The sequence below is a fragment of the Chenopodium album genome, chromosome 10, assembly GCF_948465745.1.
Source record: "Chenopodium album chromosome 10, dcCheAlbu1.1, whole genome shotgun sequence".
NCBI lineage: Eukaryota > Viridiplantae > Streptophyta > Magnoliopsida > Caryophyllales > Amaranthaceae > Chenopodium > Chenopodium album.
This window is the reverse complement of record NC_137843.1, coordinates 58,261,194-58,330,324: the sequence shown is the minus strand read 5'-3', so window position 1 is coordinate 58,330,324 and position 69,131 is coordinate 58,261,194. Positions and strand designations below refer to the sequence as shown.

General features: G+C 35.0%; 12 protein-coding genes across 14 annotated transcripts in view; 6 read left to right on the top strand and 6 right to left on the bottom strand.

Moving 5' to 3' along the window:
• LOC145565557 (MADS-box protein FBP24-like) overlaps positions 1-7 on the top strand; it is a 2,826-nt gene extending 2,819 nt beyond the window's left edge. Inside the window, exon 7 of the mRNA XM_081625521.1 lies at positions 1-7. This exon is cut by the window's left edge and continues 139 nt beyond it. Within this exon, the coding sequence (XP_081481647.1) occupies positions 1-7 (7 nt within the window).
• The window catches only part of LOC145562702 (phosphatidylinositol 4-kinase gamma 3-like), a 3,715-nt gene extending 80 nt beyond the window's left edge, over positions 1-3,635 (bottom strand). The window contains exons 1-3 of the mRNA XM_081623069.1: positions 3,414-3,635; positions 1,269-2,691; positions 1-632 (exon numbers count right to left, since the gene is read on the bottom strand). The exon at positions 1-632 is cut by the window's left edge and continues 80 nt beyond it. Coding sequence (XP_081479195.1) covers positions 255-632; positions 1,269-2,651 — 1,761 coding nt within the window. The 5' untranslated portion in view covers positions 2,652-2,691; positions 3,414-3,635 and the 3' untranslated portion in view covers positions 1-254. The remainder of the gene's footprint in view (positions 633-1,268; positions 2,692-3,413) is intronic.
• A 4,023-nt stretch (positions 3,636-7,658) lies between these two features.
• On the bottom strand, positions 7,659-15,354 carry LOC145562701 (uncharacterized). 2 transcript variants are annotated; one of them, XM_081623068.1, is made up of 6 exons: positions 14,188-14,297; positions 11,842-11,894; positions 11,108-11,302; positions 10,940-10,969; positions 8,907-10,004; positions 7,659-8,329 (listed from the first exon to the last, which is right to left on the bottom strand). In XM_081623068.1, exons 2-6 carry the CDS (start codon positions 11,872-11,874, stop codon positions 7,778-7,780), a joined length of 1,908 nt encoding a protein of 635 aa, XP_081479194.1. In that variant the 5' UTR covers positions 11,875-11,894; positions 14,188-14,297; the 3' UTR covers positions 7,659-7,777. The 2 variants fall into 2 exon arrangements, with proteins under 2 accessions (XP_081479194.1, XP_081479193.1); XM_081623067.1 differs by lacking the exon at positions 11,842-11,894 and having other exon boundaries at positions 14,188-15,354.
• Positions 15,355-16,366: 1,012 nt separating this feature from the next.
• LOC145564318 (calcineurin B-like protein 4) lies at positions 16,367-20,949 on the bottom strand. The gene is made up of 9 exons (XM_081624634.1): positions 20,778-20,949; positions 18,251-18,409; positions 17,803-17,885; positions 17,595-17,654; positions 17,329-17,437; positions 17,184-17,236; positions 16,996-17,076; positions 16,781-16,893; positions 16,367-16,670 (listed from the first exon to the last, which is right to left on the bottom strand). Exons 2-9 carry the CDS (start codon positions 18,327-18,329, stop codon positions 16,604-16,606), a joined length of 645 nt encoding a protein of 214 aa, XP_081480760.1. The 5' UTR covers positions 18,330-18,409; positions 20,778-20,949; the 3' UTR covers positions 16,367-16,603.
• A 2,219-nt stretch (positions 20,950-23,168) lies between these two features.
• Positions 23,169-23,966, top strand: LOC145565556 (uncharacterized). The gene has a single exon (XM_081625520.1). It carries the CDS (start codon positions 23,169-23,171, stop codon positions 23,964-23,966), a length of 798 nt encoding a protein of 265 aa, XP_081481646.1.
• Positions 23,967-27,320: 3,354 nt separating this feature from the next.
• On the top strand, positions 27,321-28,205 carry LOC145565555 (uncharacterized). The gene is made up of 2 exons (XM_081625519.1): positions 27,321-27,806; positions 27,903-28,205. The coding sequence occupies exons 1-2, from the start codon at positions 27,321-27,323 to the stop codon at positions 28,203-28,205; spliced, it is 789 nt and encodes a 262-aa protein (XP_081481645.1).
• Positions 28,206-32,998: 4,793 nt separating this feature from the next.
• On the bottom strand, positions 32,999-37,605 carry LOC145564317 (E3 ubiquitin-protein ligase SINAT5-like). Its single transcript, XM_081624633.1, has 3 exons — positions 36,931-37,605; positions 34,215-34,601; positions 32,999-33,568 (listed from the first exon to the last, which is right to left on the bottom strand). The coding sequence occupies exons 1-3, from the start codon at positions 37,162-37,164 to the stop codon at positions 33,206-33,208; spliced, it is 984 nt and encodes a 327-aa protein (XP_081480759.1). The 5' UTR covers positions 37,165-37,605; the 3' UTR covers positions 32,999-33,205.
• Positions 37,606-41,245: 3,640 nt separating this feature from the next.
• On the bottom strand, positions 41,246-49,270 carry LOC145562700 (CLP protease regulatory subunit CLPX1, mitochondrial-like). Its single transcript, XM_081623066.1, has 14 exons — positions 48,480-49,270; positions 47,947-48,005; positions 47,368-47,465; positions 45,710-45,789; positions 45,208-45,258; positions 44,310-44,384; positions 44,125-44,202; positions 43,395-43,451; positions 43,171-43,241; positions 42,955-43,054; positions 42,717-42,821; positions 42,256-42,318; positions 41,939-42,061; positions 41,246-41,776 (listed from the first exon to the last, which is right to left on the bottom strand). The coding sequence occupies exons 1-14, from the start codon at positions 49,032-49,034 to the stop codon at positions 41,561-41,563; spliced, it is 1,731 nt and encodes a 576-aa protein (XP_081479192.1). The 5' UTR covers positions 49,035-49,270; the 3' UTR covers positions 41,246-41,560.
• Positions 49,271-52,212: 2,942 nt separating this feature from the next.
• Positions 52,213-52,758, top strand: LOC145565554 (PRA1 family protein B3-like). Its single transcript, XM_081625518.1, has one exon. The coding sequence runs from the start codon at positions 52,213-52,215 to the stop codon at positions 52,756-52,758; it is 546 nt and encodes a 181-aa protein (XP_081481644.1).
• Positions 52,759-54,558: 1,800 nt separating this feature from the next.
• Positions 54,559-54,945, top strand: LOC145565553 (PRA1 family protein B3-like). The gene has a single exon (XM_081625517.1). The coding sequence runs from the start codon at positions 54,559-54,561 to the stop codon at positions 54,943-54,945; it is 387 nt and encodes a 128-aa protein (XP_081481643.1).
• An 822-nt stretch (positions 54,946-55,767) lies between these two features.
• LOC145564316 (small ribosomal subunit protein uS14m-like) lies at positions 55,768-58,219 on the top strand. The gene is made up of 2 exons (XM_081624632.1): positions 55,768-56,013; positions 57,720-58,219. Exons 1-2 carry the CDS (start codon positions 55,908-55,910, stop codon positions 58,046-58,048), a joined length of 435 nt encoding a protein of 144 aa, XP_081480758.1. The 5' UTR covers positions 55,768-55,907; the 3' UTR covers positions 58,049-58,219.
• A 263-nt stretch (positions 58,220-58,482) lies between these two features.
• Positions 58,483-68,320, bottom strand: LOC145562699 (uncharacterized). Of its 2 annotated transcripts, none has more exons than XM_081623063.1 (12): positions 65,835-68,320; positions 64,822-64,949; positions 64,495-64,594; positions 64,276-64,408; positions 64,025-64,088; positions 62,334-63,084; positions 61,347-61,676; positions 60,525-61,199; positions 60,345-60,417; positions 60,178-60,275; positions 59,297-59,416; positions 58,483-58,870 (listed from the first exon to the last, which is right to left on the bottom strand). In XM_081623063.1, the coding sequence occupies exons 1-12, from the start codon at positions 68,121-68,123 to the stop codon at positions 58,796-58,798; spliced, it is 4,836 nt and encodes a 1,611-aa protein (XP_081479189.1). In that variant the 5' UTR covers positions 68,124-68,320; the 3' UTR covers positions 58,483-58,795. The 2 variants fall into 2 exon arrangements, with proteins under 2 accessions (XP_081479189.1, XP_081479191.1); XM_081623065.1 differs by having other exon boundaries at positions 58,484-58,870; positions 60,178-60,263.
• Positions 68,321-69,131: the final 811 nt, after the last annotated feature.

The window sequence follows — 69,131 nt, the reverse complement described above, 5'->3', positions numbered from 1 at the left end:
AACTTGAAGAATATCAATCCATAAATAGGACGGAATTCTTCAAGAAATTGAGATCATAACAGTACAAACAAGCGGAACAACCAGACAGTAGATTTGCAAGTTCCAGCAATCCTACACAAACAGTTACATAGACTCTGCAGCCATCAAAATACAGGATAGAGAGCCAAGTGGTATTTTCAACTGTCACACTATTACACATCCAAGGTTATCTAAAAAACTACAGTCACATACTCACACATCTACTGTCACAGGATTCATGGAGAGAGCTCATCAAGCCAGCGATCCATGATTGAGGAGATTGTCTCGAGAAATGCAATTTCACTTGATTCTGGTAACAACACTTCCTCTGCTTCTTTAAGGATCAGCTCAATCATGGATTCCTTCTTCAAGATTTCACGACACATGATGCTCCCAATGACAAAGGGAGTCAGCCCTCTAGCAACACCTTTCTTTAAGAGCATGGTGGAAACTCGTAATATACGAGCACACTCAGGTGGCATGTTCCATCCATGAAGTTTCAGCAGTCTAATATCTTCTTCAGCATCAAGGGATTCTATGTACTTGATGGTATTAGGAGAGTATGGCTGACGTGCTTGAGGCCAATAAAGCCAGTCGAAAGTACAGTCCTCAAACTGCGTAGTGAATGAAAACACAAAGTTAGAAGAGCTGGAGTTTTGTCCAGTAACAACACTAGAAGCCTAGAATTGTTCAAGAGAGGAAAATTACCAAGTTCCAGAACTATCACCCGATTAGGCTAGTAATTCCTGAACTGGATACATATTTTCAGAGCATTTATAGGACTTAAACCAGAGTTAAGGGGTTTGGAGCAGAAATAGTAAGTGATGCAGCTAGTAATTATGTGAACTAAAAGAAACTCACTAGTGAGTCATATTCACTATGTTATGGATATATTTTAGTAAATTTCCAACAGAATCAGGACTAAGTGGCATGTAGCAAGCTGGCAACACAAGTTTTTTCCACATTCAAACAATAAGGCCGTACATGAAATGTGTGGGATAAAATGTTTTTAGCTTTCAATGGATCAGAGTACTTCATAGATTGCAAATTCTTAAAGAGCATTGGGTTTGCATCATAACCAACTCACAATGAACATCAAAAATCCAACCTGAACATAAAATAAAACATAGGAATAATGACTTAACACAGCAAAGAACATCTAATTTCGAGTATTAGATGATATGTCCTTCAATGTGTCTAGTAAGCGAAAAGGCAAGCCATGTAAGGTAAAAGTTTGGAAAGAACTTTACCTTGCTTGGCAAACAGTACCCATGATCAATCGGAATGAGGACATTTTGACCTTCATGATCTCGGGAGACCAGAATGTTTCCAGCATGCCTGTCTGCATTGGCCAACCTAATATCCAGAACTGAGATCTTGTGAACCTCTTCAACAGGAAAGGCACTGGGACCCATGTCCTCACAACTCCCGGAATTTTTCATATACATCTGCAGAGAACCGATCTTCAAGTTTTTAGGAGAGCCCTCATATCCATTAGGATGATGAAACCCCTTATGCAAACACTTCACCAAAGCAGTAGGTGGAACACCAGCAAATCCAACCTCTGCATGGTAATGAGAACGAGGACCAGTCCTAGGATGATCCAAAATATATGCTGCCACTTCACGAACAGCCCCTGCACCAACTTGAGTACCCTTTTTCAGTCCTTCACCGTCCTTAGACTCAGGTAATCCATTAGGGTTGTTCACAGCCATGGGCTCCTCATCAATAGGTTTAAAAACGGAGATATATTCCTGACCAGCGGGATCAAGCATGAAATATGCTCCTCCACAGCCCTCAGAAGACCTAACTGGTAGTTTTCCTTTATCTAACCCACTAAATGTAGAATTAATCAGTTTCCTAATCACTAAAGGAAGCTCAATCTTAGGATTCACGATCAGATGCTCCAAAATTATATCTCTACAAAACTGTTTTTTGAGTGCAACCAGAGGATGAACAGGTTGAGTTCCCCGTTTGCACTCATCGGTGACTACTTCATCAGCTCCTTTCTCATTTAAATCAGAAGCCACGATCAAAACTTCAAAGTCTTTCTCAACTGGTTTAGCTCTCACTTTGGCAGATTTTTGAACAAGCAAGTGAATAACAGCATCATTGTTCTTACAATACTCCTGAATTTGACACTGGTCCTCAAGCTCCTCGCCATCAAAAATCAATTCTTGATCTTTCAGATCAAAAAGTCCATCTCCCTTCTTAGCAATCTGCTGCTTCAAGTATCCCACATTTCTACTCCTCTCAACATGGAACTCAAACTCCTTCCCACACACTGTCGTAACAGTAATAGCTTGAATATTTGAGAGACGGAGGACCAAGTGCAGGACAGTCTCATTAGCCACCCCATAGTCCTTAACACTGGAATCATTTCGGGCCAGCTCTCTGCCATCAAAAACCAGCTTCTGATTTTTCACAAAGAAGCCTTTGTGATTTTGAATTCTAAGCTTAACAGAAGCAACTGAATCCGACTCCAACACACGGATTGGAATCACTGATCCACCCACAGTCAAGTATATCAAGATTGATTCATCAGTCAAATAGCCATGCTGGCCCGACAGAAAGCTTGGGATGGTCAACGAATCCTTTTGAACTGGACTAAGAGCAACGCTTGCCATTGACATCTCTAAAGTTAGCCGATCAAAGATTCAAAAGCCTTCGACCCTACATCCCACACAAGAAACACACTCATTCAGTTTCCAGCATACATAGACAACCAATCGAACATCTTAATCCTGAGTCTTAATACCTAACGAACTATGTATATCATTCAATCAATTCAATATCTTACTTAATCTGGCCACAAATGAACTGCTCATCAAATTCACCTTCTTCATAACAACATCCTAAAACCTCAAAGTTCAATTTCTAATTTCTAAATTCTTACCTAAGTTTAAACACATAATTAGCACATTTTATTCCAAATTTTACCTTAATCTAACCTTATCTTGTTTAGAACATCCTAGAAACATCAAAGCACATGTTTGTTCTCTACTTGAATTATTTAACTTTGCACATCAAACTTGTACTGTTTACCAGAATCAAAATATAATCAAGCATTCTCAAAAAATGAATAAATAAATTAATTCTACCTGAATCAAAATCATTTTGCTTCTCTGCTAATTTATCATTTCACTTCAATATTATCAAAAAAAATGAATAAAATTTAAATAATCAAATACAACGAAAATGCAGAAAAATAAATCAAAAATTCATTTCAACACAATCTCGTAAACATCAGCTAGTTCTCACGTCCGATTATCAGTTCATCACACAACAGCTCAAATAAAAAATCAAACAAAATCAAAAAGAAATTCAAAAAAATCAAAATCAAAAGCATAAAATAAAAGCAATTAAAACAAAAAGGAGAAGAATGAAGTACTTACAAAAAGAAAAAGACAACAAGATGAAGCTCAAAGCCGAAACTTCGAGAATCTAGATGAAACTAACTCAAAAACTCGATCATCAATTCCAGAAAATCAATTCTCAGCATTTCCTCTTCATCATTTTCCTTTCAATTGAGACTGATTTTTCTCTCTTTGAAAACCTAATTGATTTTTTTTTTGCAAGAAAATTATAGAGAGAGAAAAAATGGAGAGAGAAAAAATTGAGAGCGAAGAATTTATGATTTTAATGAAAGCTCTGAAGAAAGAGAGGAAATGGTGATGATGATGTGGGGGGTATTTATAGGGTTGGACCCACTCGGCTTTTTGACGGAATTTTTCACGAAGTTTTTTTATTTAAACGGCGTTACTTCCTATATTAACGGCTTTTTTTATTTATTTTGAATTACTGTTCTAGAATTCTCATTATTCTTTAGCGCTTTAACAGTTTCTGTTTGAATTTTGATTGCATTTTTTGATTTATACATTTAGTAATAATCTTCTTGTCTAAAAAAAAATAGTAATAATTTTCCTGTCAAAATAAAAAAATCTTACACTAATCTATGGCCATTTGCAATTTTTTTATACAATTGGTTGTATCTTATAATTTACAGTAGACTACTATTTTTTTTTATAAATGATAAAATGAGCATATTAATTTTTTTTTTTAATTTATTGATAACCAGTTGTATCTTATAAGTTATTACGCATAATCTATTCAAAAAAAAAAAAAAAAAAAAATTATTATGTACAATTGGTATAGTTGTGTTGTTAAAAAAAAAAAAAAGTTGGTATAGTTGTGTACATCTCTAATGTATGACTATTGATTTTTGGGAAAAGAGATATGTAGCCTTAAGTACTGCATATAAGAATCTAAAAATGGAAAGAAAAGACAATAAATAAATATTTATTACACCGATTTATTCGTAAATTGTCAATAAATTCTTAATTTATACTAAAAAAAATGAAGTATATTAAATGCTTACCCTTCCTTTAAAAAAAAAAAAATGCTTACCCTTGATTTTCTAGCAATTATTTTGAACCAATCATCAAATGAAGGATAAAAGAATATCTAATTTGATTAGAACGATTTTCAAGGAATTGATCAACACCTTTCTTTAACTCTTTAAGTATACCAAATTGCATATTGACTATCTTATCGTCTTAAATTCAAATCTATAGTTTTTTACGGACTAATTAATACTCCATAGTGTTTTTAATTTTAATTTTTTTTTTTTTTTTTGAAACATTAACCAAATTAAACATCACCTCTATTTTGCAACTTGTAATAAAAATATGAAAGGAACATATTAGGAATATAGGAAAATATATTATTGTGATATATTTTCCATATAGATCTTAGTGATATTCTAAGATAGATTTATGGAAGTTTATATGATAGAGTTTATATTGTGTAGGTTATCTTTTCTAGGCTAAATATTAGTCAAGATCATCAATACAATTCAAACTATTCCCTCATAAATAATTTAGCAGAACATGTGCTAATTAATAGCAAGTACGTTATCTTTATAATTAGATGCATATAACCATATAAGTACATATACTAATTAATTATAATTATAATTTCTAATTTAGATTGTACTTGTGTTAGCATCAATTTGAGACACAAGGTAATTTGTACATATCTAATTGAATTGTAAGGTAAATATCATTGTTTTTGGAAAACTGATGCCGAAAGTAATTCTAAGGATTTTAAACTTTGGGTGTAAGAATTGTATAGACACCTTACTTGTGGCAAATACTATAATCTAGGCATCTAAAATTTGAGGTGAATATTCCAATTTCTGATGTCTTGTTCAAGAAACTTGACCGGCTAATGTGAATAAAATATCTTATAGAAAATTTAGAATGCAATTACTAAATAATAATAAAATAATATTATTAATTTACGTCATTTGTTAACTTGTAAGGTACACCTATAGTTCGTTCAATACTTGAATATGTATAATAATGCATACCTCTAAACCTAAAGTAGCGCTAGTTATATTTGTGGTAACGAGTTGGTCATGCACGACATGGTTGCCTTGTGTTGTGATGCAAAAGTTCAAGAGAGTTCATAGATAGCTCATAGTCTCTATATCTAGGCTTTAAAGATGGCACTTTCATCGCCTTAATCCTGCGTTTGCAGTGACATATATACTTCAAATTTAATTAGAGTACTTAATACTAGTAATATATGATAGGAATATCAAAATTAATTTAACTAATCAAATGAAATTAAAATAGCTTTTAGCGCTACATTATTGAATCCGGCCTCAATAATTCTAACCAAGCTATCATGTTCTTTCTTTATCCTTTAATAATTTATGTGCACACTCAAAGCTATTTCCTTTTCATCATTGAATTAGATAGTAATATAAATTAGTTGCAATTAGTCACCCTCTAATCATCTATCTTTATTTAATACTACAAGTAGCAGGTTCATTGGATTAGATTGAAGCATCTAATCATCCATTCATTTTTATCTTAAAATTTTTGTCTTTATTCTCTTACAATTAGTCTATATCCTTAATTGAACTAAACTAAACTCGAGACACAATCTATCATCTAAAAACACACTTAAACAATCATAACACGATTCACTATTTAGAGACAGGTGGAGTAATTTTGAATGAAAGAACTTCAACCAGACAGGTGCTCGTCAGTCATGAGCAAGGGTGTACCCACATCTGAAACCTCAACATGCTCTCATCAAAAGCATCAAACATACAGTCAGTTTGATGATAAACATTGAATTATTTCAAATTGAACAAAAAGAGACACTGATTGGAATAGACAAAAGGCTAACAAAAAAAAAAAAGCACCCATAACAAATATTATCTTTTAAATTACTTGTAACTTTATAAGTATATAAACAGTAGCTTCATGGGGTTCAGGATACAGGGTGCACATCCCCTTGGTCCCCTCTTGGATCACCCAATATTAATTAGTTACATCTACATGCAAAGCATTTCATTCTAATTTATTTGGAGTTTGGTACTTAAAATCATAATTTCAATGATGCATTCCAGTTGTATTTTATCATTGAGTTTAGAGAATGTTCATCAAACTTTGCTCATAATCCCATATATATTGGAACACTTTTCGAAGGGATTGTTTACAATTTTCATGTGTCATCAATTTGACTAATGATAAAATTATATGTTTCTACTTTCTAGATAGGGTTTTTGTTTTGGTTATCTTTTTGTTTCTCTTCATCATACATCAATTGTAGTTGCAGTTGTTCTCTTTCAACTTCGACAACACTATTAAAGTACTGGATATATAGTTGGATGTAGTGCTTCGAATTATGGTTGTTAGTAGAAGATTGTGCTTCAACAGGCAGTCCAACGATGGAATGACCCATCGGCCCTTGCCATTCAAATACGCTACAAAAATTATTCACGGATGTGCAATTCAAACAACTGCTTTTCTTCATAAAGAGATTCTTGTATGATGGATAAGCATTAACATGATACTTTCTAAACATATTACTAATCATTAGCACCACTTATTACCCGCGATTGTAAATATACATGTTCAAGAGACGGATCATGAAAATACATGTTGGACAGAAGATTAGGCTATGTTCAACAGTGAACCCTCATACTGGATATATGTAGGGGGGTGGCTAAAGGTGAAATCTGAATGGGAGACAATTGGTGGTTCATACACCCCGGTGTACCATGCGCATGGTACACCCGAAATAAAGTAGAAAGAACATAATACGGAGTATATAATTATAAAGAACATAATGAATTTATAAAATAACATATCACTGAAATATAAAGAATATGGTAATTTTTGAAGAACAGTTTTTAAAAAAGATAAAAGATAATTATTAATTGAGGTTTACCCATAATTTAATGTCAAGTCATTTCAAAATATTCATATCGAAATTTTTTTAATCTAAAATTAATTTCACACAGATACAATTCAAAATGTCATTTTTAAATTTCAATATCTAATATTACTACAATATCTAATAGGGAGTATTACAATATCAGGCTTAAAATACAATAACAGGAAAACTTGAAAGGCAATATTATTACAATATCTAATATTACAGGGAATAAGTAACCTCTAGTTTATCCAACTAATCTACAAAGAAGAGAAATTGATGGGGAAATAAGGTTTTATTAGACGGCATGAACTTTGCTGTTTACCCTCTAAAATTTTTCCTCTACACCCTTTTCCACCCCCAAACAAAAAAAAAAAAAAAAAAAAAAAAAAAAAAAAAAAAGGAGAGGGTACCTAACACCAGAAAAGAAAAGACCGAATGACAAGGAAGTATGTGTTGGGGAGAGAGAGGGGGGGGGGGGGGGGAGGGGTAATGACGGAATTTCAAATAAATGAAACCGAGGTTTTCAAAGGTTCCTCTCTATGAATTCCCAGATCCTCTCCTCCATATATATCCGATCCCTTAGGCGCCGAGGCATGTGCCTCTCATCCGGAAAAATAAGAAGCTCGTAAGGTTTACCAGCAGCCACGAATGCATTCACAAGCCTAGCAGTATGCCTGAAGTGCACATTTTCATCAATCATTCCATGTACTAATAGCAGTTTCCCTTTGACATTTCGAACATGGTGCATCACTGAGCCAAACTCATAGCCAGCAACATTTTCCGAGGGCAATCCCATGTACTTCTCAGTGTAGAAAGTGTCGTAACCATCCCAAGAAGTAACTGGGGCCCCAGCAACAGCACAGCTGAACACATCAGAGAATCTTGCCAATGTCATGGCCGAAAGATACCCACCATAACTCCACCCATAAAGGCCGATCCTACCCTCTTTTGCTAATCCCTTACTAATTAACCATTCAGCTCCTGCCAGCTGGTCCTCAGCATCAATGCGACCAAATTTGTGTTTCACTGCTCCTTCAAAGTTTAGCCCACGTCGAGCTGATCCTCGGTTATCCAGCTGTGATTGTGGAAAGAGAAACGGAAGGGTGATATAATAAGTATCAAAATTTGCAAGGAAAAGATATTAGGAGACAATATTGGTATATCAAGAAACAAACCATAATACACAGAGGCGATCTGAAGTGAGGAGATATGTAATGATTTTCCTTTAAATAATTTAAATATTGTACAAAGTTATCTTGTCATGTCCTTTTTCTATATCAGATGATTCCTTATGACAATTCATGTTAGCCGACCCCAAATCATTTAGGGACTAAGGCTTTGTTGTTGTTGTAGTGTTGCACAAAACCAAAGATTTTACAAAAAAATATCACTTATAGAACTCCTCAATGACAGTATTCTGATACATTATAAGTTTTTAATAATAGCAGTGTAAAAACATTGTTCATAAAAGATGCAAATATTCCATTTATTAATCATGCAGAAGGGACAAATGAGGTTGCGGCAAAATGAGGCTTCCAAAAGAAAAAACAAATGAGGTTGCAGCAAAATGCTATATTAGAAGCTTAAACATCTATGAAAAAAAAGGTAAATCTAAGAAAGGCTCAGGATAAGAGTTGATTAAAATTACTGACCTTCCAGACCAAAATACCCTTACTTCTCAGGTACTGAGCTCTCATGTCAACGGCATTAATCCAGGAATCAGACACAAGCTGCACACTTGGACCACCATAAACACTTATCATAGTTTTATATGGTGGTGGACCAAATCTTGCTTCATCAGGTTTATACATTGAAGCATACAATACAGTACCATCATTTGCTTTAATCTGGACGATTTCTGGGGGCTCAAGTTTGAGCCTCTTGAATCTTGGAACTCCAGATGGTTGGTCATATAGTGTGGTAATCAAGCTTCCATCACGTAAAGAGCACAAGACAACTTTTGGCGGCGAAGTTAAAGAATCATGAATATCAATAAATCTTTGCATCTGATGGTCAAGTACAACAATGTGTTTTCCATTGCCCTGTGTCAATCTAACAGGGGCCTGCAGTGGGTTGGACCTACTGGGAATCAATTTAACAGAGTAAAGATTAGACTCCAATGGTCCATCTACGGTTCCGGTAAAATACAAAACACCTGTTGCCTCATTTACTCCGGCAATTTGTTCAACCATCCAATCACCTTCTGTTACAGGCCCTAAACAATGCCCATCAACGTCATGCAAATAAAGATGGCGGAATCCTGTTTTTTCACTAGCCCAAAGAAACCCCCCCGAACCACCATTTATTGTTTTGTCAAGTGGTGTGAAGCAGTCGTGCAAATTCACCCACTTATCATGCTCCTCCACCAGCAAAACTTTCCCATGACCAGTCTTAATATCAAATTTGAGAATCTTTAACCTTGTTTGAGCTCTGTTTAAAACCTGAGCGATGAGAATGTTTCCGGGCAACCAGTTAACTCTAGCCAAATATTCCTCATCCCTATTTCCTCCACAATGAAGATCCATCCATGTGATAGGACCTCCAGCAATAGATACCACACCAAGTCTGACTTTGACATTTAAAGCTCCTGCAAAGGGATAAGCATGATCTTCTTGTGCATCAGGACCAACTGAACTTTTACCCTGATGCATAATTCTAAATGGCGGAATATCAGAAGAATCAACTTCTGTAAATGCAATGAATTTGCTGTCCAGTGACCACCAGTAACCATTCTTGCGATCCATTTCCTCCTACAATTACAAAATAGAAAGCATACAGGGATGGTTTAAGAAATAATACTACCAGGATTATAAAGTACAAGAATTTTGACTATATATTTCAGCATATACAAGCTAAGTGCTAAGAGTCTTCAGAAAATTGCATTGAGGCTCCCTAAAGCACAAAATGTAATAATTAATTAAACTTGCTATTCTAACATCAACACAAAATAGACACACACACACACACACACACACAAACAGGGAGAGAGAAATAAACAAACAAAATAAAAAGAAGCCCCAAGAGTGCGGATTTATGGACAAAATGCTGGCAGTTACAAACAATGATGAGCTGAGAGGGAACTTATTACTTATGGCAATAATTATGAAGGGCAACACCTAGAATGGTGTAAAAAGGGCATAAGCACATCAAAAATGACAAAAAGAAGGATGTCCATAAACATCTCCATTACCACTCTTCAACAATGCACAAGAGAAAAAGGAGTGAATTGCACCTGGTATTAACTGAGAGAAATCATGTTTGTCATTCCGATTGGCATGGCATTCATGTTGCCAAAGCCTTCACAAGTTCACAACTAGTCACTAAGAGGAAGCTAAAAGGGATTCCCAATGACAATAAAATGGTGGTTGGCAAACATTTGACTGAATTTATGTGTTCAACTTTCATCTCATGAAATCACTTTGTCAAGAGGACTCAAGACGCATGACTAATATGATAAAAGTCAATGTATTTCAGAACATTGAAAGGTGACCTGGTTATTTGTTATAGCGAATTTAGGGAACAAGCATTCAAAATACAAAGTGAGATTGATCATAGACCCTATGAAATTGGGTTGTTGGGATTTGGGAGTATGTCAATGTCACCAGAATGTTAATCATAACATGTTGCACGGTTGAAGAACCAGGGTAAAAGCGAGAATCAATAGAGGGCAGCATAGAAATATTACCTGAGCAATGTATTCGGCAAGACCATGAGTCTGAAAAAAAAAAAAGTGAAAAAAAAGGAACAAAAATGTTATGTCCATGAAACAATTAAAAAAAAGAAAAAAAAGAAAAAAAATGTTATTTATTGTTATGTTTTCCATCAACGGAAACAGGATAAGTTAGCAACTTACTAAAGTACTTCCTTTTGCACCAGATGTTAATTGCTTCTCTTTGTTGTATAGGATATCGAAAACATGCAGCTCATAGCCTCTTACAAAAGCGAGCATATTACCATCTGGAGAAAGATGTGGATCAATAATTGGCGAGTTGGGTGTGCTTTGAAGCTTGAGATCAATTTTGGAGGAAGAAAGATCATACAAATAGACCTGTGCATGTCATAGGAGGAATGTGAGGGGCAATAAAAAGTACCTTATCGACAGGGATCAATAATGATATTACAAGGTAAAAGGGCTTCTAATATAACATGCCTACAGCGGAACAAGGACGCCGGATACAATTCATACAAACAGTCTTAAACAGATGAAAGTTCAAAAGTGGTAACTGGCTCACGAAAACATAAAATAAATTTTCTTTAACCAGCACAAACAACAAAAACCATCAGATATGCTCAAGAGTCCATTCAACATTAACTCATAAAGTCATAAGTCATAACAAACCATGTGGCATTGTGACTCCTGAAAGACTGGGACAGAACTGATGTAAAGCAGGCTGAGACACTAAATTCAGTGTAAAGAGGAATCATAGCATCCAAATATATAACCCAGAAACAGCAACATAGGTATAGTTCCACATGCCTTAGAAAAAGTAGCAGATGTCCTAGACTAATGCAAGAGTACCTATTGCTAATGTTTAACCTCAAATCAGTCTCCTGAAACCAAAACCATCTCCTTCCTACAATTTGTACCTTTCTTAAGGGAAGGCAGGATCCTCTTTCCATTTCCACAAAAGAGCAGCTCCCTGTAGGGATCCAATAAGGGACCGGATTAAAACATATGAAAGGCTTTCCATAAGCATAACGAATCTAACAGAACTGCTATTTAAACTATATCAACAATATCTAATATAGTTGAAAAGGTCTACAAGGGTTCTCTATTCCGTACTACATCCGTTTTACAAACAAGCATTTTGACCTTTACGATAGCCAATGCACAGCTTTGACCATTAAATTCTTAATATTCTATTAATAAAGAATTTATGTTACAGTAGGAGAATCCCAATCCCCAGTGAACATACCCATTACAGACCAATTTTAAGCTCTACTGTTTTTTTCCCCAACAAAAATCCATCATAGGGCATAGATCATGCACAACTATACAGTAGTAAGAAGCAACTAGAGATGAGCTCAACTATGTATGGTCAAGTGAAATGTGCAACAATTTATATTGAATGGTATGCTAAACTATGACATAGCTGACAACAGGAAATATGGACCTTATTCATGTCACAAATACATATGCCACCACTGAACAGCAGCTTGATTTACAGTTCAGAACAAGGAACATAATTTCTGAACAAGTAATTACAGAAGAAAAACAAGAGCCTAGAGCTTGAGTTAGTATGGTGTGTCCTGGAAACTTAATACTTAAAGTCCACGTTTTAGACAAATTTCAATTTGAAAAATACTATGTCCTATACTCCTATGACACTATATAGACAGTAAAATAGGAAGAGAGAAAAATCAGTCGAATAAAGGGAAAATTAAGTGTGACAAAGTCTAAGACACCCAATGACAACCATCTATCAATAAGCGCCATTCCACAAAACAAGAGAAAGAAGGGGAGATTCTAAGCAATTGAGTTTTCCACCAGCTTAACATGAGAGCCTGAAAGGCAATAGCCAAAGAGGTAAACAACTACTAGCTACTTTTCTTGTTCAAGCAAGAAACCCACGGAAGAGTATATTGCAGTCATCAGTTTTAACTTGTGTATGAGTTTGAGGTTCAAGGAGCTGCTCTCCAGCACAACAAACAAATAATTCAAACAATCTGCAATTGTGATCTAATCAAGCAACGGTAGATTACAGCCAACACAGCACAGTAAGAAAAGACAACGAGCTCAAGAGAAGGGAAAGAGAGACCTTCACGCCCTACCATCATCATAAATGACCACGCCAAACCCCACCAAAGCCTGAGGTAGTATCACATGATGCAAAATTTCTAAAGACAGTAATTCCGATTACACTGTGAAAAAATAAAAAGAAACCCTTCAAATACAGTGATACAGACTGGTCACACATTGTTCTATTTGATCAATCCTTCCTCAATTTCCCCTGCCCTTTCATTTAACGATGAAACTATTAAAAGTATTCCAGCCATGAGGTAGTATCGCATGATGCAAAGTTTCTAAAGACAATAATTCCTATGACACTTTGAAAAAATAAAAAGAAACCCTTCGAATACAGGATGCAGACTTGTCACAAATTGTTCTATTTGACCCATCCTTCCTCAATTTCCCCTGCCCTTTCTTTTAATGATGAAACCAATAGAAGAATTCCAGCCGTTGATTTCTTTAATATTACAGACAACTAGGTGCCATGCATAAACATAGTGCTCATCTATAAACTGAAAGTGTGAAAGTCTTACAAAGTAAGAACAGAATTCTCATAACCAACATGGATTTAGTATACGAAAGGGGAGAATCCTATTTTAAGACAAAGTCTCCTCTAGACTCTAGCAATAACCTCGACCCCAGAAAAGGCATCATACAAGGGTCATGAAGAGTGTCATTGATATGGCAAAGCATATCATCATTATAAAAGAAGACTAAAAAGCATTAATCCACTTGAAAGTAGGAGCCCTACTAACTGCTTTGACACTTTTTGTAAATTGCCTGATTGTGACAAGTTACCTACATAAAATGCTGGATTTCAAAAGACACTAAACACCAACCTTCAGGAGTTACAGAAAAGTTTAGCATTCAATATAGACACTCCAAAAGAAGCCACGCTAATCAAGTTTAATGCAATAGTTTTTTATGTTTGACACAGAGAAACTCATTGCAGATAAATTCACAATATGCATGCATCAAAATGTGGATGCTAGCTTGTTTAGCTAAATCTTGGCATGGGGATCAAACCTCATCAACATCACAGTCCTTACACCAAAATTATAATGTTAACTTTTACCATATAAATCAAACAAACAACAACCCAATTAACACAGAATTCAAGAGACAACACCATATTACCATATAAAAGTTCATCAAAACACACAAACAAGTAATACTTGAAAGAAAGCAATCAGAAAACAAACCCCATCAGGCAAAGGCACCATGATCATCTTCTTCTTTGATGATAACATCTTAACCCACTCGTACCGCGTCACACCCAATCCCCTCTCTCTAGCTCTCTCTCTCCTCAACTTCTCCTCTTCAGAGATATTACTCTCATCAAGCCCACCATCAACAGGGCTAAACACCAATTCATGCTTACCATTTTCCAGATTAAAGCTGAAAACCTTCCTGCTCAAACTATGATCAGGGCTATATAAATAAGTAATCAAATTATCATCTGGGCTAAAACTAAGTGAAGTGGGTGCAACATAACCAGGCAAAGGGTATTGCACAATTTCATCAACAGAGAATAAAGGGTAATCACCACCATCATCATCATCAACAGAAAATTTCTGGGAAACCATGGAATTATCAGTAACAGTTGCAGGCATATCCAATGAGAATGATCTAGAACGTTTTAGGGTATTCTTTGTCCCAGTATTAGTTCCAACTGGGTGCATTACAGACACATTTGAACAAAAATTAACCCCTCCCAAAAAAAAGATGAATTGTTTGAGTGATTAAGCAAATGGGTTTTTACAGAATCGATAGAAATTGAAAGAATTTGGGGATAATTTGTAATGGGTATCGATTGAAATCCGAAAACAATGCAAAAAAGAATCGAATGCAAAAAGATTGGATTTTTTTGGATTTGATTGGAAGATGGAATCGAATTGATATGAATTTGAAGAAATCCGGGTGAAAGAATCGAATTTTGAGAACGATTTCAAAAGTATTGTAATAGCTTCTGTAAAAAAACTCAGATTCAGGAATCAGTTCAAAGAGAAGAGAGAGAGAGTATGTGTTGTGCAAGAAAGATTGAAGATTTATTGTTTGCTTTTTCACTTTTCAGTACAGTATTAAAAATCAAATTAAAAAAAAAATATAAACATATTAAAATTAAAATGGATAATTGATTAATTGGGGATAAAATTTGGAGAGAGAAACATAAAGGATTTCAACAAGGTAGGACATTTGTTTGTAATTTATGAATTTGATGCTTTTTCATGAAAAAAAGAAAAAAAAATCCAATTTCCTAGGTTGAGGAATGGATATGTGGAGGTGATATGGACAATAGAAGAAATATGTGATTATCTAAGAATTGAGAAGTGAAAAGGAAAAAAAGTGAAAGGAAAAAAAGTGAAAGGAAAAAAAAAAGGGTTCATGAAAGAGTTGTCAACTTCTTGTTGGAGAAAGAAAGGTCAAAGTCCTCGATGAACAAGATGATCTAGAGGTCACCCACTCACCCTAATACTTCACTCTTCAACTTGCTTCTTGTGGAGGGATAGTGATCAGTGAATCTAGTGATGTTTAATTGGTTTGTTTCAACCACTTGCTTGGTTCTATTCATCTTCAAACTAAAGTGTTACACCTATAGATGACATTGGGTTTGAGTGGCTTAAAACACTGAACAACCCAACATGAAAAAAGCACTGCACAATCACAATGTAGGCACGAACATGACACATTACCGTGTATGTCAAGCCATGGGCTAGACATGGACTGTCTTTATTTGACAGAAATGCGACACAACACAACAAAAACACGCTAAAATCAGTTAAATTTGACTTATGCCCAACACAGTGTCACGTTTGATCATGTATGGGCCACCTTTTGCAAATTTTAGCATGACACATAGCTTGTGGGTCAGGTCATGGCCCAAACCAAACCACTGGCATGATTCATATCATGATTTTAGTAGACTAGAGTCTCATTGTTAAATTTTTAGAAGAGATGAAGATGGTGCCTAAATAAAAAGGAGAGTCAATTCTACTTGCAAGCTTTGAATGAGATTTCATTGTAAATTTATGGTAGGAGTAACTCCTCTGACTTTGTAAGATATTTTTTTCATCTTTCTTTGATGATAGACTAGTCACATGTGGACAATAAGGTGTTTTAACACTCATAAATAAATCTATAAAAATAACTAATTTGATATGTACTTGATTTTTTTTATTAACTCATAAGAGTTTCGCTTTGCACCCTAAGTTCCTAACCTTACCCAAACCTATAATTTAATGTCATATTTGAATATGTTGTTTGTCCAATAAATTGTAATTCAGAATAAAACTAAGAGCTTTATTGGCAACTAATTCAATAGATTACAGTTTTAGAAAGGCGGTTGTTTTTAGTCTTTGCAACTAGTATTTACCCTTGAATGTAAACATATGAGCATTTCAAAAAGATGTTCACTATTGTAAATGTCGTATGATACTACACATACAAGTGCAAGTACAAGATGTTACATATTGATATTGCTTGTACATTTTTTTTTCCCACTACACAAGGGGTGAATTGGTGAAGCATTGGTGTTGCTTCACTGTGTGATCTGAACCCTGAAAACCATCTCATCTAGTTGGGTTCTTCATATCAGGTCACCCTTACACTTTTTTCTTTCTAAGGCACTTCTATGTCTTCAACTTCTGAGGTTAAAATGAAGCTTGGAAATGCTAACGTGATATCCCTGAAAAAAACAATGTTACGATAAATTTTTCTGCAAAGAATAATGGACCCTTTGGGATAAGTACTTCAGAAAATTCGCAACATAAAGTTTTTGAGGTAAAAAACACTTACTTCAAATATGGGAGTGTCATATTCTTAAGCAATGAAGGATAAGTCTTTACTAATTCACACCATTCTTCTCGATCTATCTTCCCATCACCTTTTAAATCTGCTTCAGTAAATGTCTGCGGAAACAATATTACCAATATGTTAGTGTGTAAACCGCCGAGGAAAAAAAAAAAAAAAAAAAAAAAAAAAAAAGCATGGAAGGGAATTTTGTTATATACCTTATCCACAATTGCCTCAACAGCATCATCTGAGAGGAACAATTCCGATTCATGCAACAAAGCCAGAACCATTTCCTTCAACTGTATTCAAGTAAACGATAATGAGCTAATGGCATATGAAAAAAACTAGGGAATGGCTAACATTTGGTTATTCAGGCTCTCACTGATAAAAAGCTACAAGTACTCACCTCTTCACGCTCAATAAACCCAGTTTGTCTCAGATCATACAATTTGAAAGCAACTGCAAGCCAGAAAGTATTTTCATTAATACAAAAGATTTTTTCAGATAAGGATTGTTAAACGTGCTTACTTACAAATCATAGAGGCACATACATTCCATCTTATCCTTTACAGGTGAATTTGGGTGAAATACTGCCAGTGACCGAACAAATTCTCCAAAGTCAATGACACCATTGCGCTTCAAATCAAATAAGTCAAAGATCTGCAAAAGACTGAATGTAAGGCATTGTTCAGGGCGACTTCAGGCTAGACAAGAAAACCTTCCGAGTATATTTCGTTTTGATATAGTGCTATAGGTTACATAGTAGAATTTGGCAACAAGAACGACCCAGAAAGAAAAAATGAATCTGCCTGCTCACCCTATCTGCAAAGAGATTCTCCTTTTTACTATTCCTAAAGAGCGCAAGTTGGAACTCTTCCTGTCAAAATACATACATGAAAAAAAAAATGAACACGACTGCCATGGATGGATTATGGAATAAACAAGATATAATACGACATAAAAAATAAAATAAATAAATAAATAAAAAAAAAAAAACTCCTGTCAAGGTCCATAAGTTTACTTACCTTGTGAATTAGGCCGTCATCAATTATGGAGCTGCTCAATTTCTTGAATAACTCATACAAGGCCTCTACTTCACTCTCAGTGACTGCAGACGATAAATAATCAAGGAATGTATCAGTACAAGGTACTCTGTATTAGTTATTACTAAATAGTATCTATACCTATTACGGAGTTTTAAGAGCAGAAGCCCATAGGGACAAAGACTATTAAAATTTGTTCATTTGGTTTTATCTCTCATATTTCATCACCTTCCCCTTCCCTTCCTGAAATTAAACATCTTTCTCTCAACCTTTTATTGAACAAATGTACATGGATCATAAGACTAGTTCATATAAAGCTACAACAAAGATGCCATCACTGATATACAAGGTATCAAACAGCAGAGGTTCCATAGAAGCAAAACAATTATTTATAGGGTATGCAGTACTTTGATATATGATGAACACTCACAGGGTGTTACAGAGGCAAGGACGGCAGGATCCTCGTATCCAGGAACACGACCAACTTTCTTCGAATAGCAGCAGCCCATATAGAACCAAGAATACTTCACTGACTAGCTATTTCTTCAGTTTAGCAGGCTTATACCACTTGGGATGATCCAAATAAAATCTGCAATATTGATTAACAAGATTCTTAACATAAGTCTCATAAGGAGCTGCTGAGAGGCAATTAGTGTATACAGAATACATTCAAAGCTTTATGCACATAGGAATTCTAGCTATCGTTAAAGACAACCCATAACTAACAGGGTTACAGGAAGTCAGGAAACATGACAGACAATGCAAACATCAAGCTAAACAAATGTAATTGTGCATCCACAAAAACACAGCATAGAAAATATTATCAGGAAATGAGAACTATCAGTGAATGTTGAGTACTTGTAGCAGATGTCTAGGCAGCAATCATGATCTCACAGTACTTGTGCATGCTTCAAGACATATAGGAGTGCACACACATACACGCATAACATAAAAGCTGATTTCAGATGAGTGAAGGCTTTCCACAACCAAGGGTATGGGATTCAGGGTGCTGAATCGTTAATAACATGCTTTCTTAGAACTGCACATTATTATCTATTAGCTCAGCAAATTTGTAGCCACAATTAACTTCCTAATATCTCTGATTTATCTTCGATGGGCATAAACGCAGTAAAACATGTCTGTGTTGGAGGAGAGTCTGCTTAAATAAATGCAAACAAACAGATGCTCAGCTATAATTTATCAACTTTTACGTCTTGTTCGTATTAGAGCAAAGTCCTTATGTGGGGTATAAAATTATGAAAAGCAAAGAAAAAACTAGAATTCATAATAGAAGAGGTCATTTCCAAATCCGCATATGCACAAAGCACCTGCCTGCAGGAAGATTTATACCACAATGTTGTTATTAATGTATCCTGTATTAGACCATATTGTTCATATGAATTTCCTAAAACAACTTTACAGTGAAACAAAGAAAGCCTTAGATTATCTCTTCACTGTGTATACTTTCTCCTCCATACAATTATCACCCAAATAGAAGACCTATAATATCAACATACAGACCACTAGTTTAACTCTCTACACAGCCTTAAGATAGTGTCGGTTACACCAACATGATCTGAAGTATGCCTAAACTAAACATCTGAAATCAGCTAATATACTTGGCCAAGAATCATAAAACCATCAGATTTTAAGAGGTGAACATTTGTAGTTAGAACACTGTAAAAAACAATGATTTCTCATATCTAGTACTAAACTGACAAGTCAAGGATCCTATACTCCTATGCACAAGATGATCAAGGCAGCCTAACTAAGCTAATTCTATAGTAAGCAAGATTTTATACCTTCTTATTATACCATTCACCCAATCTTTGTTAGGACTCCTATCGAAGTCTACATATTACAATCAAGCCACCTATATAAACACTAACACGAAGTTCACAAAACGAGAAAATGACAACTAACGTAACAATTCAATGAAGCACCAGTGAACTATCTTTATTTACAAAAGTCGATATTAATTATCGATGTAACATAGCTAACTCTACTCATTATCCCAACTGCCCTGATCTCAAAAGACACAGGGAAAAAGTTGAAAAACCAGGTAATGGTGGTTGAGATTTAATGCAACAAATGGACGAAATTGAACTAATTAAAAATTTAACAAGTTACTTTCATATCATAGAAAAATATACAATTGATAGTGAAAGGGCAGTTAACTAGCATAAGCAACAATACCATTGTTAACCCTTTAAACTTAATTTATTAAAGCTTACATAATCAATTCACCAAACACATTGATGTACCCAAAACAATGATCTCAATAGGGAAACAAGTTGCACATTTTAATTAATTAAAAAAAGTCAAAGGCTTTGAAGATTTCTAAAATAACCCTACAATTTTGATAATTGAAAGTACTTATTTCAGGCAATAATCAACAACATTGTCAAAAATTTAAAGGCAATAATACGGGGTCGACTATGTGGATCAAGAATTTATACAAAAGGGTTTATAAGTTTATAACATGATATTAACTAGACAAATAAAACCCAGAAGAAAAAAATAATAATTAAAAAAAAATATATCATTTGCATTTCATTTCCAATAAAAGAAAGTTGAACAAGTTAAACCCATATATTTGAGGTTTTCAATAACTTCTTTTGCCAACATTGTTATTAATCAAATTAGTGATCAACAAGTTAAACCCATATATTTGAGGTTTTCAATAACAAACAAGAATTGATCAACATTTCATAATTCATACACTATATACTTTTCATAATTAGAGAGCAAGTACATTTTAGAAAGTAAATAATGCAACTTTATTTTCAACCATGCAAAACAAATTAATTTCTAGAACAACATTGATTCATCAAATTCTGTTAAAAAAAAAAGTTGGCAAAAAAATCAAAAATATCAAAGATTAAAGCTTTATAATTTTCTAAGACATTGATATTAAAAAAATAATAATAATAATTACATAATCTGAAAGTACTAACCTGGGAAAAATGAAAAGAAATTAAAATGCGCTTGATAACTTTCTATAAAATTTCCCAAATTTGAAGGAAAAAATGATGTATTTTTGGGTAGTAGTTGTAATTTGTTGCAGAAATGGAGAAGTGAGTCTGATAAAAAGAATGGGTTTATTTTATTTTAATTTTTAAATTTTGTGCAAATTGCGTGATGGGTTTTTTAATCTAGCTGTAGGTGACAAGCTCTCGTCCCCTTTTATAGAAAATTCAAAATTCTATGGACTTTGAGTATAAAGTACCTTTGCTTTTGGTTCCTCTCCTAACTCCTAAGTTTAGGAGCTGCCCTCTTTCAAAGTATTTGTCCGGTAGTCTCATACCGGATCCAAAAAATTGTGAGGGTTGATTTATGGTCAAATTTTTTCTTTAACTAAATAAAATTACAGTACTGATTTGTATTTGTAGTAGTTAGGGTTTGTTCTCATTAACTGAAATGAGCTGAACTGAACTTATTAGAGCTGAACTGAACTGAATTGAATTGAATTGAATTGAATATTTTATGAGAGAAGGAAATTAGGAGGTAAACTAAAATGAACTGAACTGAACTTATTAGAGCTGAGCTGATCTGAACTTATTAGAACAGAGCTGAACTGAAAATAATCTGATAAGAACAGAGTCTTAGTCTCAAGACTAGTTATCTAGAAAATGTCCGAGTCATGCTTGATGTTTATTATTTTTTTTAAGGGGTGCTCAGTATTTAAAATTAATACGAAAAAATAATTGAAATGGAAGAACCAAAACTGAAACTTATTTGCCCGGATCAGTCAAAAAGAGTCCGTGCAAATTTCAATGGAAGAAAAGCATCTCAAACAAGTCAATGCCTTAGCATGAATTGCCACAATCGCTGAACCAAAAAAAAAAAAATTGTGACCCACTAAACACCAAGTTACTACGTACTCTTTATTTTAAAGTGACGACAATTATTTTTGTACAATACTTGTTCATACATGTTCATTCTCATAAGTTGTATCTTCGTTTTTATAGACGAGGATTTACATGTAAATATGTAATTAGTGATGTAGCCTAGCTATATATTATTCTCCGGTAATATTTCTTTTGTGTTTCAAATTCTATCACCTCACAATATTGGTAGATTAATTATTGAGTGTACATGTCAAATATAGAAAGCATACTAATTATACAAAATTTCCACAAACATCAATTGTTAGTTGAGAAATTTTGGAATATTCAACCCTCAAATATTAACAAATTGCCGTTCTTTAGGCTCTAGCTTAGCCTCTTAGTTGACAGCTATCTTATTCTTGTAGTTTAGTGAAAGTGATTTACTTGTATTAAATAAGTGGAACATGAATACTATGAAGAGTATAAAGATATCCTACACCAACGAGGCAACGAACCTTATGAGCTTGAGTAAGGTTCAAGCTCTTAACACTTGCCACGGCTCATGGACCTAACCATCTTGGGACAAATGTCAAACTACTACGTTTATTGTCCCACCAATGTGGTGTGTCTTAGGGCTTTAGACATTTATGTGGCATACTTATACGCGTGAACATTTTACCTTAAATATGATTTGATCTAAGCTCGATATGAAATTTTATAAGAAAAACTAAATCCAGTTCAAATTGAGTTGATCATATTTCATATTATGATTATAATACCTTAAGTATAACTTGATATGAAACTTAACCTAGCTCATATCAATTAGGGTAGGAAATTTTGAAAATGGCTATACTTCATATATATTACTCATATATTTGTTAGCTATTTGTTTCTTAAAAAAAATGAATATATTCACATTACTTTGATTTTGTCTGCTATTCATAGAAATACCAAGTATTGCAATTGTAATTTTTATTGATAGATAGTTCAAAAACATTAATGATCAAACTTGTGAGTTTGGGAATTGTTTGTAACCATATACATTTGAAGACAGAGTGTAATAATAATAAATAATAATATAATATCAACTCGAGATTTGAATAAATTTAAAGTTATTACCTAAACCATTTGTCCGAATCACCAGCTACAACGTAACAACATAACCCCAATCTTATCAAGGCTTTGTTTGTTTAGTAAAGGAAATAAAGGGGGAAAAAGGAAAGAAAGGAAGAGAACTACGTAGTATATCATATAATGTTTGGTTTGATATTAGTAAATGAAGGGAAATGAGAGGAAGAATCTATTATGAGTACTTGTTATGAGATTAGTAAAGGAAGAATCTATTACTTGAGTACTTGTTAAATAAAAAATAAAAAATAAAAAATAAAAAAAGAATTATATGGAGTCCCTTGTCTAGGGTTTGGAGTCCCTAAGCTAAGGCTTGCGAGTTCCGTTTTATTCAACCAATTTCTTTAATTCCTACAGCAATTTGTGCCTTTCCCTTAACAAATTCTTGGGATGGGGGACAGCCTAGTTGAAGATTGGAAGAAACTTAAACTTACAGATGAAGAATCTGCAGTTCTTGGTGGCGATTTTGTGGAGAATTGTGATGACGAGTCAAAAACTCAAATTTCCCTGTCTCTAATTGGGAAGATGCTTACAAGCAGACCTTTCAATTTTGAGGCGATGAAAAGAACTTTATCCTCGATCTGGAGATTGAAGGAAGGTATGGTTGTTCGAACTATTGAGCCAAACCTTTTTGTTTTTCAGTTTTTCTGTGAAGACCATAAAAATAGGGTCTTAGAAGGTAGACCATGGACTTTTGACAATCAAATCTTGCTACTTCAAGAGATGGAAGAAGACAAACAACCCTCTGAGATAGTTTTCTCTTATACGCCCTTCTGGATTCATCTCATGGACGTGCCCTTTAGTGGACGAAACAATGCCTTTGCATATGAAATTGGAGAGTGTCTTGGAGGTTTTATGGAATATGATGACAGTGATCCTCTTGGATGGGATGAATCAATGCGTATCAAAATTAACCTGAACGTGGAGAAACCTTTGCGAAGAGGTTGCAACATAATGGTCAACAAAAACTCTGTCAAATGGCTAGATATAAAATACGAAAGGCTAGGTGACTTTTGCTTCTATTGTGGGAGAGTTGGCCATACAGATCGTGATTGCCAGCATATTTCTGAGGGTGCTGAGGAGAACGGTGCAGTAGTTTTCCAGTATGGTCCTTTTATGAGAGCCTCGCCTCAAAAACGTTCCAAAATTCCCGCTACAGAGCAAGAGAGAACAAGAAGGATGATGTAGGGTATGCTATCAAAACGGAGTTCACGCAGACCTCTTTATAGTGATCCTGATGTGGTGTGGCTGGGCCCCCCTGGTGTTGCTCGAAAGCTATATTTCAATTCTGATTTGTCTACTCCACAAGGAGGGCACTCACCCCTCAAGGTTACCTTAGAAACAGAATCAGAAAACAAGGCTGTTGGAGATGATAATGCTACAACAGAGGTGGTTGAGCAGATAGAAGAAAAGAAGGACGAAATGGAGACGGATACTGGTACACAATTAATCAGTTGCGCCCCTACAACTACTACCAAGTTGCCTTCAATAAAGAAGTGGAAGAAGATAGCTAGGAATACTATGCAGATTGCTATTGATGGCAGCCCTAAGATGACCATGAAAAAACAAGCAGCAGATTTGTTTATAGAGGAGGAATAGGAGCCTTTTGGGAAACATGCTAAAATTATCCCTGAGGCTTTATTTGACAACTCTAGTCTGGCGGAGGTTGGCTCGGTTCAAGCCCGCCACGTACAATGAGTACCTTATGTTGGAATTGCCGAGGCTTGGGCAAACCTCGTGTAATTTCGACTCTCAAGAGGCTTTGCACCTCTTTTGGCCCTGAGATTATATTTCTGTTAGAAACAAAGGTTAATAAAACAGTTGTGGAGAACTTGAGACATAGGCTTGGTTATTCGAATTCTCTCGGTGTTAGTAGTGTTGGTCGAGCTGGAGGCTTATGTGTGTTTTGGAATGATAGTAGCACCTCGTTTACTGTAAATTCTTTCTCCCAAAATCATATTAGTGGAGATGTTGTGAGTTCGGTTGGAAAGTGGAGATTTATAGGCATCTATGGGTGGCTCGAGTCTTCTTCCAAACATAAGACTTGGGAATTGATGAGTTCTCTTTGTGATGATCAAATCCCGATTTTGTTAGGGGGGACTTTAATGAGATATTGAGTTATGAGGAGAGGGAAGGAAATTCAGACTGTGAAAGGAGAGCTATTAAAGGCTTTCGTGAGGTCATGCTTAGCTGTAATCTCCGTGATCTTGGTTTTGAGGGTCAATGGTACACTTAGGAAAGGGGGTTGACAGTTGAAACTAGAGTTCGAGAACGACTTGACCGTTTTCTAGGCAATGCTGCATGGTTTAACCGGACCCTTGAAGTTTCTGTCCAACATCTCCTTCGCTATAAATCGGACCATAACCCGATTTTCTTGGAATTTAACCCGAGGCGCAAGAAAAAGAAAAAGAAGAAGAAGAAGAAGGGTTTTAAGTTCGAAACTGGGTGTTTGCTTGATATGGAGTGCGAAAAGGTTGTTAAAGAGGCATGGCAGCTCACTGTGGGTGACGGTTTCTCTGCCAGGTTGGGTTCTATGGCTGCTGCACTTACCAGGTGGGGGAGGGGAAAATTCGATGACTTGGGAAAAAAGATAACTGATGCGGAGATGCTTCTAAAATCAGCCCAAGAAGAAGAGGTTTCTGTGGAGTCAGCTAAAGAGTGTGCGAGAATTGAGAAGGAACTTGATGAGTTGCATAACCGGCAGGAAGCTTACTGGTACATTCGGTCGAGAGCTTCGGAGATGAAGGACGGTGATAGAAATACTACCTATTTTCATCACAAGGCATCACAGCAAAAAAAGAAGAACACCATTAAAGGCCTTAGAGATGGAAATGGGGAGTGGCAGGAAGATGATGAGGATATCGAGGTTATTATTATTGATTTTTATAAGAGTTTATTCTCTTCTGATCTTCCTTCTGACCATGCTAGAGATGTTGTTCTTGAGGCTATAGACCCTGTTATCACAGTGAAGATTAATGAGGAATTGATGCGCCCGTACTCAAAGGACGAAATTTTTGCTGCTCTCTCTCATGCATCCTTCCAAAGCTCTTGGACCCGACGGTATGCATGCGATTTTTTATCAAAAATTTTGGTATATTATTGGTAACGATGTGACTAGATTTTTTTGTGATATTCTTCATGGTAGAACCTCCTTTAGCACTATTAATAGAACAAATGTGGCTCTTATTCCCAAAATCAAAGATCCAGAGCATATTTCTGATTTTTGCCCCATTGCTTTGTGTAATGTCATATACAAAATTTCTTCGAAGGCGATTTTCATGAGTTTAAAAAATATTCTCCCTGGTTTGGTCTCTGAGAACCAAAGCGCCTTTGTCCCTGGTAGACTTATAACAGATAATGCTCTTATTGCTCTTGAAGTTTTTCATACTATGAAGAAACGCAGTAAGGGGAAGAAAGGTACTATAGGGTTGAAACTTGACATGAGCAAGGCTTACGATAGGGTTAAATGGCCCTTCCTGAAAGGGTTGTTGATCAGATTTGGTTTTGCGGAAAGGTGGGTTCGTCTGGTTATGGACTGTGTTACTTCGGTCTCTTATTCATTTATAGTGAATGGTTTTCCTTGTCGGGATGTGTCTCCTTCACGGGGTTTGAGACAAGGTGACCCCCTATCACCTTATCTCTTTATTTTAGTAGCTGATGCATTTTCAGGTCTTCTTCGCAGAGCTGTATCTAGTAATGTCATTCATGGGGAAAGAGCTAGCAAAAAGGGCCCCATGATTTCCCATCTTCTTTTTGCTGATGACAGTTTGCTATTTGCAAGAGCCAACCAACAGGAATGCTAAAAAATTGTTGAAATTCTCAACACATATGAAGCAGCTTTCGGACAGAAAATTAACTATGAGAAATCGGAGGTCTCTTTTAGCAAAGGCGTGTGTGAGTCAAAGCAAGAAGAACTTTTAGCATTATTGGGTATGAAGAAGGTGGAGATGCATGTGAAGTATTTAGGGATCCCAACTCTGATTGGGAGATCGAAAAGGGTTATTTTTAATGCCCTTAAAATTAGGCTTTGGAAGAAGATGCAAGGATGGAAGGAGAAACTTCTCTCGAGAGCAGGGAAAGAGGTTCTTATTAAAGCCGTGATTCAAGCTATCCCGTCTTTATCTAATGGGAGTGTATAAGCTCCCGAGCTCGGTAATTGATGATATCCGCTCTATGACTGCCAGATTTTGGTGGGGACAATTGGACCAAAAAAGAAAGGTGTACTGGATTAACTGGGATGCTTTGTGTACCCCGAAATGCCTTGGAGGGATGGGATTCCGTGATATGGGGGTGTTTAACCTTGCTCTTCTCGGGAAACAAGCGTGGTGACTTTTGAAATTCTCAAATTCCCTCTTTGTCAGAGTAATGTGCGCGAATTGTTATTCGAATTCTATTTTTTTGGATTCTTCTCTGGGCTTGGCAAGGAGCTACTCCTGGTCGAGCATTTGGACTTCTAAATCTCTTCTTAGGGACGGACTCATTTGGAGGGTCGGGGATGGGAGCAGCATCAACATATGGGAGGATGTGTGGGTTGCTGATGAGATGGGGAGTCGTATTCTATCAGACAGAATTCCAGAGTTTGGGGAGGTGTGTGACCTTATTGATACGGACAGCATGGAATGGAGAGCTGACCTCATTTCAGCTCACTTCAATGAGAGGGATACAAAGTGCATTCTTTCAATCCCTTTTAGCTTACGAGCTCCACAAGATGAAATTATATGGGTGTTCTCTAAGAATGGCGAATATTCAGTGAAGATCGCTTATTTTCTGGGTAAATCATGTAACCTTGATGATTTTCACAAGGCTTGGGTTATAATTTGGAGCATGGAAGCTATTCCCAAAGTGAGGCACTTTCTTTGGAGAGTTTGCACGAGTACTCTTGCTGTTCATGAGTACCTCTCTTACAGGCACATGTCAGAGATTGATCATTATCCCTGGTGTCTAAATGTGGCAGAATCAGTGCGGCATTCTCTTTTCGATTGTTCTGCTGTGATTGATCTGTGGACAGAGATGGAATATGAAGAGCTTGTTTGGAAGGAGGAGGAGTCATTTGCTGACTTGATTGTTGAGTAGAAGGAGAAGTCGCAGAGCAAACTTATAGTTGGAGTTGTGCTGCTTTGGCAGATTTGGAGTAGAAGAAACGAAAAAATCTTCAACAATGTTGAGGATGCGCACCGCACTGTGATTGAAAGAACAAGAAGACTTACTGCAGATTTGAAGTTGTACTCAGAGAAAATTTATGGAGGGATTCGAAGAGCTGCTGTGTGTAACAGCTCCAAGGCATGGAAGGCCCCCCCTTCAGGCTTGATCAAGCTAAATTCTGACGCATCAATTAGTGAGGATGGTTGGGTAGGAATGGGAGTAGTATCCAGTGACTCTGAGGGTACTGTCCTGTTCTCAACTTCGAGGAGAGTGAAGGCATTCTAGGATCCGATCGTGGCTGAAGAGAAAGCACTTGTAATGGCAGTCAGACTAGCGCGAAAATTTGGTTACAAAAAAGCAATCTTTGAGTCCGACAATCTGACGATCGTTTCTCGTCTCACCAAAGCAACAATTCATTTGATGGAGCTTGATGCAATTCTGGAGGACATTCTTTCTCTTTCTCTTTTCTTTGATTATGTTTCTTGGTCCCGTGTTAAAAGGGATGGCAACACGGTTGCTCATCACCCTGCCAAGTTTATTCCGTTTGGAGTCGAAAATGTTTGGGTCAATCATAATCCTTGTGAAATTGCCCCGTATGCTTTGATGGATACTTTAGTTTTAATATAATTGGCTCTTACGGTTTTTTTCAAAAAAAAAAAAAAAAAAAAAAAAAAAGGAAGGGAGACTAATTTAAAACTTCATAGATTTAATTTTTTTTCTTTCCTCTAATTCCTCTAATTTTTTTGTGAGGAAAGGAAAGAAAAGAATTTGTAAAAGGAGCTTTCTTTTCATTTCTTATCAAATTCCGTTTAATTTTTAAAACCAAAGATAAAGAAGCTATAACTTTCCTTTCCTTTCTTTCTTTCTTTTTTTTTTTTTTTTTTTTTTTTTTTTACTTCCATTTCCTCCTAATTAAAAAGGGCCTAAGTAATCTCTTTTTTTTTTTTTTTTTTTTTTTTTTTTTTTTTTTTTTTTTGTCAGAAACCAGCTCATCATGATGAAAATAAATTTTGTCGCAAAACACTGACTAAATTATTCAAATGGGTGTAAAGGAATTGGTTTATTATTCTTAATCGTCATTGATTCAAGTTGGGCCATGCATGCAAATCAAGAAATTATTGCTAAAACAATTTGATTGATTACTATGCTTTGTTCATTGTTTATTATTCTATTGAAATTGAAATGTTTAGAATGTTGTAAAATAAGTTTTAAAGGCTACGAATAATAGAATGAATAATGTAATAGTTTGATCAAAAGGAAGATGGTGTGGCGTGATTTCGTCACTGCCTTTGAAAACAAATTCCGGCGCAACCGAGGTGCAAATTGTATCGCTGGTACATTCCCTAAGATTACACACCACTCTCATTTAAAGGCACTTTTGGATGAGAGGTGGAGTCATATAAACTTATGTCCAAAGAACAGATGTGTTTAGCTAAGTTTTTTTTTTTGTGTATGATTTATATCCAAGAAGAAGATAACCAAGCCAAATTTATAAGGATGGAGTTTCAAGCTAGAGGATGAATCTAGACATCAAAAGGTGATTAAATTACCATAAACACCCACTTCAATGGGAGCTTATAAGAGAATCCAAGAGATGAAGGAAGAATACCAAAAGGTGAATATATGTAGACATGAAAAAGTCTACTCCACAACCCACTTTGTGGGCAATCGTTGTTGGCCACAACCTACTTGTAGAGTAGACTGATTTTTCTTATAAAATAGACATAAAAAGTTTACTCCACAACCCACTTGTAGGCAAATGAGGCCACAACTTCATTGTGAAGTAAACTGATTAACTACCAATGTTGCATTTTGAGAACACAGAATAAAAATGCCCAAGATCCAAGGCCAACAATCATTGAAGAATCCAACTACTTCTTACCAAAAATTTCACACTTCTCAATAAGTTAATGGCACTATAAACTAGAAATTATTCCAAGATTTTTGGCCGATCTAAAATTCTGATAATATTGCATCGTGTCTATTTCCCGGAAACTATGCTTCGAGTCGTACTTATGTGACTTAAACATAATAATGTTTCGTGTCCAATCCTACATGTAACCGTGTTGTGTCATGTACTCGTAATTGTGTTGAGCCGTGTTTGTTTGCTTAGGTAAGTCGAATTTGACATAATTAGCATGTTTTGTGTTGTGTTTTGTCGCGCTTTTGATCCAGATCCAACCCATGATACGACATGATATATAAGGATGTGCCTTATTGTTGAACAATAAATGACTTTCATAATATGCGAAGTAGCTTAGGAATAGCTCTTCAATTGCTATATTTTTGTAATAGTGAAGGCATATATGGTTCATTCTTTAATACTTCGTATCCTTGTGTCGTATTGTTCTTTTTTATGTTGTCACGGTCCAACTCAACTCAAAGTCATCTTATAGTTCGAATCAATATTAAAAATTGCATATTAATGTTAGATATCATAAGTTAGATATCCTTGTTATTCTCCCTTGTCCCAAGAGTCTATGTCATACTATCATATTAATTATGCGTGCATGATGAAACTGGTTGCCAAATATATAAGTTATCTCGTTGCTAAACAACTTCTAATTGTCCCAATTTGTTTAAATAATTAATAAATTCTATTCCCAAGCAATTTTGCAAATCATATCAAGGATTACAGAAAGTGACGTTATGAGTGATTTATATAAACAACAATACTGTATTATTCTAGATTTTTTTAATTTTTTGAATATATTATTCTAGATTATTTTTATAAACAATGAATCAAACAAAAAATTATATAGCTTAATTATAAGTCGTAGTGGACTAATAATCTAAATTTGTTGATCATCGAAATATAAAATTAAGAACAATGGGTGTTTCAATTCTGCAAGGTGAGGTGGATTTAGTTCGACATAATAAAAATGTAATTTTTTTTTTATTTTTTTTTATTTTTTTTATTTTTTTTTATTATACGATCATGATTCATGAGTTCATGAGTCATGACTATGTATGTACGTGGTACAAACATGCTTTTTTTCCCCAAAACTAAGGCCCTATTCTGTTCACCTTATTTTCACTTATTTCAGGGTTAATAAGTTTAGATAAGAGTTAATAAGTTCACATAAGTTTAGATTAGATAAGTTCAGGAAAAATAAGTTCACATAAGTTCAGATAAGTTCAGGAAAAATAAGTTCACATAAGTTCAGATTAGATAAGTTCAGGAAAAATAAGTTCAGATAAGTTGTGATAAGGGTTAATCAAGGCTACCCAAATTTAATTTATAACTAAAATAAGTTCAGATAAATTGTGATAAGGGTTAATCAGGGCTACCCAAGTTTAATTTATAACTAAAATAAATTCTAATAAGGGATAATATGTTCAGATAAGTTCAGATAAATTCAGATAAGTTCAGATAAATTTAGATAAGTTCAGATAAGTAAAAATCAGGTGAATAGAATACACCCTAAAGATGGACATGTGGTATAATGTTAATTTCTTGTCTCCTACTCTCTCCGTTTTTAAATACTTGCTCTTTTTCTCCATGCGCGGAGTTTTAGGAGAAATTGAATAAAGTAATAAAATAGAGATATAGTGGGGTTAGTGTTAGGTAAATTGGAGGACAGAGAATCTAAAAGTAATAAAATTGGGTCTCACTAGTTGAGAGAAATGAATTTAAATATTATAAAAGCTTTCTAAATAAGGAAATGAAGCAAGTATTTAAAAACGGCCGTAAAAGGAAAGTGGAGCAAGTAGTATTTAATTATTATTATTTTTTCTAAAGAAAAGTGGAGTAATAGTTTAGTTTGGACAAAAGTTGAAAGAGTCTTTCCAAAAAAAAAAAGTTTATAGAAAGAGAAATTTAGTCCGGTTTTGTTCATAAAAGGTGGATTAAAAAAAAGGATTAGTGTATTATTTATTAATTTATTTTGTTTTAAATCATGTGGCGAGGGAAAGTGAGTATAGATCATTTTTTTCAACATCTTGATTATGTGCATCTTTATGCTTAAAAATTAAGGGCTTGTTTGGCATCATTTTTTATTCATTATGGGGCATATATCATATACTTTTAAAAAACAAAAAACTAAAAAACAGAAAACCACATCAATGCCAAACAAACCCTAAAGTTTTGATTGTAGTGATGAAGACTCAAAAATGAGAATTTAAGAGTCTGTATGTAATAGGTTACCAAATCAAATTCCTCCATTTTCATTTGTAATTTGGATATATTATTCACACACATTCAAGATATAATTTGCAAAAATTTGTTAAAATTTGAATAAAATAAACAATGAATTAAATTAGAAAATTGATATACTTCATTCACAAATACAATCATCTTGGGACAAATATTATAATAAGGTTTCGTATTTGATGTGTTATATTTTATTTGATGAGTTACGGAGTATATTTTTTGCTAAGTCATTAAATTTGATGTTTGGATTTGTATAATTTTTATGGATAATAATAATATGCTTAAGATTGCGAGTTTAAGTATTTATTGGTACAAAAACACCTAGTGACATCGAACTACAAGTATAATTTTTTATTGCGTAAAATTTTTATTTTTGATAAATTAAACAAGTCAAGTGAGTTTCCAAAGTCAATTTATTTTTGATGTCTTCTTCTAGTAAAGTCAGCAAACAAGATTAAGCCCAAATTCAAAGTTTCTTTTACTTGTTTCATTAATACTTGAACTCCCAACAAAACTGTAGTCCATACTGCATAAAGATTAAAGAACAAACAGGGTCCGTGAATTATTGTCAATATTTTGAATTTTCAAAAAGAAACCAAATCATGCGAATCAAGGGGATGTGCCACTTTTCCAACCACCTTGCATCATTTTGCAATCTCAACAGTAGATACCTTATACCTTCACCGTAAAATAATTACTCTCTGGAGAGGAGGGCTACCTAATATATACTAGTATTTTGTGGGAATATTAGTATATAACTAATACTATTTGTCTATTTGAGGCTATCCTAAACAAATTTCAATTATCATGTAGCAGTTTTACCCATTTTCACCGCAATAGTTACACTTTTATCCCCATAAACAAGTTTTGTTTATCACGGAGATAAACTGGTATTTATCAACATTAAGGTTCCAAGGCAAAAGAAAGTATGAAAGTGAGGTTAGAAATAGCACAGAAGCAGAAAACTTCAATTCAAAGCCATCCCAAAATGTCTCCATCCAATTACACCAACACAGAGAAAAATGAGATAGCATGAAAGTGCAAAAAAAAAAAAAAAAAAAAAAAAAAAAATGAAAACCCACCAAAGTAATCCCCCCCAAAACATCCCTCTATAAACACGAGATCGAATCGTTTAGCTACTCATATTTGGTATGCAGGGAGCAGCATCAGATTTTTCCTGCTCCTTCCATATCCTCCCGGTTACCCTCAGCTTCAACTCCTTTTTGTCCCCACCAGAAAAGAAAAGTGCCATATTCCGTTGGATGATAAGACCATCATGGCTATCTCTAACCTTACGGTGACTGTCTCGGATACTACGAGGGGTTCCTTCCCACGTAAGTTTCCTCCCATTTCCCCCAACCTCGAGGCTGTAACTGTAGTTTTGAGCCTCATTTTCGTCGCCCATGAAACGTAGGAATGCCATGTACACTGGAGCATTGTGTAGTTGGAAAGCCTCAAAATGGAGGCAGAAGTATTGCCCCAAATAATTGAAAACCTGACGAAATAAGAAGACAAGAATACAAAATTCAATAGATGCCCCTAAATGGTGCTATGGTCAATTGAAGCAATATGTTTCTTTGGTACCAAATCCCCATCAACACAAAAATGAAATAAAAGATACAAGTAAATAATAATCATAAAAAGAAGGCAGGAAAAACATGACCGAAAAAGAAAATCTGAAGGAAAATCGAGCAGACATTGATCCAGTTTTAATTAAGGTTTCCTTAGCTTAAGTGTGACAACTGACAGCGAGTACGACTGTACTAGAAAGATTTTCTTCAAGGATATGGCTTTAAGCACCAATGATACTGTCTGCTGCAATGCTTGTAGCGGAAAAATTGAATAATACTTTGTAATGGCGCTTACAAAAAATAATGACAGGCTGAATGGTTTATGTGTTTTAAAAATAACTACAGTAGTTGACATGGTTTTCTCTGTAACAAGATGTGCATCAAAAAGATGAAAATATAAGAATGAGGGTAAAACCAGTAAGCCACTCAGGTAAATGAAAGAAGGCTAAGAGGTCATGAGGTTGGAACTAACACGGACAATACGATTGATTATGTCATAGTTAAATCACATAACCATTCAAGAAATAAATTAGATTACGCTCAAAATATACAAGAGAGACTTTTACTAACCGTCAACATCCACGTAGCATTCTCCACTTCCCGGGGATTGGATTTTACATAGCGATGATTGAATGTATTCCCGGAGTGCATGTCCACCTTGTGATCATCCCTAAGATGGGTCACCAAGCGGGGGATATCACCAACAATAGAGCACTCGGATCCTGCATAAGGACAGTTGTATGGTCTAAAATTGCACACTGTCTCATGTTTGAGCTTGCTATAATAAGGAAATATTTCTGGACACCCCAAACTGTAATATCTACAAGGAAGTTCAAGTGACTCTGCCACCTTCTCCAGAGCTAAGCACCTAATATCACCGAGCTCCTGTCTACAAGTTGGGCATCGGTTGTGCACTCTTCCTTTACATGTGGAGCACAATGTATGCCCATTATGACACTGCAATTACACCAAAACTCATATCAATCAACTATGCAAACTTAAAATCGTTAATGGAAGGTTTGACATGTTTCACTCAATCGCGAACAATAATTACCCCAGATGTGATTCAAAGTATTTAAGAGCTCTACTAATCAAATTTCATAAAACAAATCAAAAAATAAATAAATAAGCCCCGCGCCACTGAACAGTTTGCATATGTATTTATCAAAAAATAAATAAACAAGCCCTCCTCTCTAAATAAGGATAGTTCTACGAAAACTATAGCCAGGACCTCAATTGCAGAGAAGTCACATATGCATTTACCTAAACATTAAAGGCATTAGACAGTACAAGGTGAGGATAAAGAGGCACATACATTGCAAAATATTGCCCTCTTGTCCTATCTATCGCATTAAAACAAAAAGTTGGACTTATAAATAGATGCAGGACCAGCCTGCAAGTCGTAATATGATCCCACTTCTATACTGATTAACTCAGTACACATTAGCCAATTATAACAATATGCATATAAGGCATGAAAGGTATTAGTTGATAAGTGAAAATTTATACTTCTTGAGTCATCAATGTTGCATATTCTAGCATTTAATAGATTGTCTATTATTTGGATCGTTTCTTGTTTTTTTTTAACTATGTACAATGAGGAATTGTTGATTCTCTTCTAAAATTGTTTTGGGACATTATATAGATTTTGCTAAAAGAAAAACAGTGGAAAGTGGAAAAGAAAATATTCAAGCAAATGTGAATAATGTGTTCTGTATCTTGAATCGAAAATAGGTTTGTTTGCCCTTCTAAGCTGTAGCTACAAGAATTGAAGTATAGACAATTATACAACTATTTCCTCCATCCAAATTTTATCTTTAAGTATTTCATCAACATAAACCTTTTGACTGGTTCCAAATACATAATGGCCACAAGTTATCAGCCTGCAAAAATGAAAAATACTTCACAACGTTTTTTTCGACAAATATGGACTGATCCTTCTATCTTCATGTCCAGGAACAAATCAACTCAATATGACCTAGCATTCGATTATCCGAATTCCCCACTAAGGTTAATTCTAATATCACAAAGTGACTTGAGTTCATAAAGAGACTTGACATCTTAATTAATGCCATCAACCACCTCGTACTAAAATCTAAAACGAAGGTAACGAAAAATTGGAAACAAGTTCGTGTTCTACCACATAAATCATCCTTAGTAAACACTTTGAGTCCATTAGAAATACTCTTTCACATGAATTTACTTTTCTTCCTTAATTTTAAATACCAACAAGAGAGATGGTATTAAGAGGCACAGAAATCCATAAAAGACATCCGACTCCTACTAAGTAGAGGAGATGCATTAGCGCATTACCATGAACATTTACATGGGAGATCTAAAGTGGAGTGCATAAGAAGTATTTTAGATTGTAATCCCCATTGAGTTAAAGTATAATGCTTCTAATAACGTACTGAAACCATTCAGTATATAAACCAAAATCATGCACGAGAGTCAAAATGCAATTAGAGGCCACAGTTAGAAAGAAGCAAAACAAACACAGACAGTAGACTCCTTGGCCTATAATACAATCTACGACTCCCAGGGTTTAACCTCATTAAATCTCGAAAGAGTAAGCTCACTTCTCCATAGCTTGCAATTCAACAATAATTTAGCTGTAGGTGCTATGAGAAATGCCTTAATAATTTTTCACACTCCAAACTAACATGTGATAACAATCAATTATGGAGTATTAAAGAGACTTGTACACAATTAAAAGGATTTGCCTCACATCAAATATTTTCTTAATCAAACAAGATCGAGCTAAATCAGACAATTATTATTGAATCAACTAACAAATCCATAAAAGAGGCTAAATAATTGTGGTAGTACTCAAGCTTTAATTAATTGACATCATAACTTTTAAACAACCCACATTACACAAATTCACACAACAAGATCAAACCCGATAATATTTATTTATGCTTTGATTAATTCACATTCACATCATATCTTTTAAACAACCTACATTTAAAAAAAAAAAATCAATCAAATAAAGCTAGCTAATCCACCAAATTTCAATCACATTTCCTTTAATCATACACCAAAAAAACCCAATAATTGCACAATATTATATAAAAATTTGTACCAATTTCAAACCCAAAAACAAAATTCCAATCAAGAAAAGAAAACCTAGTCCAATCAAACCCAATAAATAATAACAACCAAAAACCTTAACAGCTAAGCCGTATACAAATTCATTCCCATTACCGCCATTTATAATCATCATCTAACAAACCCGAATGCAATCAAATTACAAATATCAAGAGAAAAATGATAGATTAAAAACCTGATGAATTGGCGGATACATAGAATTGGTACAAACAGGACATTCAAGCAATTCATGAACACTAGTTGCCGGCGTAATTGCCGTGGGGATCACATTACTCCTTTGTTTGGCTGGAATTTGGTGGTGATGGTGGTTGTTGTTGTTGTGGTTGGTATGGTGGTTGTCAAGATGAGAGATCTCTTCTTCCTCCAAACCATCTACTGAAGATACACACTCAATACTATCTATATCCATTTTAATTTCAATCAAAATTAATCAATTTACAATACCCACAAATCGAATTGAAAACCCCAATTTTCAGAATCTCAAAATCTGTTGTAATTTGAATTTAATTCTTAACCCAATTTTCTCTCTCTACAAAATTTCACAAACCCTATTCTTCTCTGGTTCTTGCTCAAATTTAGAGAGAGAAATGAAAATTCAAACACTAGAAAAATTAAAAAGAGAGGATTAAAGGAGGGAAGATGGATTGATCAATTCCAAAAGAATCAAAATTTAATCTTCCCTCACAATAAGAGGAGAGTTCTTTTCTTCTTCATTCACTCTTTCTCTCTCTAGATTTTTTTTCTCTCTCTTGGTTTTAGAGAGAGAAATTCAAGGATAATCGTCCATTTTCAAATATGGGTTTTTAACTGATTATGATCCAACGGACAAAAAAAGTTAGCAATTTTTATAATTTGTTTAAGGATTTTTGGAATTTTAAAGAATTAATTAAATTTTTTGAGAATGTGGAGAAGTTGTAGGAAGATGAGTGGATGATGTGCACGTTAATTGTGGGGGCTTTACAATTATAATGTGATGTCGAATTACAACTTTACAAGTTGGAGTATAATTGTGTCACATTGCTTTGCTTTTAGATATCTTAGTATCTCACCTAAGTTTAGTAGTGTTTGTTTGAGTAGTTGTTTAGCTTGTTTTGGTTTTATATATGATTGTTTTTAATTGGTTGCTTGCCTTTCACAATTGGTTCCTCTTAAGGATTATAGTGGGTTACTTTTTGTTGTGGTAAAAAAATAAAATGATTGGAATATTAATCTAATCTTGTTGAGAAAGAAAAGGTGCATTGTATCATGTATTGAACTTGAAGGATTGATCTATTAATGATTTGTTTGAGAGTTGTCAACTATGTAATGAGTTACAAATTACAATCATCCATGTACTTGTTCGAAATTGGCTCATGATCCAATTTTTTTATTAGATGAAGATTTTCATGGAATCATAAAACGTGTTATTCAAATTTAGGCTCTTTACCGTTAACTAAACTTGTAATTATATCACTAATTTAACATATTGTTAGGGTCTGTTCTGATTTACTAAACTAAACTGAATTGTTTATGAGAGAAGAAAATTATGAACTGAACTAAACTGAATTCAACTGATTGGAGCTGAACTGAACTGAAATTAAGCTAAAGAGAATAGGCCTTTAGTAAATACTAGTACTAGTTTATGTATGTTTGTTACAAAATTTATATGTAAGGTTGAAACAAAAAAGTACCAAATTACTTTTCTTAGATTTTGTCTTTCATCAATTCGTATATATGGTTGAAAACTTGAAATTCATAATCACCAAATTATTTTTCTTAGATTTTGTCTTTCATCAATTATGGCAAATTGATGTATAAGTAATACTTAGAGAAAAGGCTCATCTATTATTGTATTCATGATAAAGAATTTAGATTCGCTATTAATAAGAATCATAATTTTTTCTCTACTACTTGTAGTAAAAATGCACTTAGTAGCTTATATATCGTAATAAAATGGATATATATAGGTGCTATACTCAGTACCGAATTATTTTTCTTAGATACTGTCTTTCATCAATTATAACAATTTCATGTACTAGTACTTAGATTCTTAGAAGAAGGGTTCATCATAAACTTTGCAATCAACCCATTTCGTCATCCACATTAAATGCGAGGTAGGTATAACTTAAGTATTTTTTTTTCCTCCATATCAACAAATCCAAATTACTATATGATGAAAATGGCAGCGACAATTCATCTGCAACTCCCAGCGGTTGTCTACATCCATCAACAATAGCAACTATAAACAAGGTCACCAAGTCCAAGTTAATTATAGCACTACCTTTGTCCTTTGTTAACTATAAACAAGGTCACCAAGTCCAACTATAATAGGAGGTATACTAATTATAATTTATGAAATTTTAACTATATTTTCAATTATGTTGATCTTACTATTTTAGCTTCGTATTTCCTAAGTCATATAATATTGTTTCGACCCATATATGACCATTATTCGGCTACATAAAGGTCCCGTGAAAGTTTATAGCCAATATAAGAGGTGTGTACAAAAAAGGATAAATTGGATGCTTAAAGGCAAATTAGATGGTTCCACCCACCCAATTAGACTCCCGGAGGATATTAGGGTCCATGGTTATCATCTCGGCAATTTTTATTTTCGGGCCAAAAAAGTAAAAAATTTCCAAAATTGAAGGCTATTATTCATGCTTTTTGAGAAGTTTTGGAGGTTTCGGAATTTGATATCGAAAAGTCTTGAGATACTAGGGGATACATTCAGGGGTCATATAATGTCGTTTGGAACCATATATGATTATTATATGTTGTCATAAATATAATGTCCGTGGTAAGCTTGAGTTTATGAAATCGGTGCAAGTTGTAAACGACTAAATTGGATGCTCAAATGCAAATTGGATGATTTCACCCACCCAATTGGACTCCCAGAGGGTATTAGGGTCTATGGTTATCATCTCGGCAATTATTATTTCTGGGTCGAAAAAAGTCAAAAATTTCCAAAATTGAAGGCTATTATTCATGCTTTTTGGGCAGTTGGAGGTTTTGAGACTCGGTGTCAAAAAGTCTTAAGATACTAAGCTATACATCTCGGGGTCATATAATGTCGTTTGGAACCATATATGATTATTATATGTTGTCATAAATATAATGTCCGTGGTAAGCTTGAGTTTATGAAATCGGTGCAAGTTGTAAACGACTAAATTGGATGCTCAAATGCAAATTGGATGGTTTCACCAACCCAATTGGACTCCCAGAGGATATTAGGATCCATGGTTATCATCTCAGCAATTTTTATTTTCGGATCAAAAAAAGTCAAAAATTTCCAAAATTGAAGTTTTGGTTGTTTTGAGACCCAATGTCAAAAAGTCTAGAGATACTAGGCTATACATCCTGAGATCATATAATGTCATTTGAAAGAATTGGAACCATATAATTGATCATTATATGTTGTCATAAATGTCCGTAGTAGGCTTGAGTTTATGAAATTGGTACAAGTTGTAAACGATTATATTGGATGCTTAAAGGCAAATTGGATGGTTTCACCCACCCAATTGGACTCCCGGAGGGTATTAGGATCCATGGTTATCATCTTGGCAATAAAAAAAAAAAAAAAAAAAGTCAAAATTTTCCAAAATTGAACGCTATTATTTTTGCTTATTGGGCAGTTTTGGCGGTTTCGAGACCTAATGTCAAAAAGTCTTGAGATACTAGGCTATACATCCTGGAGTCATATATTGAGAGTGAGGGATAAATCAAGTGGTTAGAGCTCTCCTCTCGGTTCCAGTTGATCATGGGATAGATTTTCATCACTTTACCCTTGTGGCTCTCTAAAAATAAAAATAATAAAAAAAGAGTTTTTTCTCTATTTTGAAATTCATAAAATTTTGAAATATAAGCTGATAAAAGGGTGAAATTGTGAGATTGTTTAACTTCATAAAAGAAATGAAAAGCATAAATGGTTGTTGATAATTTTACATAATTTACAAGTATAGAAAGAATAAGTGCATGATTTAAAATTTACAAAATTATATTGTACCCCTCTATCTACTCCTTTCACCCTCACCACTACCAAACCATTATTGTGTATTTTATCGATTGTTCACTATTAATCTATTATATTTTCAATCTTTGCACCTGTTTTTTCATACTTGTATATTTGTCAATAGACTCAACAGTCAACACCGTATTTTTATTTACTTCGTATTTATTTAATTAAGGGTGTTGTATAACAGATACTTTGTCACAAATTTTTGCCTTTTTGCTCCACATCTTAAAACTCTTCTTTTCCCTACCATGTGATGTAAAGTGGGACACTGGACACACAAGATGTAACACTATTAAATGGGAAAAAGATAGAAGTATTTAAAACTACCACCTGCTTGTTTTTCATAATGAGCCTCTCTCAAGTCTTCTCTAAATACTTGTGTACATTTAGAGTTTAGACCTCGTCAGATCATTACCTTACCAAAGTTTAATAGGATGCCAGGGTGGTAGTTTCGACAGGCTCATTGTTCTGTGTTTCTGTAAATGACAATCTGAAATGAAACAAAAAATGAGGTGTAACTCCAGATTGCCTGAAAGGCGAATGCACTGATTAGATCAGGTTGCGGAAAAGATCATATATTTACAACCATTGGCAAGGGAGGCAAGATCATAGTCGCAGAACAAATCCATTTTCTCAGTAAAGGGCAAGGGGAATGCAAATTTCCAGCTAAATGATACAGATACACATGTTCCTTTCTTTTCAACCCCTTTGCTCCCTCGATCCTGTTATCTTCTAAATGATTACTCTTATTTGTACTTGATGGATACTGTACAGTGATGAAACTACAATGGGATCCCTTGGCCCGAAAGCTTTACATACTAGCAACAACAGAAGGGAGGTCTGATTCAGGTTCGGCTTCTCCTTCAGAACTTTCAGCCTCTTTCGGTTTTTGTTGTGAAAGATAACGGTCTAGGGCTCCTTTCCCATAAAGAATTCTGCCTCCACGCCCTTTTCCCTGTAACCCTATTGCTTCCTCATCAACAATGACAGCATCAATGATATCATCACCCGTTCTTGTGTCAGGAATCTGCATTACATACATCGCAAACATTCACAAAAAAGATATCACAAAAAATAAAGGTTATACCCCCCAATTGTGCACATAAGCTCCTTATGACAGCATCAACAGAGCAGCGTGAGCTTCTAGTCTCAAAAAGGATATACAGATGAAAGAGGCTGATCATGTTACCTCGTACATGGAATCCATGAGGATATTCTCCAGTATGGCCCTCAATCCCCGAGCTCCAGTATTCTTACTTACTGCTTTTTTCGCAATTAATCTCAATGCTTCGTCTGTGAAATGCAATTTCACCTGAGAGAGAGAGAAAGAGAAAGAAATTAAGTCTAACCTCAGTTGTAAGAGTGGGGATGCATAACACCAAACCAACAGTGAAAATGAAGTAACTCTCAAAGGATCACACAGTCACACCCCTTTTCAGAAGGAGTTATCCAAGACCATGTTGATCTGATAATATCTAGAAAAGGGGTTTCGGAGGAAATACTTACTCCATTCATTTGAAACATCTTTTTATACTGCTTCCCAAGAGCATTCTTTGGCTCCATCAAAACCTATAGAAAAAGAATTACATCAATTAAACATTGATAGTCAAAAAAATTAGAACCCAAAATAAATCCAATTATCTTCTCAGCATTAAAAGTTTCCCTTTCAAATAGCAGAAGAACTAAGGCCCATGACTTTCAGAACTTCCGGGAGAATCATATACAGGTATACCCAGCGTCTTTTTTACCAATGTAAATAAAATCTCGTCCTTTTTATATGTTGAATTGTCCCTTACTAAGCCTAACATTCCTCAATTAGAGAAAACTTTCGAAAATTAGGTTGCTCATTATAATTATTTGTTCTATGTTATCCCCAAGATTTAACACTGATGATTGATAGAAATTATGTTACATTGTGTACAAGATCACAATAGAAAATTACATCCTATTGAGGGAGAAAGTATTACCTCAACAAGTTGATCTTCAGTAAGGGCTGACAAATTAACAAGGACTGGAAATCTTCCAACAAATTCAGGTATCAAACCATAAGCTATGAGATCGCTACTTTCTACCTGAAAAGGTATACAGCACACAACAAAAAATTGTAAGCAAAGCTTCTGAGTATAAATTTAGAATACCAGTAAGAATCTGCAAGAAAAAGATATCTTCCAGTTATTCTAGGTGCAAACCTAAGCACAAACATACATTATCCAATAAAGATGAAGCTATAACAGCACTTGTGGGACCACTTGTTCTCATATTGGCCCGTACAGGAGCACCAAAACCAATAGATGAATCATGGCGCCTGGGATAAAAATACAATAATTTCTTCAGCTACTTCATTTCCAAAATGGTTTTTTCCAAGTCAATACTCACAGAGGAAGCAAATTGCTGAAAAAAAAGCAGAAAAGAAAATAAAACCTTTCTGAGATGGTTTTCTCCAAGTCGATAAAAGCACCCCCACAGATGAAAAGAATATCCTTTGTATCTATCTGCCAAACAAAAGATGAATAAATAAGAAATCTAAAGCCAACCATTGAGAACATTTGTTATGCTACCCAACAAAAGCATGGTCTTGACTTGACAAAATACATATTCATATAAGTTATGAAACTTTGTACCCATGTCAGAATACACTATGATACCTGGATATTGTCACCCCGGGGATGCTTCCGAGCTCCTTTCTCAGGAACATTGACAATCTGGTGATAATAGTAAAGATCAGTAAACTTTGTCTAACTAACAATACCAATTGAACAAAGTGATAACAACAAAGCTCAAAACGAAAGATGTGAGCTAAGGCTTGCCAAAGTCCCAACTGCAATAACGCAAAACAAGTACTACATCATAAAGAATAAAAGTATTTATAGTTGGCAAAAGTTTCTTTAGGCACTAAGGAACATGAGGAGACTCCAATTCCACTGGATATACCTCATGCAATGCCAAATTCCAACAAAAGAATTGAACACAGACTTGGTATACATGCTCCTATATATTATTTTCTGAAAAAAAAAAATAATAATAATTCAACCATGCAAACCCTTTTCTCTATTACACTTTTAATATACTCCGTTGCTACAATCTTATAAATATGATGCAAAAGCCAGTTCCTTAATACCAATATGGGTAAGATGATACCAACAAACACTAAAGAGGCATCATCTATTCACAAGAGCTTAAATAACCAACTTTACCAAGTTTATCTTTTAATAGAACACTATCACTCAATAAGCAGCATCAATCACCCAGAAACAAAAGGGCATACGAGTAATATTTAAGCACCCACTATATACTAAAAAAATGAAATATTTCTAGAAAATGTAAACACATGTTAAAAATTTTGGTTAACTTGTCAGAAAGCAAAGGTTTACTTACTGTTCCTTCCAGCATTTTCAATAATGCCTGCTGAACACCCTCTCCTGATACATCTCTACTAATATTAAGGCTCTCAGCCTGCAATTTGACATACTCAATCAATTAGGTGTTTAAAAAATAAATAAAAATAATAAATCAAGCCTACTAAACCACAGAAAGATTAAAAATTAGAAGAAAAAAAAAACCTTTTTGGTAATTTTGTCAACTTCATCAATGTACACAATGCCTTGTTGTGCAGCTGCCACATTATAATCAGCCACCTGGAACAAAAAATAAAAAATAGAGTATATAGCCTCTTGTTACAGAAGTAAATCATCATACTGACAATTATAATTTTTTGGTTTAACCAAAATAAAGCTACCCAACACTTGGAATCCCAACCTTGATAATACTAAATCCTTGCTAGACAAATACTTGTATCCAAAGTTTAATCTAACTCCAATGGCAAGATAAGATAGGATGCCAGCGACTGGCAAACAGCTAGACAAAACTGGTCAATATTGCATCTTGCATGATTAGATGAAATTAACATTTAATACTCCCTCTGTCCCAACATAAACTTCATACTTTACATTTTGGAAACTCCTGTATAAACTCAGAACTAAAAGGGTTACTCATTTCCTGTATAATAGAGAGTTGTCTAGTGAGCTGGTGTCATCTCTAAAAATCTAAAGAGTGTGTGTCTGTGAGAGTAAACTCATTTTATGGGTCGAATATAGTAAGAAAGGGCCTACAAGCATCTTCCGTGGATAGCTTGTCTCATCACGAGAAAATAGTGAATAGCAAAGGATAAATTTTTTATCAGTCCGTTCACTGCTTGAATTTTTCTTATTTTGTGTGTGCTCATTATTTCTCAAAGATTAATTATCTTGAGGCATTCAAAATGCAAAGTGGCAAGTATTCTTTCACAGGATACAAATTTTATTCAGCCACAAGATTTTTCAAAATTCACATGCATAATTCAAAAACAAAAAACAAACATGGGTTAATGATGAATTTTAATGCTCATCAAACTTAATTGAGGAGGAGCTAGCTGAAAAGCATGCCACAGAATATATGTTCCTAAAACAATATAGGAGTTACCATGAGAAGCTTGTATAAAATTGACTCTACATCTTCTCCAACATATCCTGCCTGCAGATACGAAAAGAGCACATAAACATCAGCCAGCAGCCAAATTACAACAATATAACAATCTAGGCTGCCACTTAGCCAGTAATCATTCTCTTGAGACACCACGCAAGTTAAGCACATGCATGCAGGGGTAAAAATAAATATAACAATGGTTTAGGCTTACAGTACTGAATGAGACAACATGTGAACCCAAAACAAATGTTTTTCAAGATAAACCTCACATATGCAAAAAAGGTAGATGTAAAAGAGCAGTGCCTCAAGAAAAGTGAAAAGGGGAGATATTTAATTTTCAATATTTAATAACAAGGGTCATTTAAATATTTAATTACATATGAATTCCATAACAATTCTCTTAATTTATATATAAAGGACCTCAAATTAAAGAAGTCAAAAAGAGGATTATGGAAAGAAAGATGTCTTGAACCACTGTATAACATGAATCCTGACTTACCTGAGTCAATGTGGTTGCATCTGCGATTACAAAGGGTACATTCACCAGCCTTGCCAATGTTTTTGCAAGTAATGTCTTCCCTGTCCTTGAGAAAAAATTACAAGAATGAGACAAAAAATGTAAATAGATTAACTTAGAAAAATAAATAAACAGAGAACTCCAACCTCCTAATACAAAAACTAAAGCAAAGGTATGAGCCGTATGACCAAGAAGACAAAAAAGAGATTCAGCTCCCAACTCTTTCTCTATTTTTCACTCTTCCCTCTATTCTGTTTACATATGATTACCACCACCAAATTGGAACATCTAGATGTCTAGTACATTCCTACTAAGGTGCCCAACCTATCGTTTCTTGCTCTTAAAATCATTAAATAAACCCCCAATATCTTTCTTACCATTTACTCAATCCAACATCTAGGATTTCACATCAAAGGAGACATTCTCATCTTCATTACTATTGTGTTAAATTCTAACAGGCCAACAGCCTTGATGGCTTGTAGAATGTCCCCTTTGCATCGACACCATGAAAAAGGAAAAATAATTTAGCCATCACTATTCCTTGAAAGAACAGCCCTAGGCATTATCTTTGGTATAGCATCAATTTTGAGTTCCAGGTTCCCCTAAATTCATGTTCCAAGTAGTCTACTATAGTTATTCTTAATATGAACCCATTGATTCCAAGGGTATCTCTCCAAAAGGGTCAAAGCTCCAAATTGTCATTGATGTCTCCTGACTCTTCTCCACCCACTTCTAATAATATCATATCACTTGCAAGAAGCACACTACAGATATTCACCTTTGATTATCTTGGTGAGCTAATCTACAAATGAGGTGTATATCGAAATCAATCCCTCTAAGATGTTCAATGTTCTATAATAGTGATGAATTGCTGGATGGCAAAAAACCGCCATATGTATATTGAATATCTGAAATATATGCTATAGTTATTTCCTTTTGCCTCTAACTCCTCTACTTTCTGGGTCAATAAAAAGAAAAGAACATAGTTGATCTTTGCATAATACATATCCAGACTTCTTGGAAATGTATGACCTCTATCATATGTCCCCTGGTCTTAAAACCTTGTATGATAAGACTTTATATACTGATAGCTATACAACATTAACTCCTTAAGTGCCTCCTTGTATACTTAGACTTGAGTATGGCATTGCAAGCAATTATTACAGAATTACAACATTGGGAACAAAAGTCTACAATTTTTCTCTCTTTAGAAAGGGATGGGAAAGAGTGAAAGACAACATCATCATCAGAGCCTTAATCCCAATAGAGGGGTTCAGCTACATGAACCAAGATTTTTATTCTAATGGTCATCAATATAAATCCTCTCCCTCTGTTCCCTCCTACCATATGCTATATGCTCATGTAAACCCAATTTCTGATTTTCTTCAAATCATTCTCAACTTCATCTATCCAAAAACAATGAAAAAGAGGCTTTCTCTAATTATATCAACATTTTCCAGCTTGTTTCCAGCATGTATAGCATAAAGAAAATATAAGGAACAGAGACAAAGGCACACTGCAAACTGCAGAATTGAAAGGCAGTGAAGTGGCCTCTAAAGTCTAAGCTAAATCCTACAAATTATCAATAAGAATAACTGAGATCCTGCTGAAGAAAATCATCTAGGGTGACAACAGATTACCTGACCCTGTAGGCCCCATTACTAGAATGTTGCTTTTTTCAAGTTCCACAACTTCATCAGTGGGATCTGATTTTCCATTAGCTGACTCCGCTGATTGCCTAGCTTTCCACAAACCATAAGCAATTAGTTAATTTTAGCAAGATATTCATAGCGTATTCAAATTACAACATAACATAGCAACTACAAGCAAAACTATTATCAAACTGAGGCCTGTGAAAGCTTGGGACAATTAGTACTCCGTATTTGAATTCTTTGTCAAACTCAAGACATCGGGGTATAATACCACACTTTACACATGTAGATTCCTAAAATCCCCTATGAATATATTTTTTAAAAATAATTCATTGCCTATCAGAGCAATGGAAGCCATACTAGTCAATTCATTGTCCTATAAGAGCAATGGAAGCCATACTAGAATTTGATTCAACTTTAAACATTGTAATAAATATCCCATAAAATGTTCCACAAATCCACATCCAACAATAAAGCATGCAAGACGGTTCATCCTGATCGTATCCCTATAAGTAAATGGTTCATCTTCCATTAATAACAACAAATACATGCAACAGAATCACCAACCTTTGCAAGGCCTCATAATATATCCTCTTGTAGTGGTTGTAAACAGCAACAGAGAGCACCTGCAACCAAAATGAGTGTGCCAGTATTTCAGTTCAAATTCGCACATAACAGGAAACCAATAGTCAAAAGCAAAAGTAATGTGGCAAAAAACATATATTCTCAGGCTCTCAGCATAACAAGAATTTGGATAAAATTGAAAAGGTATCCACATTCAACAGGACACCAGCTATTATTAGCTCAAAAATGAACAATAACCATATGATCTTAAGTATCCAAAAAACTGAATAATTGTATACATACACAACACTCATCCAAATGATCATGCAAATCATTCTCCCAAACTCAATATCAATAACATAATACAGTAATTGAAACACTAATACTAATCTTAGTCATAACAATCTTAGTCATAATTTTATCAATCTTCAATAACAATCATAAATCACATTTATGCTACCAAGTGTAATCTCAGATAAAGCAAAATTCAACTCAATTTCTAAGTAACAAACCAAAATGGCATAAAAGGAGTATACCTTCTTAGCTTTCTCTTGCCCAATCACAAACTTATCAAGTCCTTTGCAAATTTCCTTAGGAGTAGGAAATCCACTCCCCAAATTAGACCCACCCCAACACCCATCCTTTGAATTGGATCCAAACCCATCACCCCCACTCAAACCGGCATTCGAACCACCACCTCCACCTCCTCCTCCTCCTCCTCCTCCTCCACCTCCTCCGCCGCCTCGAGCCCGAACAACAACCCCATCATTAGGAGGCTGCCACACCTCCGGAGGATCCCCAGAACTCCTCATAACATTAGAATCAGAACCCAATTTCCTCTTATGATTATTAAAACCCACAAATTTACTACCTCTATCAATGAATTCACCTCTGAGTGAAACAGGCTTGAATGACATGAAATGATAAGGTGTGTTTATTAAGTTATCTTCTGGTTTACTAGCTTTGTAACCAGTGTTAGAGCTTGCCATACGACCCACATGCATCTGATTCATCACAAAGTATCTGAATTGGTAAGCTGTTAAGATTGCTGTTTCTTTTGTTGATTTCGATCTAAGAGCTGCTGCTGCCATGGCGGATTTTCGATTGAAAAGATAATCAAAGAAAACAGGGGAGATGAAAATTGAGAAATTCGAAAAAAATTTCGAGAAATTAAGACATGGGTTTTGCAGATTTGAGGATGAATCGAAATGGGTTGGTCTTGTTTTTCGCAGAAATCAATGAAAAACGCAGATTATTTTAAGAGAGAGAAAGAGATAAATGGGGAGAAATTGAAACTGTAAATAGATGTGAAATTGAGATGGGTAGTTATAAGATTTTTTATTTTTATTTTTATTTTTATTTTATGAGGAAATAAAAAAACTGTAAAATTGTGAAGAAAAAATGATGATTTTAGAGAGTAGATATATGATTATGTGCACACAAAGAAGATGAAGACAGAGAACAAACAAAGTATTTTCTCTCTCCTCCCTAATCTGATTAATCACTTTAGAATAGAATATCTTCATTTTAATTTTATTTTATTTCATTTTATTTACTACCTCCGTTTCGTATTAGTTGCAACTTTGGAATATTTTATAACTCACAAATAATACCCCAAAGTTGCAACTAATAAGAAACGGAGGTAGTATAATTTTCATTTTTATTTCATTTTTTTGGTAAAGTGGTGGGTTGATAGTTTGATACTATGTCGTTTTGGGTGGGGATTGGGAGAATTTAGGAATCTTGCCTTTGCTTTCATGTCAAAATTAGCAACATGGCATATGGTAATTGGCAAATGTGGATATTTGGTTGAAGGAATTCTTAGTTTTACTTTGAAAAGAATTTGTGGAATTAAAATGGAGCAAAAATATGTAAATCTTATACAAGTTATACTTATTGTTTGGGTCCAATTTAGCCTAATTGGATCAGCCCATAAATGATTTAATCATAAGCCCAAGGTAAAAGTTCAACTCTCCATTCTATGCCAAGTCAGGTCAAAGTCAAGTCAAGGGTCCAGTCAACGTGGCAAGCCCACTTGGCTCCAAGCCCATTTCTCCTCATTGTGCTAAGGTATAAAAGTCTTCATTCCTCCTACATTGCAGATATTCACAAAGAACTTCAAGCAACTAATTCTCTTGCACAGCCCTTTTTCTCTCTACATTGTACTGACTTCGGCATCGGAGGGGCCTTTCTCGGCACAATCCCCGAGGCCAGTTTACGTGTGTTTTCTGTGCACGAAACCCTCGGCCCACCTCCATTCGGACCGAGTCCAGTCTTCAGCTCACCTCAAAAGGACCTTGTCGAAGGTCCCATTGTTTCACCCGAAACACCTATGAAGTAGCACGTATTTGCTTTTTCGATTTTAAAGTTAATCGATTGAATGTTAATTTTAATTTACAAAGTGAAATACGAAGTAGGAGTCTAGTTAAATACAAGCATCACCAAATTCATTATAAGATGCGTTAGATGAACCTTTAATTTATGATATTATTTAGGGATTTTACATATTTTATTACTTTGGATTTTCATAAGAGCAACTCCAAAGTTGTAGCTAAGGACTTGCTTGCAATATTAAATAATCTCTAGCTACTAGCTTAACCATTGGAGTTAGAAAATGCAATTAGCTTAGCCAAGTAAATTAGATTTGTGAAAAAACTTGCTAAAATATTGAGCTATTGGCAAGCCATTGGAGCTAAAATGACAATTAGATTAAAAGTTTATGTAGCATAACAACCTAATTTGACAATTAGCTTCTCATTGAAGTTATAAGACTTATAACCAATCAAATAAGGAGATATATAATATTATGTATTTCATTTTAATATAATAATGAAAATTCGATGATGCTATTTCTTTCTTTGATGATGTGAGCTTTTAGTTGTGCTACAGATAATGTAACGAGCCGAGGTAGTACATCGACTCTCAAAATGGGTGGTAATATAACCTCCTTTAGCGGTGAGGATTGGCATAATAAGAGTCCTCAAATATTGAAACAATAATCCTTCTTCTTCATCTTTCAAAAAATAATAAAAAATAAATAGTGGATTGAAATCAAATAATTTCAATTTAGTACATTTTCTTACGACAAACTAAATTATATTGCTCATAGGTCTTTTCTTCTAAATTAAAACTATAAAAAAGTTCTGTTGTTGAATGATAAATTGATTGTCATTTGTCAACATTACGTAATTTTTTCTTCATTTCCAAAATATACATAAATATTGTCAATATATGTACAGTATTTTTGTATATATGTATTCTTAGTAATTTATTTATGGTATAAACACCACCCTAAGAGCTATGTATAAGAAGCTAAAAAAAGAAATATTGAGAAAAAAAAAACATTAATAACATCGATTTGCGGGTGATTTTGTCGTGAATTCCCAACTTAATTCCATTTTGAGAAGTATATTTAATACTTATATATAGCCATAAGGGGTACATATATCATTATCCTTTATTTATAACATAAAGAATTGAGGTGCACAGCCTACAAAACCTGAAAGAGAATAATGGACCGGTATATGTATAGTACTATATTAACAAGACCAGATCCCAGAAAAATGATTAACTATGCGTAAATACAGTAGAAACGTATTAGATTAGCTAAGTAGCTAGTATTTTAGCTGATTAGATTGGCTATTGTGAGGGTAACGTATAGGTGTTTGACCTTTTTAAAAAAAATAAATAAATAAATAAATAAAAATTGTGACATTAAAATAAAATAAAATTTAAAAAAAAAAGGAATAAAAGTTTAATCCGCCTAATTCATTTGCATGGTGACATGGTCCATAAGACCATAATTGTGATAGCTTAATAGGTGTATAATGTGATACATGTGCAAGAACAAAGAAAGAGGAGAGACTAATTAAAATTATCTTTAAGTTAAGGTAACCGAGCCTAACTCGGAATCTACCAATTTTTTATTAAAAAAAGAATAAGGTGAAAAATATAATTCATCAAAATTCAAAATACCATCATATATATATCACATAATGTGCAATATTAACATATTACACCCAATCATATTTCATCAAAAGAAAAATAACTCTATTTTACGTATATATGATATATTTTATCGATTTCAATAAAATTTTATCCTACTTCTTTTTGACATAAACTTTCTATAAATCAAATACGTTCCATACCTATAAATATCGTTACATCATACATCACCAACCACAATTTATTTTGGCAAACGATTGAGAAAACTTCAAAAAAGAAAAAAAAAATTAGTGAGAAAGAACCAACAACACTCGTTCAACAACAATGTCGTCCGCACAAGAATCCTCCAACAACAAGGTTGATACAACCCTCAATTTCTACATACTATCAAAACGCCTCCACAACCATATCAAAACGACCCTACTTCCCCAAATCCGATCATGGCTCGACCTGATTGACCCTGCGGGGTTCTCCCACCCAAAAACCCTCCTTGAGGCCAAAACCCGGGTCCACAAAAACTTGCGGTACTACCGTGACAACTACGTAATATTCCTAACCCTAATCCTTGCTCTATACCCTAACCCTTTCACTCTATTGATGCTCTTCTGCCTCATCCTAGCCCGAACCTTCATCTACGGCCTCGAAGAGCCGCCTCTCGTCGTAGCTGGCTTTAACTTCACCCATGATGAAGCTTTCAGGTTCCTTATAATGTCGGTTATTCTTCCTTTGAGTTTCTCATCACCCGTTCTTGTAACCGGTGTAGGGGCTATTTACGGTCACGCCGCGTTTAGGGTGCCCGAACGAGACGATGTTCCTTTAACTGACGATAAAGAATTTGTTCATGTAGATGTTGCTGCCGATAGCAAGTGATTCATCCCCATCAACACCTCCTTTTCAATTTATTTTACGTAGTGATAGATATTATATTTAGGATAATATTTGTCGCAACTTAGGATATATTTAATGTATATTTTGTAAGTTTATCGTATCTAGGATTCCTTATCCTAGAGTTATAAACACTATATATTTGATCAATGGTACACATTTCAGATTGGAGGGTTTTCCCGAAATCTAACACGTAGTATTAGGAATCCTAGAGTTATAAACACTATATATTTGATCAATGGTACACATTTCAGATTGGAGGGTTTTCCCGAAATCTAACACGTAGTATTTTTTCTATTTATTTTGGGTTGATTTTTTTTTAAAAGTTTAATTTGTGGTTAAAACTCATTCAATATTTGTAATTTATTTAATTTCATCTAGATCTATAAAAAACGGTTTATAATTAATATCTTTTTCATATTATTGATTTTATGTGTTAGTTAGTTCAAGATTCTAGGAGTATGTTAATGAACTTGCTTGACTCGAACCAATAAGTAAAGAAATAGGTTTTCACATGTGTTGTGACTCGAAACTCAACTATGGTTTAATCAAATAAAAGGCGACTTATATCTCATAGATCGATCCGATCAATATGCTAATATATGGAGTGGTTTATATTACTCCGTAGTATTTTCAATTGAAAAACATACTTTTTGTTTTTAGAATTTTAGACTAGAAGAATTTAATTTAATTTGTTATCTTTACGGAATATTGATTTTGAGTTCAGAAAGTTTATTAATTTTAGGAGTATAGTAATATAACATGTAGATTAGAATTTTACTTGATGCATTGAGGTCAATGATAATGTGAGTTTCGAACACAGAGAGTAGCTAATAAGCGATATTTTTTACTAATTATAATCGAAGAAACTTTCGTGCATTAGTTGTTAGTAATTAGTTGATCTGAATTATTGATTTAACAGATTAGTCTTAAAGTCCTTTAACTAATTCCGTGAAGTCCAAATAGACGAATCTGATTTAAATCATACTCCTTAGGACAATTTTTCAATAGGTCATGATGGTAATCTTGCAATATGGACCTTTAAAATTTGCTATTAAATCACCATTCAAAAAGATGACTAGATAATTAATATTGGTATAATGATATATTTGCATACAAATTTTTTAAAATGAAAATAAAAAATAATATGACAAGTCAAATCTTACATGGCACTATGTGCACCAATAAATAATTGCCATGTAAGATTATGACAATTTTATTTTGTCATAACTTGCAACCTTTGATATCTTACCCTAAATTTTATCCTACAAGATTAAATTAAAATTAGGATTAGGATTTTTTTTTTATAAACTTTCCATAAAATTTATCTACTCTACTACTACCTCCAACTTTTTTAGTTGCAATTTTAGGATATTATTTATGAGATATAAAATATTCCAAAGTTGCAACTAAAAAAAGTCGAAGGTAGTATATAGATTCAATTAGGATTAGGATTAGGATTTTAATAAACTTTCAAATACGTTCAATGCCTATAAAGACCATTATCACATCGTACTCCATCACAATTATTTTCAAAACATAGATTAAAACTTGTTGTGTTTTAATCAAGATTATTTAGTGAGAACCAAAATCTCATCATTCAATTCAATTTGTGTGCTCAATTGCTCATCACATACATACAATGTCCACCAATGAATCCACCCCCGCCACCGCCACCGCCACCGCCACCACCACCCAAGTCACAATCTCCAACGATTTCTACACTCATTTGTCGCGTCTCATAACCATTTCAAAATCCGGCCCCAATCCCGACCATGGCACGACATGTTGGACCCCGCGAGGTTTACTCACCCAAAAACCCTAGTTGAGGCCAAAAACCGGATTAAAAAAAACGTACACTACTACAAGGGCAACTACATATCATACACCCTTGCCCTTGAATCACGTTACAACACTTATGTTCTTTTGTTGATATTGTTCCAATTCTTTGTCGTCGTAGCTGGAACCGCCTTCTCCAAACGTGAAACAAAAGGAATCCTCATTTTATTGACTACTTTGGCACTGTTTTATTTTTCTTCTTCTCTTCTAATTGTTAACATTGTTGTTGGTCTTGTTCACGCTGCTTTTAGGGTTCCCGAACATGACGACGACGACGATCAAGAATTTTTTGATGCTGCCCAAACTCTTCCATGGATCTCCGAAGACTATTGATGCATACTTCATAAATGTCAATGCTTAAGATAAAATAAGTTTATAATGTAATAGTACTACTTATTTTTTGTTGGATTAACTCTTTGTTTAGTTAAATCTTGTACGCTTTAGATTATAAGTGGTGAATTTTCATTAGTTTGTGCATAAAATTTTATAATAAAAAAAAAAAAATCATGTGTAATTCCGTTATAAAGTTGTCCGATCAAAAGTTATCTTTTAATGAATAAAAGTTACCGGCCCATTATATTTAAAAGTCTGCCACAAGCAATACAAATAAAAGTTAGCTAAATTGGTTTATTTTGACACATATGTTGAGACTTGGAACCAAATGAACAATTCGATCAACAATTGTAGGGTCAAATTAAACCCAACCTAATAGATGGATTTAATCGAAAATCATACAAAGTATATGGAGTGATTGACTTATTGTGTTTTATTGTTGAAGAATCAAATCAATCAAAAGTTTAAGGTGGTTAAAGCCCACGCCCCCTCACATGAAAATCCTTTGGAATTGAAACATGGGCGGCATGGACCCGCTTATATCCAAAGTGAAATAGTCCACTTGAAAATAGAGAGTGAATGAGATTTGAATCTGTGACCTACAAAGTCATGTAATGTGAACAGTGAGGTAGAAAATTCGTAAAATTATATTCATCTATGTTTTTCTAATTGAAAGGGTCAAATTGCAAATTTTTGAAAATTGCTATATACATGAGATTCTAAGAGGTTGCAATAATGTTTTATTCATGTGATATCAATAGCCAGCACAACAAGTCTAACCAAACAAGAGCTAGGCTCGATTCCATACCACTCCAAACAGCCAAAACCCAACCCAACCCAACCTAACAATTCGCAGTCAATAGGCTGAATAGTATTAGACTGTCCCTTGTTCTAATTTCCCACCTTTCCCAAGAATTTCACTTCCAAATTCAGATCCCAAACACTCTCTTTACAACTAGAAGATGTTCAAGGTGATCGGAAAACTTTTGGGCAAAGCTCCATTTCTACAGGCAGCTCCAAAACCTAATTTTATCTCTTCATCTGTTCATGAATTCCAGTGTAGTAGAGGTAATTTAATGATGTATTTCGGTAAATTATTGATTTTTTTTCCCTTTTTATGAATTGGGTTTTTTTCGTTTCGTCAAATTAAGATGATGATTGTGAAATTTGATAATCAATTTGAATGTTGGATTCTGTGGTTTGTGGGTTTTCATCATTTTGTTTTATTGCCCACCAACTGTTTGTTAAAATGCTGCTTCTATCTAGTACATAAAAGCCTAGCTTAAAATTGCTGAAATGCTCACAATATGATTTTGTTGTTAGGTTGTATAATTCGTTTATGTTTGATCATTGATTTGTTATCTGGGTTATTTTATACTATGTTGATATGTTAATCTTCCTATTAATTGTAAATGAGACATTCTTAAGCCCATGAAATTTTTAGACACTGTTTGCTTTTTAATTAAAGAAAGAAGCAACCTTTTTTTGGGGGGTGTTAGTTTGAATGAGTAGTACTTAATAACTTGAATGCTTAGAGTGTTTGCGCATGGATATTTGATTGGAAACTAGGGCATTTTTGGGCCCACTGTTCTTATTACAATATTGCATTGCGATTGAGATGAGACGAGGACAATATGTTTTGTGAAGTGCATTGTTTGAAGTTTTGGAGCTTGTGTTAGAAGAAGTTAGGTCTACCACGGTAGGGGGCAACATGGTGTGATAGTGAATGTCTAAGCCAAGATAATCGTGACTTTTTTAGGTAGGGGATTTAAGAAATTTCGAGATAGCCAACTCGCATGTTCTTCCTTGTTCGTGTTAGTAGTTGTTATTGGAGAACTGTGAATTCAGTCTTTGGGGCAGGGGTCATGTAATTTTTAGCTGTAATATGTAATCTGAAATGGTTATGCATGGCGAACTGTTTAGTCCAAAAACGTGTTGTGATTGGTTGTTGCTCTAGGGGTTAGTGTGCTCTTGTGATTGGTTGTTGATCATCTACTTATCTAGCTACTGCTCAGTGCTAAACTTCTTCAGAAATATCTGTTGTATATGTATGCTTCTTTGCTATAATTTTAGTGCTTGTTTGTTTAGACATAGGAAATAAAATTGCCTTGGAAGATGCATTTCCATGCACTGTTGATTCCTAGGAGTAGCTATGTTTCGTTTGGTTGATCATAGGAAATTTTACTTCCCATAGGAAAATCCACTTGCGTAGGGGGGCCTGGGTATGTAACTTTTCATTTTGTGGGTAGTATGAAGTGCAACTTCCCATAGTTTTTTCTAACCAAACAACCTTATCTTCCTCAACTTCCTAGGAGTCCTTACGTCCCATGAATTTTGATGGCAACCAAACAATCACTTAGTTTCTTCATTGATAGATGACAAGTATTTCTATTTTACTGCTACTGTGCACCTCCAATTAAATAAAAGTGTGTAATTTAACACAGCTTCTCTATCAGACTATTAGTATTGGCTATAATTTATAACCGGATTCAGAATTTGGCTCCACAGTTTTTGATTGTTGTTTAGATGACACTTGACTGGTGAATAATAATTATCAGTTTTTGACTGGTGAATAATAATTATCAGTGATCAATGGTAGGTCTAGCTTTTGTGCTGTTTGATTGCAAAAAGAGAGATTATACTTGGTTATTTTATTCTATACCTTGTTTAATGGTTTGCTTGTTATACTATTACCAACCATGATCGATGATACGGATGTCAGAAGTTCTCTTGATAATTGGTACTATTTACTGAGATTTTTTTTTTCCTTGTAGGCTTTTCTACTGGAGTAGGCGCATATGTTGGTGACAAGCGAAACATACTGGACTACCATCGTAGACAGCTAGCATCTAAGTACGAGCTGAGACGAAAGCTGTACAAAGCTTTGTGCAGAGATCCTGAGCTTCCTCTAAGCATGAAAGACAAATTTCGTTACAAGCTGGCCAAACTGCCAAGAAACAGTGCCTTCAATCGACTGAAGAACCGTTGTATCTTCACCGGGCGTTCTCGAGCTGTGTACGAGAAATTCCGGATGTCTCGTATTGTTTTCCGCGAGTTGGCATCTCAAGGCCAATTGCAGGGTGTAAAGAAAGCATCCTGGTAACCATCAGATGTTCCAATTAAACAGTTTTGGAAAACACCTGCTTTGCTTTTGAGTTTCTATAATCAGCAGTGTACAACTGATCTCTTGTTATGTCTTCTTTTTCTTTATCTTCATTACAATAGCTTCATGCTTGGGGTGATAAATTTATATTGTTGTTTAGTTGATTAACTATAGCCACTCTATTCATGGTACGGTGAAACAATTCTTTCTACGAATGTCAATTAATATGACAACACAGACAAATATACAGTTTAAAGGTGTAAATCATGTCCAATATTTTGATGCTTAGTTACAGGGTTGTGTAACGTGTGTTGGCTACTTGAAAACAGAGAAGAAAAACAAAAATGGCAGAACAAGGGACAGTTTATATAAGGAAGTACAAGTTTATGTTAAAAAACATACCTAAGTATCGAAATTTCCGTTCACACATTTGTATAGGCATATAGTTGTATTACTCGTATTAAAGTTAAAACCAAAGTAAATACAACATAATCACGAACTTAATATTGCAGTAATGCAGTTCTCACGCAATTCTGGTTTCCGAGGTTTTAATCAGCAATGACTCAATAAAAGCAAATTGCACAAATATTTGCATCTTAGTTGAGACATTATTCCTCATTCAGCTGTAACAAAAACACATGCTAATTTCCAAATCAATACAAGAACAAATTATACAAGAATGAAATGATATTATTGGTTAGAGCAAGCAGTGGCTCAGTTTATTCAATTTACTCCCCATGAAATTCTTCATTCAAAATCTGTAGTCAGTTTTCTGAAATCGCTCAGAGCAGAACTTGCTGCGTACAGCGCCATCTTTTTCACCTAGGAAAAAAAAATGAGCAGAGAATCAGGTTCACCTTCTGATAGTACAGGTGACATGAAGAGAGATGCGAGTAGATCGCCGTAGAGTTAGTGATTCAAACACAAACTTTACTTTTGGAGATATGCACATTGAGTTTGGTGACAACGGAATAGGCAAGCATTGCATTTTTGCAGATCACTATTACCAGATATTAATTAGAAGGCTTAAATAACAATCATAAGAAATGCGGATCAGCGGATGAACTATCCCATTTGGCAGTTCCCACCTCAAAAGTGATTAGGATTTGTGATATTCCAAATTTGAAGAATGCATCATGATTCAATTTGTCAAGGTAGAAATTTTGCCTCTACCATAATATCAGAGCTCTAAACATAGATAAATGTGACAGGATAAGCTGATAAGAAAGAGAGATCACATTCACAAACCTCCAATTTGTCCTCTTTAGATCTGTGGTTTTTGGGGAGCAAGCGAAACTCATCTGTCAATCGAATGCATTCTTGAACATTCTCAGGGGATACAAAGTCGAGGGCCACTTTAATGCAAGACTGAAAAAAGTGATAACATTTTGGTAAGGTAACAGTTCTTGACATGGAAATGATCATGAAAGATGCAAGATGCTTTGTGGCTTGTGCACACCACGTTGCTTGAATACAAATTCATGTTTCTCAAGGTGATGGAAAGATCTAATGTAGACCAGCTCCGTAAGAAACTTTAAAGCGACAAAAGTAAACTACTCCAAATAAACTAAGCTTCACATCAGAGTTTCACAGGAAAAATTCTACTCAGGAAGTGAGGCACCTTCTCAAAATGAGTGCAAGTACATCATGCCTCAAACTCTCGTTGCCAAAGCTCTAAACAATCCCAAATTATCAATCCTATCATAAACTTTTAGCCATAGTTTTGTATACCTTTGGGTACCAAATGACACAATTCTATGATGCCTACAGTGTAGGTAGACTGAAACCAACATCTTTCTTTGCCTAAATCTTTTCTTTTCTTTTCACTGTGATTCCCTTTAAAGTCTAGCATGACCATTGAGAGATCTTCAAGTTTAAGAATTTCTAAGTTCAACCATCAAGTAACTACATGTCTACATCAAACCCTAAGGTCTGTAAATATGAAGAATTCAACATTGGATAGAAAATAAATTACATCATGATGTATCAGTCCAACAAATACAATAAATCAACACAAAAGTTTATGTTGAGACTGAGAATCAAATGAGACCAAACAGTGTGAAGAACTGGAAACTTTAGAAGTAAAATGATACTAGAAATTACAACCAAATTTTTTTGAGGAAACTTACTAATCTATTTCTCACTTGATGGGGACATCCAGCAGGTATAAAAACAGCCTCGCCCAAGTGTTGTTCAAATGTCCAAGGTTCCACACCTGCAACATATTCTGTTTAAAATTGCTGAAAATTTAATGAAAATAGTAATACATACACCAAAATAACTAGGCAATTCTTACCAAACTCTTCTTTCAGCTGTTTCTTATGGATTTCAGTCATATAGAAAGTCTGGTCATGAATAGGATGGACAACCTAGGGTAAATGAAGTCCATCAAAATTAAAGCGGTTAATGTTGCTAACAATAATATCTAGTTGAATAATCAAACAGGTGTACAGTCCAATGAGCCAATATGACCTACCGATTTCACAGGAAGATTGTTAATGTGGTTAAATTCTTGCTGATGCCTTTTTAGATAATCAAGAAGTTTTGGGACATCTTCTCTTCTAAAAATATCCCAGATAGCACCTTCACTGACTTTATTTTCATCAAAATCAGGGTTTTTAGACAATAAATCATGCTCTCCACCAGAGCATGAAGCCTCCAAAGAATTATCAGCACCTCTTAAAGCACCAGCTACATCAGCAGAGGGAAACTCTTTAGCAGCAGAATAGTTCAGGATAGCATCAGAGTTTTCATTAGTTTCACTGTCATGTTTATCCGCAGACACTGATGTTTCTGGAAAATGGCTGACGGTGCTTACAGAGCCATCTCCATCAACAGAGGGAAACTCATTGGCAGCAGAGCAGTTCAAGCCAGCACCAGAGTTTTCTTTTGTTTCATTGTCACATTTATCTGAAGACACTGATGTCTCTGAAAACTGGCTGACGGTGCTTTCAGCCCCAGCTCCATCAGCACAAGGACACTCTTTGGCATCAGAAAAGTTGACGGCAACATCTAAATTTTCTTTAGTTTCAGTGTCACTTTTATCTGCAGTAACGGAACCTTCAGTTTCAAAAGTTTTTTGCAACTTGTGTATGACCTGCTGCTGACATGAGCTAACATCAACCTTTGTTGTGTGCATCAACACATTAACCTAAAGAAAAGCAGCAGTAGACAGTAGTCAAGACCAATAGCATGCTCATTTCTCAATGTATGTGAGCTCAAAAACAGAATAACGTGCAAATGAAAATCAGTGCATTTATAATTTCCTTTGGGGGAGAAGGCAGAAAATAACTCATACCGCATCAGATATATCACAGTGCAGTTTTGTCATAGAATCACCTCTACCAAGCTCTTCTTCATAACCATATGCAATGTATGTTTTTGGTCCCAAATCTGGCTTTGGCACACCATCTGGTAGTTTGGTAACAAGATTGAGGATACCACATTCAGGATGAGTGTAGTCGCTATATGGAAGCATCATGATAAACTCAGCAAAGTGCCTTGGCAAGCATTCTTCAAACGAATTCGAAGCAGGCCAATCCTTCAGTTTTAAAATTTCTGGCCAACCATTACTATGATTCCGACCATGCAAATAGCCCTTGAAAAAGTGATAGATATCAATCTCTACCTGCAAAAGGAAAATGACCTTTTCATATGTATCTGGGCCTTCTATTCTTGAAGAAACATGTAATTCTTCCCCAGAGCAGGATTGTGACTAAACAACAGGTTCAATAAAATCCTAATAACATATACAGAGAATTTATTAATTCTGGAGAGAGAGAGAGAGAGAGGGGGGGGGGGGGGGGGGGAGAAGAAAAAAACTGCAAATTCCATTCACCCAGAAGCAGTTACAATACTTCCAGTCAATATAAGGTAGCAATGTGAAACCTCAAAATATAAGACCAAAGGACTTAGTGACTGAAAACTGGATTTTTATTTGTGCTGTTCTAATATCTATAAAGAAAATTGAGATTATAATTCTGAAAGAACACAAAATTATTATCCAGTAGACAAAATTTGATACCAATTCTCCCCACAAGGAGACAGGAGATAGTAAACTTAATTCTAGATACACGTACTCTTATGTTTAAGACACAAATGTCGCGAAAAAAAAAAAAAGGTTCCATCACCAAGTATGACTTGCTTAGAGGGTAACAAAGAATAATACATACCAGTAGATAGTGTAAAGTACCATTTAACATTTCCAAATTCTGAAATAAATCGATAAGTCTATCACATAGCAAGTTCAGAATCCAAACGCATACCTTGAAAGCCTAGCACGTACCTCACACCAGTCCAAACAATCAATGGCCTTTACATTAAGTGTATCCTCCTTCATTATCTTTTTGGCTCCTCTGAAAGCCCTCCACATCACCATTGGCTCCCAACTCAGACCAGATCCTTCTTTCAATACATCTCTAACAATCACAGGTTCACCTCGTGTCCAATGCCTTTGAAAATGATCAATATTAAGTTCATTCATACTTGAAACACTCGGACAGTAAAGAAAGTTATCACGCATATTTAGCCTTGCAGCTGCCTTTCTTCTTTCAGAGGTATTACTTTGAGCATCTGAAGCAGTGGGGAGGCAGATGAGACATTCCTGACTAGAATCTGTCTCTGGCAAATAATAATCAATAGTGACCTTATCAATGCTTTCAATCACTGTGTCCACCCAATTAAGTTCAAGGACACGTCTCAGTTCAAGTACGTGAAGTCCACAACCACCATGTCCTTTCTGAGGACAAAGAATACTATCATTTATGTTCATGCTCCCACAACCTGTAGGGGGTAAATAATTTTCAACAGCAAACACTTCACTGTCTTCCATCTTATCAGCATCATGTTTCTGGCTGTTTCCTGTTATATCATGATTCAAGGAACCTCCTGTAGAGTGACATGAAGATCCAGCTTCAAGGTCATCAGACCTTAAACCTGATCTCAATTCTTGACAACAGGATATACAGAGATCATAAGAGCAAACAGAATTGGGGCAGCTTCTGTGGAAATTTACAATGGATGTGTTGCAATTATCACTGTTGAATAAGAATATTGTTAAGGTCCAACTGCTTGGCATAATTCTACATTATTTCTACTATCTGACACAGAAAAAATCTTCATAGGGAAAGAAAACCAGTTTAGGGCATATTCAGACATATTGGACAAATATTAAACATTGAAATCTGAATATGTGAGGGAAATTACACTAACTATAGCTTTAACATGGTGGGAGAATTAAGAAACTGTGAAACTATAACCTGTAATTTAGCCAAAAGATACTCATGTTATGAAGAGAAGAAGCATAACAATTACAGGGACACATTATTTTTAGCAAAAACAGGGCCACCTAATTAAGCAAAATCTTTTCATATGTTGCCAGTTTTTTCCTACTACTTTTCAATTAATTTATCCAAGCATCATATATTATTGCAAAATTACTTCCTATTTTGATTTTGACAAGCATTTCAAATTCCCCTTTTAAGCCTTTAGTTTTAAACTTCACAAATATTGATCCTGACAGTTCTGCATACAAACGTCATTAAGTATCTTTTCTGATATATATTTTCACTAAGAAACTCAGCAAGAGTAAGTAATACCACTTTTCAGGTCTTTTAAGCCTTTAGTTTTAAACTTCACAAATATTGATCCTGACAGTTCGGCATACAAACGTCATTAATTATCTTTTCTGATATATATTTTCACTAAGAAACTCAGCAAGAGTAAGTAATACCACTTTTCAGGTTCAAACTCATAGCCCTAAATCCCTAATATAGAGTAATATCAAATGGTGGAAACAATAAGTAAAAAAAACTAACATGCATAGAAAAATCAAGGGAAATTATTTCACAAGTCAATATTGCAATATAGATGCATATTGCATATTAATACACCAAGGCACCCAGTCCAGGAAGTCCACTTTGCAAGTTGCAAACACTAGATGTTTTGATTCTAACAAGCAGAATTATGGGCACATACCAGTATATCCGATCATCTTGATCAAATCTAGTCTTCATTATATCCTCTTCTTTAATTGGTTTGCCTAACAAAAAAAAAGGAAGTAAAATACAAGGTTAAGGCTCTACCTAGAATAAGCAACAGTTGGAATCATGAAGTCCACTATGACATCAAAAGTCGTTCTATCCTAATTCTAGTTCAATAAACAGCCAAGTTTTAATCATTCATTAACATAACTATATTGTCTATATACATCAAACAAGATTGCGCACCAAGTATTCTAGCTTCCACTTCCAGCTCAGCTCTCTGCTCCTCTTGTATGCTTTTTAGAATAGGGTTGATTTTGCACATCAAGTACAAAAGCCTATCCAACTTGACCTTTCTATCAATGTCTTTCTGTCTGTCCTGAAAACATAAAATTTATCAAGCATCCAATTCCAATGCATCAAGAGTAGCAAACATCAAACAAAGCAAAAAACAGGCACCAGAACCTTCATAACTAGCTTCTCCTGGAGACATATTTTGCAATTGCAATTCCCACGACAAAAAGGGCACGCCTCCCGTACTTCCTCCTTTGTTCTTTCAGGATACCTGATCCATTATGCTAGTTTTGAGACCAAATATTTATCTTGCTGAAGCACGATGATAAAGGAAAAAAAACTTCGTGGTGTAAATGATAGTTCATAGTAATGACGTCTAAACAGGATAACAAATATACCCCAAATTCTAAGTAGATGAAAGAACATGTCTTTAATTTACTATTATATACGGAGTATAATTTTAACTTCACTAGTAGTGATGCTGTTTTAGTACATTACCACTTTATAAGGCATGGGAAACAATAACGTCTCTTTTTGCAGAATGAGCAAGCAATAATATCATTCTTTTCGCATCTGCACTGGTGACACCTTGAACTGGGCTCTCTTCTTCTAGAAACAGCGGCAACCTGAACAAACAATCTGATGAGAGTGGCATACATAACTTAAACATGACATTAAAAAACATAATCACAAAAGCCATTTTGCAGCTTATGAACAACAATCCAGCACAAACATCACCATCTTCTCTTTCTTTTGGAGGACTGCAAAGATATGGGAAGAAATGAATGAATTTATAGCATCTTTTTTTGTCTTGCTACTCCTACATGATTGTACGTAGTCTGAAGATCTTTTCCTAGATATAAGTAGGCTCTGAAATGGTATATTTGGTCCTTCAAAGAAAGCAGGACACTTCATCCAACACACAAATGACACCAAAAATTCATAACAATGACTGAACACTTCCCACATTTCTGTTAATTAGTTTTTTGGGAATTGAAAATTGGTCGATCAAACTTATTAATGGATCTATCAAATATGGGGTACCATAAAGCACAAGGCCGATACACACTAAAGTAAATAAGCGTTATTTGATTCCATCCAGAAATCTATTTTCTTCCCTATGAGTTCAAGGCAGATGAATACATATACTAGCTTTAAATCTGGCATTGTAGCACTCAAGAAATTTCAAAACCAAGAATAAAGCAAGCAATGTCAGGGCTACTATACATGAGTCCATTTTTTCCATGACTAACATAAGTGAGATTTGACACATAAAAGATTATTAATGGTGTGAATCATCTCCAACATTCAGATATATATCATTATTTATTAGTTTACCTAGCTTCTTGTAAACTATGTACAGACTGCAAATCTAGTCAGTGAAAATATAAAATTTAAACTCTAAAGCTGCCACTCTGAAGATGAAGTTTTGTCATCACCAGCTTATTACTTTCTTCCGGTTCTTATCACAATCATCAAAGAACTGATTGTCAATCTCAAAGAAGCTTTACCTCAGGCATATTTCTTGCTCTCAACCGGTAGTTAGAGGCCTTTATCTGAGGTTGCTGCTCTCCAATTGCTGATTCAAGTAGCATTTCAGCACCATCCACCTTTTCATTTCCACAATGTCGCAGTAAGTCCACAACTTCCATGTCCTTTTGCACAACCAAGCCTCTTCCTCCAGGCAGTGAGCTAATAACTTTGGGAAGGACTCCATCAACAAGAATTACCCTTTTGTTTTTCAAACCTCTAGGCCGTCCACGCTTCTTCTTTCTCCGACGTACTCTTGAACCAACATGATCAGCAGGCTCATTCCTCACAACTTGCACAGCTTCACCACCTGCCTCACCCACTTGTTCTGCACCTTCTCCACAATTAGCAGGCTCATTTCTCACAACCTGCATTACTTCACCACCTGCCTCACTCACTTCTTCTGCACCTTTTCTACAAACCCTTCCCCTCCTACCAATCTTCCTCTTCTTCTTTGTGGAACCCTTAGGCCGCCCCCGCCCACGCTTCACTACCTTCTCCCCTTCCTCTTCCACCACCTCAGCAACCATAACCACATCCTCTTCCTCATTTTTCAACCCTCTAGAACGCTCACACCTCTCAACCTTCTTCTCCAAACCCTCCTCCTGCACCTTAGCAACCACAACCACCTTCTTCCTTCTCAATTTCAACCCTTTAACCTGGCCTCGCTTCTCCACCTTCTCCAATTCTCCTCCAACCCCCTCCATCGGAATCACATCCTTCTTCCGCCTTTTCGAACCTTTAAAACTCACCAATGCACATCCCCCATCATTAACTCCTTCCCCATTAACCACCTCTCCACCATTCTTCCCCATTTTCGGCTTATTCTTCACACCCTTTGGCCGGCCTCGCTTCTTCTTAGGCATGATCAACTCCTCTTTAACACTAGGAACTTCTTCATTACCCAAACCCTCATCAATTCCTTCTTTAAAACCCTGAATTCTGTTCTGATCATCTTCTTCACTATCAGACTCAAACAATTGCCTAACCCTCTTCCCAATATCATCATTTCCACCAAAATTCACACCCATTTCATCAAATTTCTTACCATCATTTTGATCAACAATTTGATCATCCCTTAATTGTTCTTGGTTTTCAACCACCATTTTCTTGTTCTTGTTCTTAGACCCTTTGGGTCGACCCCTTTTCCTTTTTTGCCCCTGACCCACCGTTTCTTTGCCTTGATCAACGCCATCACAATTCTCCACCATTTTTGTTCCTGCGTTGTTTTCAATCTTTCTCTCTTCGAACACTTCACTAAACAGAATTTCCGGTTTATTACTCTTCTCATCACTACAAACAGAAGTTATATGGTCATTTTGAACCCCCAATCCATGAATTCCGCCACCCGATTCACCAAGGCCAATGTAGTAATTTTCCTCCAAACCACCATTAAATGCCGGTTCAGCCACCCTCTCAACCGTTTCCTTAAACCCCTCACTTAAGTCACCAAGGACAATATTGTCTTTTCCGCTTCCAACGACAACTCCCTCATTCGAATCAATCCTCGGTTCACCAAAGGCAATATAGTCATTTCCAACAGCGCCGCCATTAAATGCCGGTTCAGCCACCCTCCCTCCCACTTCCTTAATATCCATCCCACTCAATTTACTAAGGATAACATCGTCATTTCCGCCCCCAAAGACAATTCCAACCTCCGAACCGATCCTCCGTTCACAGAGGGCAATATTGTCATTTCCAGTTGAGCCACCATTAAACACCGGTTCAACCACCCTTTCCTTAAAACCCATCCCACCCAATTCACTAAGGATAACATTGTCATTTCCGTCTTTCGTATCGATCCTCGGTAAGCTCGCTTCACCACCGGTCCAACCCAGCGCAAATTGAGACCCAAAAGTACCCGCACCACCACCACCTCTTCCAAGGGTGTTTAAGTAACTTCCCACACCCACTTCACCAAGGACAATACCGTCATTTCCACCAAAAACCGGTTCACTCCGCCTCGAATCCCCCTGAAAATCAAAATCAATAACCGGTCGATACGGCTCAACAGCAGAGAAAGAAGCGGACACAGAATCTCCATCACTCATTCTCTCTCCTCCCGGAAAACTTCGCCGGCGAAGATTCTCACCGGAGATTCCTTTCCTCCCTTCTAACGGAAAACTTTTCCGGCGAAGTTGTCTGGAAACGCTGAGAAAATAGTGTTTCTGACAGTAAGATCTTCCGGGAATAGCTCTTTCACGGCACCTCCAATTTGGGGTTCCAGTTCTCCGGCATCTCTCGCCGTCTTCCGGCGCCGGAATCTCCATTTTCTCTCTCCTCTTTCACAATTGTAAGAATGAGAAAATGGGTTTTAGGGTGATGATTTTAACGAGGGAAGTAAGATAAAATGAGTAAATGTGAGAGATTTTTGAAAGAAAGAAAGAAAAGATTGTGATTTTGATATTTCAATTGAGAAGATTGAGTGTCATTTTGTGTATCAGCATTGATTTGGGTCCTCACTGTTTTTTGCTACTGACAACTGATGATTTTATTTTCTCGAATTTAATGACCTCATTTTTTCTTTTTTCTTTTTTCTTTTTCCTTTTTCTTTTTTTCTTTTTCAGTTTTTCCTTTTTCTTTTTTAGGATTCTTCGAAAAAGACAGGATTTTTATTTTTTAAAAAAATTATAATAATAACAAGTGTTAGTGCTAGTTTATCAGTTTTTAATTTGACTTTTGCAATATTTTGATCATGTTTTACTTATGGTAAGTTTATTCCCACTCGTAATATAGACTCTGCCACATCAGTTTTTCACTAAGGTTACATTATTTTTTAATTATAAAACTCATACCAGATTTGCTCTACTTTTAACACATTATACCAAAACTCACCTCAGATTCACTATTTATTTTATAAAACTCAACAACATTTTTTAGCTGATGAGTTGGCAGCTACTTATTGGCCAACAAAAAAAAAATTCAGATTGCTTTTTTGTGAATTTGTAGAGTCTTAAGATGAGTTTTGGATTGTAGAGGCTTAACTCTTAATATGAGTTTTGGAATCCAAAACTCATCTCAAGACTCCCTATAGTCTTGCACCACTTTATATTGCAAAAAACATATAGTCTTATATGTGAGTCTTGAGTTAAGACTCTACTCAAGACTCACCAATAAACTCACCCTTATATTGAGTACGGGCTTGTTCTCTTTAGCTTAATTTTTGTTCAATTCATTTCATTTTATTTCAGTTCAGCTCCAATCAGTTCAGTTCAGTTCAGTTCAGTTGTTTTCAGTAAATCAGAACAGACCCTACATATATTAAGGGCATGTTCTGT

Excerpts from the sequence above, each read along its gene's own strand:
- LOC145562701 (XM_081623067.1), bottom strand. The coding sequence starts at position 14,667 with ATGCACCCAGTTGGAACTAATACTGGGACAAAGAATACCCTAAAACGT. Across the intron at positions 11,303-14,187 it reads TGGTGCCTTTGCCTGATGGG|GTCTATTTGTATGATCTTTC; the intron begins GTTTGTTTTCTG and ends TGACATGCACAG. Across the intron at positions 10,970-11,107 it reads GTGCAAAAGGAAGTACTTTA|ACTCATGGTCTTGCCGAATA; the intron begins GTAAGTTGCTAA and ends TTTTTTTTTCAG.
- LOC145564318 (XM_081624634.1), bottom strand. The coding sequence starts at position 18,329 with ATGGGCTGCTGCTATTCGAAGAAAGTTGGTCGTGTTCCTGGATACGAG. Across the intron at positions 17,655-17,802 it reads ATGACGGCCTAATTCACAAG|GAAGAGTTCCAACTTGCGCT; the intron begins GTAAGTAAACTT and ends GTATTTTGACAG. Across the intron at positions 16,671-16,780 it reads ATGACACTCCCATATTTGAA|GGATATCACGTTAGCATTTC; the intron begins GTAAGTGTTTTT and ends TGTTTTTTTCAG.
- LOC145565556 (XM_081625520.1), top strand. The coding sequence starts at position 23,169 with ATGGGGGACAGCCTAGTTGAAGATTGGAAGAAACTTAAACTTACAGAT.
- LOC145565555 (XM_081625519.1), top strand. The coding sequence starts at position 27,321 with ATGGGGAGTCGTATTCTATCAGACAGAATTCCAGAGTTTGGGGAGGTG. Across the intron at positions 27,807-27,902 it reads AGATGGAATATGAAGAGCTT|ATTTGGAGTAGAAGAAACGA; the intron begins GTTTGGAAGGAG and ends CTGCTTTGGCAG.
- LOC145564317 (XM_081624633.1), bottom strand. The coding sequence starts at position 37,164 with ATGGATATAGATAGTATTGAGTGTGTATCTTCAGTAGATGGTTTGGAG. Across the intron at positions 34,602-36,930 it reads TGTATCCGCCAATTCATCAG|TGTCATAATGGGCATACATT; the intron begins GTTTTTAATCTA and ends GTGTAATTGCAG. Across the intron at positions 33,569-34,214 it reads ATGCTACGTGGATGTTGACG|GTTTTCAATTATTTGGGGCA; the intron begins GTTAGTAAAAGT and ends TTATTTCGTCAG.
- LOC145562700 (XM_081623066.1), bottom strand. The coding sequence starts at position 49,034 with ATGGCAGCAGCAGCTCTTAGATCGAAATCAACAAAAGAAACAGCAATC. Across the intron at positions 42,822-42,954 it reads CTTCATCTTTATTGGATAAT|GTAGAAAGTAGCGATCTCAT; the intron begins GTATGTTTGTGC and ends ATACCTTTTCAG. Across the intron at positions 41,777-41,938 it reads TCATGGATTCCATGTACGAG|ATTCCTGACACAAGAACGGG; the intron begins GTAACATGATCA and ends TATGTAATGCAG.
- LOC145565554 (XM_081625518.1), top strand. The coding sequence starts at position 52,213 with ATGTCGTCCGCACAAGAATCCTCCAACAACAAGGTTGATACAACCCTC.
- LOC145565553 (XM_081625517.1), top strand. The coding sequence starts at position 54,559 with ATGTTGGACCCCGCGAGGTTTACTCACCCAAAAACCCTAGTTGAGGCC.
- LOC145564316 (XM_081624632.1), top strand. The coding sequence starts at position 55,908 with ATGTTCAAGGTGATCGGAAAACTTTTGGGCAAAGCTCCATTTCTACAG. Across the intron at positions 56,014-57,719 it reads TGAATTCCAGTGTAGTAGAG|GCTTTTCTACTGGAGTAGGC; the intron begins GTAATTTAATGA and ends TTTTCCTTGTAG.
- LOC145562699 (XM_081623063.1), bottom strand. The coding sequence starts at position 68,123 with ATGGAGATTCCGGCGCCGGAAGACGGCGAGAGATGCCGGAGAACTGGA. Across the intron at positions 61,677-62,333 it reads ATTGTTTGGACTGGTGTGAG|GTAGAGATTGATATCTATCA; the intron begins GTACGTGCTAGG and ends TTCCTTTTGCAG. Across the intron at positions 60,418-60,524 it reads ACAATCTTCCTGTGAAATCG|GTTGTCCATCCTATTCATGA; the intron begins GTAGGTCATATT and ends CATTTACCCTAG.